This window comes from Falco rusticolus, chromosome 5, assembly GCF_015220075.1.
Source record: "Falco rusticolus isolate bFalRus1 chromosome 5, bFalRus1.pri, whole genome shotgun sequence".
NCBI classification, from domain to species: Eukaryota; Metazoa; Chordata; class Aves; order Falconiformes; family Falconidae; genus Falco; species Falco rusticolus.
In genome coordinates, this window is record NC_051191.1 from 57,593,846 (window position 1) to 57,649,154 (window position 55,309).

General features: G+C 53.0%; 3 protein-coding genes and 1 long non-coding RNA gene across 6 annotated transcripts; 1 reads left to right on the forward strand and 3 right to left on the reverse strand.

Annotated features, from left to right (window-relative positions):
- Positions 1 to 17,748: 17,748 nt before the first annotated feature.
- On the reverse strand, positions 17,749 to 20,160 carry LOC119149366 (pyridoxal phosphatase). The gene is made up of 2 exons (XM_037390561.1): positions 19,533 to 20,160; positions 17,749 to 19,242 (listed from the first exon to the last, which is right to left on the reverse strand). The coding sequence occupies exons 1-2, from the start codon at positions 20,107 to 20,109 to the stop codon at positions 18,917 to 18,919; spliced, it is 903 nt and encodes a 300-aa protein (XP_037246458.1). The 5' UTR covers positions 20,110 to 20,160; the 3' UTR covers positions 17,749 to 18,916.
- Positions 20,161 to 20,728: 568 nt separating this feature from the next.
- Positions 20,729 to 31,771, reverse strand: SH3BP1 (SH3 domain binding protein 1). 2 transcript variants are annotated; one of them, XM_037390556.1, is made up of 18 exons: positions 30,862 to 31,771; positions 28,977 to 29,019; positions 28,493 to 28,597; positions 27,545 to 27,621; positions 27,144 to 27,255; positions 26,968 to 27,044; positions 26,151 to 26,286; positions 25,450 to 25,518; positions 24,962 to 25,052; positions 24,544 to 24,686; positions 24,353 to 24,464; positions 24,176 to 24,257; positions 23,387 to 23,467; positions 23,163 to 23,279; positions 22,616 to 22,713; positions 22,307 to 22,436; positions 22,022 to 22,137; positions 21,179 to 21,534 (listed from the first exon to the last, which is right to left on the reverse strand). In XM_037390556.1, exons 1-18 carry the CDS (start codon positions 30,921 to 30,923, stop codon positions 21,179 to 21,181), a joined length of 2,007 nt encoding a protein of 668 aa, XP_037246453.1. In that variant the 5' UTR covers positions 30,924 to 31,771. The 2 variants fall into 2 exon arrangements, with proteins under 2 accessions (XP_037246452.1, XP_037246453.1); XM_037390555.1 differs by lacking the exons at positions 28,977 to 29,019; positions 30,862 to 31,771 and having other exon boundaries at positions 20,729 to 21,534; positions 28,493 to 28,954.
- A 1,335-nt stretch (positions 31,772 to 33,106) lies between these two features.
- On the reverse strand, positions 33,107 to 44,283 carry GGA1 (golgi associated, gamma adaptin ear containing, ARF binding protein 1). 2 transcript variants are annotated; one of them, XM_037389126.1, is made up of 17 exons: positions 44,207 to 44,283; positions 43,436 to 43,520; positions 43,052 to 43,127; positions 42,336 to 42,434; positions 40,900 to 41,023; positions 40,310 to 40,410; positions 39,174 to 39,254; positions 38,615 to 38,752; positions 38,392 to 38,473; positions 37,879 to 37,986; positions 37,436 to 37,591; positions 36,594 to 36,658; positions 36,275 to 36,450; positions 35,880 to 36,163; positions 35,497 to 35,666; positions 35,134 to 35,244; positions 33,107 to 34,957 (listed from the first exon to the last, which is right to left on the reverse strand). In XM_037389126.1, exons 4-17 carry the CDS (start codon positions 42,417 to 42,419, stop codon positions 34,847 to 34,849), a joined length of 1,791 nt encoding a protein of 596 aa, XP_037245023.1. In that variant the 5' UTR covers positions 42,420 to 42,434; positions 43,052 to 43,127; positions 43,436 to 43,520; positions 44,207 to 44,283; the 3' UTR covers positions 33,107 to 34,846. The 2 variants fall into 2 exon arrangements, with proteins under 2 accessions (XP_037245023.1, XP_037245022.1); XM_037389125.1 differs by lacking the exon at positions 44,207 to 44,283 and adding an exon at positions 44,048 to 44,192.
- A 56-nt stretch (positions 44,284 to 44,339) lies between these two features.
- LOC119148664 lies at positions 44,340 to 47,228 on the forward strand. The gene is made up of 3 exons (XR_005104451.1): positions 44,340 to 44,451; positions 46,103 to 46,244; positions 47,075 to 47,228. It is a non-coding gene; the product is annotated as an uncharacterized LOC119148664 (long non-coding RNA).
- Positions 47,229 to 55,309: the final 8,081 nt, after the last annotated feature.

Below are 55,309 nucleotides of genomic sequence, written 5' to 3' on the forward strand. Positions count from 1 at the left end.
GCCATTCAAGTTCCCTTCCAGCATGCAAGAACAGCAAGAAGCCACCCACTGATACGGGCTAGCTCATCCGCCTGGGTGATAGGAAAGAGGACTCCTTGCCTGACAGTGCTAGAAATACTGACAGCACAGCAAAAATGTGCCAAGCCTTTGACTAACTTGGATGTGAAGGTTCCTGACTGAGGCAGGAGCAGTGGAGTTAGCAGATCTTTAATCCCAGCCAGGCGGTGACTGGTCAGGAAGGCTTCAGGCCATTTGCATGTCACTTTAAGGGCACTTGGTCCAGGGCAGAACAGCAAAAGCAAATTAAGGAGGGGTGGCCTGATGCTTTAGGAAAGCATGTTCTTGGTTTTGACACAGAGAGGGTGCTTGCAATGACACAGCCGGGAACGTTGCTGCACGTACAGTATTTCCAAGAGCTGAAAATACAGGTTAAGAAAAGCCTTGCAGGCCAGGCAGTCACTGCTGACCCAGAGTGGGACAGTGATCCAGGGGCAGCTGGAAAGTGCTGAATGGAGTAAGGCTCAAGTTCTCCTGTAGGCAAAGTACAATTAGGAACCTTGTACAACTCTGCCACACAGTTTGAAACTGATATTTTTCTTACTTAAAGAAAATGGGAAATCAACTTCTGACTGGCAGCATAAAAACCTTCCAATTTTCTTTAAATAAATCAAGTTGAATAAGTAGAAAAAAGGAATAAGTGGAAGTGAAAATGAGCTGGGGTGCAGCATGAGTTGTTCAGACTGCAGGGACTAAAGGCAAGGCTTCAGACCTAACCTTCAAGAAATTACGTTTCAAAAGCAAAGCTACGTGCTCAGCAAATGCAGCAAATGCTGACTACAGAGGGGAAAACGTTCCCACCACTTTGTTTGGATGTCAGCTAATGGCTTCCAGAGGGCCTGCAACATAAGCCTGGTGCCAGCGCTGCTGGAGAGAAAGGGAATATTGTGCTAATATGTAATGCTAAGGAATACTCCTGGGCTGCTGGTTAGTGCTGAGAGTTCAAGGGCAAGGAAATGCAGCTCCATGCAGCAGGGTCAGATGTTTCGGCACTGACGTGCTGGAGCAGGAGAGCTGCAGGCTATCAATTGACTGTGGCCATCAGCTCTGCACTGCTGTAATACCCAAATTGGTGTCCTTACAGTGCTTTAGAAACCTGCAATTTATTGAGCCTATTTCAAGCCTAGAAATGACCTGCTGGGGCATATTCCTTGTCTCGGGTTGATGTCTGTTAAAGTAACTTTTGAGACGTGCTGGGCAGAGGTTTGTTTGCTGTACTTAATATGCAAACTGTAAGTGGATGCTGTGTTTGAACATGTTACAGTAACCTAGATGCTGGTTTCAGCTCTTCCAAGAAACAGTGCTCAGGAGAAGTATGTTTGTGGAATACAGGCACATTATCCTGCAACACCCTTGAGACTGAAACTCAGCTGCATGCTATTTTTCAGTGAGTGATGTGTATAAAATACAATGTGGAATGATAATCCTGAAGAAAAAATGTTGCCTTGAATAGGCTTTGCTGGCAGGAATGACCAAGATGCCTGAAAACACCCTTTCTTTTGTGCATGCAAAGTGGTACCTAGGATGTGATCCGTGATATTAGTCTCCACCCATGACAGAAATGGCATCAGAGCTGCTTGGGAGGTGGGAGGTGAGGCAGGCAGGGAGCCTGGAGCACATCAGGTTTTTCTTACTGACATGTACCCTGTATCTCATGCTTGGAAAGATTCCAAAGCACATGGGACCACAAGTCATCAGCACAGTTGAGCTGAAGCCAAGGCAGCCAAAAGGGCAACTTGGCCTTTCCAAGGGGCAACGGGGCCCTGCCAGGTAGTAAGAGCTGGAGAAAAGAGCATTTGCCTTGGGCAGACATGCAACTGCCCTCCCTCGGGGTCCTGCAGGTGGCACAGCTCATCATTCCCCAACAGGGATGCATCCTCCCAACAGAGGCGGCACCCCAAAGCCACTGCAAGTCTCCTCTGCTGCTTGGCTGGGGGCCTCTCAACCCCCCAAAACTCCCTTGCGGGTTTCAGTAGCCTGTGCCATCCCTAACTTGGTGCACCAAACAGGCAGTACTGAGCCCTATTAGACAGCTGCTGCCTGCCACCCTACAGCCATCTGGAACAATTACCCTCTTGCTAGTAAGCTGTCTGCTATCTACTGGGATCAGCTGCTGAAATGGGAGGGCGTTTTGGCAGGGCTTGGCACCCTCCCTTCCCTGAGGCTGGTACTATTTGGGGAGAGAAAGCACAGGGTGCTTCTCTCCGATGCTATCACAGTTTAGAGGCAGTGGAAAGCACTGGGATGCATCATCCCCTGCAACACTGTTGGTTCCCACCCACTTGCAAGGAGGCCCAGGCACCCTCTGGGGCTGGTGGCCACAAGCATGTCAGCGCTGTGGTGAGGCTGTGTCACTCTTTCAGGAGTTTTTGCAAACAGATCTCTCAGAGGAAGCCCTTTGCAGAGCCATCTCTACTGCTGCCAGCAAGCACGTCCATCCATCACCGTGTCCCACACAAGGGACTTGCTCTTCGTTACCTCTGGCTTCTCCATCTTCCTCTGCTCCCAGGCAGAGACAAGGTGCTGAAGCCCCCCACTGACACCAAAGCCTGCCTGCAGGAAAAGCCAGCTTTCCGCAGTCAGCCCAGTCCAGGTGTCAACTGTCCACATCTCATGGCAAAAGATAGTGTTATCCCAAATCTTCTATCAATAGGATTCACACTTGGGACCTCCTTGGTGCCCTCCTACAGATCCAGAGCTGGAGCACGTTCACAACAGTAGCTGGTGGGGTGCTAATACAGGCCATTTTGTCAGGAGCACAAGTTCACACTTCCCCAGCACTGGCAGCACAGATTTACTTTCCCTCTCCTTCTACTGCCTTCTACTCCAGGGCTGCTCTCCTCAGCCTTTCCCAAACAAAGGACCATCTCATTTTTCTGGAGGAAAGCCAAGGACCAGCTCACATCCCAGAAGAACTAGGCAGCTTGCAAGAAGAGAGGGAAGTATGTTGATGCCCTTAGCACTGCAATAAACAACATGGCTTTGTCCTATGGGATCATAGTCTTGCTCTTGTTATGATGGATGTTGAGGCTGAGCACTGACAGACTCTTGACTTTGGCCAGAGGGGCAGACCTTGATATGCCAGCTGACTGCCCAGCCATGTGCATGGGTGGGTTTTTTTCCTGTGGGACAGCTTTGAGGATTTTATGAAACAGTTTTGGCCCATGGGCTACTGGTTGAGAGAAGTTTTGGTAGGGAATAGGGTCACAGATGGGGATAAGGGTTGATTAGACTTAGTATCAGCTTCTGTTTGGCCCCTTTGCAGCAGGAGCCTTGGGGAAGAGGGATGGATATTCACTTGCAGCACCTGTGTCCCAGGGATTTGGTGGCAAGTGCTGCTCACATGAGCATGAAGCCTGCTTTTCTCTCCCAGCATAGAAGGTAAGGGAGAGTCCGTCAGCCACCCTTTATAAGCCATAGGGCAGTCAGTCTGTGGGGCATGCATCGTGGAGCAGGTCCGTGTTGTCTGTTCATCCACAGCAAGTTCATCAGACACACCGTGAGGCCAAGGGTCGCCGCACTGGCAGGAAGCTTGGCCCTTGCACCCTGGGGTGCTGACCCTTGAGACTTCTCCAGAGCTGGGAAAGGCTTTAATGCATTTAGCTTCTTTCTTGGCAAAAGCAAAGTAAATGACTGCAAGGGAGTGCAGCCCATGAGGAGAGGGCAGAAGGCACTGCCTGAGGATGGGGTAAGGCACTGGGAACATCTCTGTGGACATGACAAGACAGAAGCATCAAGGAGCAGAAGTGGGGCCCCTGCAAAGCTCCCTCCTGAACAGAGGGGCATTTATCACTTCCCCTTGGCTCCAGCTACTGATGGTGGTTACCCAACAGGGTTACTAAATCTGTCTGACTTCCCCTCCCACCCCAGACCCCAGGCTGGTGACAACGTTTCAGAGGTCACACAGATATGGTTTGCGTGGTGTCCCCCGTAGCCCTGGCTCCACAGGGCTTGCTCACGCCTGTTCACCCTCACCCTGGAGGCCTGTGGCCTTAAGTCCTACTGTCTAAATATTTTTTTGTGCAGGGTGGATTAGCTTCAAAAGCCCTGGACATCTGAGAGGTACTGGCCTCCAGGCCCTTGAACGTTTACTCCAGAAGCAGGCAACAGCCAGGTTCTGTCATTTCCATTCCTACCAAAGCAAACAAGGAAAACCAGGGATGTTCTGCTGGCCTCTGCACTGGCTAAATTTAGTGAGACAGGTTCAAGCTGTAATATAGCGCACATCCTCCCATTCAAAGGGAAGATGGGGAGATGAGAGTAGTCCCCAGATTAAGCTCATGATAAGGAGGTAACCTCAGAGGGAAAGCAATGTCCTTACAGGGTCTGCTGTTGCATAAACTTGCCCTGAGAGGGACAGGCCCTTTGCAGGACCCAGCCCTAAGCCAAGCTCTGGGTGAGGCATCCCTCAGTCTGGGCCAGGTGACTATCCTGGGCTTGTTTCGCTGGCTCTGCTGCCCGAAAGCTCCTGGAAGGAGCAACCTGAGGGCCAATGTTGGGTGCAGATGTCAAGATGGAGCAGCATGAGCTTGGTGCTGGGCAGCCCCAAGAGAAGGCCACTTGTTTAAAGCTCAGTTTTGGCACCCCATGGGGTGCCTTCCAGCCCAGGGGCACATGGAAAGATCCAGAAACAAGAGGCTTCCCTACATACCCCTTGGTGAGTGCCAGGCTGGTGTCTGTTCAGGGTAAGATCTGTCAGGGATGAAAGTCTCCCAGGGAAGCAGGCATCAGCCTTGACTTTCCTGGAGAGAAACAAGCAGGGGGCAAAGACCCAGCCCTCCCCAAATGCACCCCTTCTTAACAATAGCACTGTCAGCAAGGACTTGTGCTGCATGGCAGGACTCCCCTGTGGCCCTCGGGGACTTATCTAGCCCCTGACGAGGCGCAGGGAGACATGCCATTCTGACAGTCCTTCCTGCTTTGGAAACAAAGGCGCTTGTCTTTCTTTGTGGTGGTCTGTTTATCTGGGGGAAAGGGAAGGAAAAACAGCAGAACAGGGCCTTGTCCCACTTGGTGCTTTATTTGGCTGCCCTGGGGATGCAAGCTCAGCTTCGTGGACAGGGAAGGTTTTACCTGCTAAGCAAGTCGAGGAGGACTTGTGCCCACGAGCAGGGATAAGTGGTGCAGGAGGCAAAAGTGTGGCTGGGAGAAGGACCCATCCAGGCTGGTGGGTCAGGGCAGCTGGGGGCCAGCCCTACAAGTGGACAGAACTTCTCCAGCTGTGGTTTGAGTCCAAGGAGGGTGGCCAAAAACACAAGCAGCCTGCCAAAAACAGCGAAGGCACTCAGCCCTCCTTAGCTGGCTCCCCAGTGATGAGAAGAGGTTACCCCACTTGGCCCAGATGCCCACCCCACCTTCCCTAGGGATTGGTCCTGTCTCCAAATGGCCCTGCCAGTCTCTTGGCTTGGCTGCCACAGAGGAAACAGGGCTGCTGCTTCCCTTCTCCGCCTCCTCCTCCTTCTGCTGTGGGAGGACTGCCCAACACTCCCAGCTGGTGGGCGAAAGCACTCCTGAACTTGCTCGGCAGGTAAAACCTTCCCTCCCTGTGAAGTTTCTCCCTGTGTTTATGACTGTCTGTCTCTGAGCCAAGGATGCCTTTTTGGCAGCTCCAAGAGTGGGCCCGGCTGGGTGCGGAACACTGTTTTTCTCCAGGATTTTATTACTTGCTTCGTTTCTCAGGGTGTCTCAGTTGGCCTTCCTTCAGACTCTTCATCACTTCATCACTATCCACTCTCTTTCTTCCCCCACCCTGCATGGACCCCACGTGTGGCAGGGAAACCACAGGTGGCACCTGGCACCTCCCAGAAATCTCTTTGGACAAAACATCCACTACTTAGCCTTGCTACAACTTCCATATAGACTGAACCATGCAGCATCCTGGTGATGTGGCCAGTGGGTTGGGGAGGAGATGGAGACTCATGCAGGACCTCTGCAGTTGCTGTGTTCCCATCCCCTTCTGCTCTCTGGCTGTGCTGGGAGCCTATCACACCAGTGCCAACACTATCTCTTGCTGGGCAATGGGGCTGAGGCCCCCTCCCCCGGTGCCATGCTGCATAGCCACGTGTCCTGGGATACCTGTTCCCTGTCCCTCTGCCTCAGGATTACTGCTTGCCTGCAGGGACCCCTCAGGGCAAGGGAGTGGGTTGACCTCCCTGGGCCCAGGCAGGACCCTTCAAGGAGCACCACCAAGACCAGCACATCCGTCCTTGCTGCTCAGACCCTCCAAGCACAGCTCTGGAGCTGAATCAGAGAGAAAGAAGCAGGGAGCCCAGGGCTGATGTTCATCTCCAGATGCCTGGGGCAGCCCTCTGGCTAGGTAGGGTGCCATGCTAGAGGGATCTGGTCTCACCAAACACCAGCCTTCATCTCTTCTTGCATTATGCAATGTCCATGAGGCTGAAGCTTCCTGAAAAATACCTCCTCAAGTTCCCAAGACCAGCCAGGGAAGCCCTGTGAGCTTGTAGTAGCCTGGACTGAAAGGATCTTTAGATATTGGAAGCTGTTAAGGGATTTGCAAAGGTGCAAGATGGCAAGAGGATAGGAATCGACAGCAGCTGTTCTTGCTTTAGGGCAAGAGTCTGTGTTTTGGGAACAGCAAACCTGTTGCTTCTGAGCCCTGCCTGTATTGTGGCTGGAGCAAGGTCAGGATCAGTGCTGACACTGATTCCTTCAATGCAATGGGGTTGGAAAGGGTGGCTTCAGGGTTGTCAAACCCTTGGCCAGGGGAAAGGCAGGCCAGGTTGCTGCAATCACTTGGTTAGGCTGGATGCTAGCTGCATGGGGCCATGAGATGCTAGAGGAGCAGCTGTCAGGTGTCTCTGCCCATCTGCTCCCAAAGCTCCCCTGGACTCTTGGGCACATAAAGGGGTTTGGGATGAAGGCTAGAAGGTGGCTTGCCGTGCCTATAAGGCTGATGGCTGTCATTTGAAGGAGATGGCTTGTAGAAAGATTTTATCTTCCCAGAGAGCAATGGTTAATGCTCAGAAGCCAGCACACCCTATGTTTCGGGACACAGGAACAGCGGACAAGGAAGCGTCACTTAGCTCTGGAGAAAAAGGTCAGTGGAAGATTGGGATGAAACCTTGTCCCCAGAACCAGGGTCTCCTCCTTCCAACCTAATAATAAGGCCCTAGTCAAGTGAAGGTAGTTCCAAACTGTCTGTACAGCTCTGCAGTGAAGCCCAGGGCACGGGGCCAGCCAGAACAGCCCTGCCAGAGGAAACCGAACCCCCCCACACACATACCCACTCTTGGAGATCACAGGGTTGCTGTGGTTTTTGTCAGGCCAGCCTCAAAAAAGCTAGCCTCAACCTTCTTGAAAGCAAGCAACAAGTGAAAAGCATGACTGGCCAAAGCTGGTGGGCTGCAGCTGCCCAGGGGATGCTCTTGAGGACTGGCCCTGGATGCTGACCAGATCGATGGCTGCTGGATGCTGACCAGATCCACCAAGTCGCCATTTCCCCTTCAGAAAATGGGCACTCCCCTGCTGCAGAAAGGTCAGGCCGTGCCTAGCATGGAGCTGCATCTTAGTCTGGTTGTGGGTCAGATGGTTTTACCTCTCAGTGTGAAACTGAGATGCTTGGCTCTGTGCTGCTATTCTCAGAAGCAGATGAAGATGCTCAGCTTCTGTTGCAAGCTGGTCATCCTTTTTGGAGGCTGGAGGGTGGCTGCTGGGTCAGAGTGATACTCCCCATGGGGAAATGGGACACTTTCTGAGAAATGCAGGATCATGGCAATCAGCATGCCAGCAGAACACTCTGCGTAGGGATGAGAGCTGCTGGAGATAGGGTGGCCCAGTTTGCTGACTACGTACTCAGCCTTTTTGGGGGAGACTCACAAATGGCTCAGAAAAGTTTGCTGCTTTGGATTTTTTGGCCTGGCATGGGTCTGCCCGAGGCAGAACACCACCGCCGCGTGTTTGCAGGGCCTCCCTCTGTCCTGAGTGCCCAGAGAAGGACGTCTCAGCTCAGCCCTGCAGAGCCCCAGCACTGTGCCAGGGTATGGGTACATGCGGTGGGCAGGGTTCAATCCCAGGGGAAGGCAGAAAGCAGGACACGCACTACAGTTCACAGCCAATCTTATCTTTATTTTTTTAACTTTCTGTGGGTGTTTCTAAAGATGAGATATTCTGTGGTCCCTCTGAGAGGCTGAAAAATGAAATGTGCTGCTTTTCTTTCTTTCTTACTGCAATGTTGGTCAGTCTTCTGAGTTGTGCGCTCACACTTTCGTGAGCACCATGACATCCACTAAGAATCACCCAGCCCTGTAATACCATGGACCAGGCCACAGCAGCACGAGCAGAGCTGGTGGGAACTCAGGGTTAGGTGTGTGGCACAAGAGGTAAAGTCAGAGTTGGCCTGGACAGAAGAGGTAAGGATGGTGGGTGAGCAAGCAGTGCCTTGGGGATAAGAACAGGGGTCCTGTGACCTCTTAAGGCATCTCCTCCCTGGGCGATGTACCATACTGCACTGCCTCTGCCAAGCTGAGGGAGGAGGATACTCAGGGCATGCCAACACCCACCACTCTTTTTCGGTAGTCACAGCACCGGCCCCAGCTCTGGGCCCCCCATCACCTCTCAGAGCAGTTTCAAGTAGATATTTTGCAGAGTGCTGGCAGGCCAGCCATTATCACAGCAAAACGGGGTGTCTGGAAGAAACCCTGTCTCTCCCCAGCACCTTGCGAAGATGGCTCCCCAGGCTCCCAGTGCTCCTAGCTTCTTAACACCACACCAGCTGCAGATGGATCAAGTCCCTAGCCTTCTCCATCTGCAACCAGGACAAGCACTGACAGGCCCCCGCTCCCCAGCACACCTTCACCCAGCCAGTGTGTTTCAGGTCTGCCTGCAGAGAAGCCGAGAGCTCCCTCTCCGTATTGCACTGGGTTGCCCAGCCCAGCTTTGCTGCCAGCTGTGCCTGCAGGCTGTCTGACTGCATCTCTGGCTCTCCTGGGCCTGGGCTGGCTGGGCACGCCATGGTGGCAAACCTTGCTGGTGTGGCAGCTGCCCTGCTCCAGCTGAGCGTCTGTGGCCTCCTGTGGTTGAAACATCACCCCTTGAGGGAAAACCAGCTGGGCACCAGTGAATGAACTGAGCTGAAGGTGAGGACTGCCATTACAACAGCAAGGCTGCCTATGTGCAGCTTCCCAGCATTGTGCAACCACAATCCAAGGTGCTCTCCTTCCCCCTACCTGGCCAGAAGAAGAATCACTGCCTGGCTGCACTGTGAAATCTGGCTGCTCACCCAGCCTGCATCAATAACTTCCCTCCACATGGATCTGAAAATGAGTACCACACGTGGATTTGGGATTGCTGCACCCCTCAGAAGGGGTTGCAGATGGCTCGTTGTGGATGGCCCTTTTCCCCATCCCACTGCTCCAGACTTCAGGCCTGATTCATAGAGATTTAGGCACCTGAAACTGCTGCTAAGGGCTTTACAGCAGTGCCTGAACAGATTAGGTCTTCCTTCCCTGGGACTTGGGTAGACAAAAAAATGTGCTACAGGCCTGGAAAATAGAAAATTGGATTCTTGTAGCAGTGCAGCCAATGGAGCAGTGAGCAGCGTGTCTGGCATTCATCAAGGGATGATGAAGAGCTGCATAAGACAACTATTGAAGGGAGGATGTTGTGCAGACTGGAAAGCATACATCTATAGCATTGAAACTATAGGATGTAGATGGAGGGCATGGTCCCACTAAGAGCAACTGAAAGCATTACAGAAGATGCCAAGCAACAGCGTGGTGCAGCCCAGCACAGAAGGAGCTGATTAAGCGTGCACAAAAGGGAGCCGTGACTTGGATGCAGAATGCAAGGCTGTCGGCCTCATTGTGCACCGTTTGCTCTCCAGGACACAGCCTTGTACTCACCAGCAACCAGGCTCTCTGGAGCAGAGACATGTGCGTGACCAAGTCACTGCCGACTGGAGCTGTGGGGGGAGGTGAGGATGAGCTGTGGTGAGAAACAGCTCTGGAGCAAGCACTGCAGCCGCAGGGTGGCTGGCTGCACCCAGGGTTCCAGCAATAGTTAGGGGCCCTGCAGTGTCAACAACGGCTGGTGAAAGAAGCTGACAGCCAAAGAACAGCCAAAATTGTCTGTGGTGATAAATCTGGCTTTTCAGCTCTCAGGAAGGGGGCTTGTTCAACAACTCAGAGGAACACAAGTTTTGAATGTGTGAAGGGACAGGGCTTCACACTCTTTTCCCAGCTAACCACCATTTATCAACCCATACTTCTGTGAGTGAGCTCACATCGGTCAGGATGACACCCCAGACCATGCCATCTTGCTCTCCAGCCTTCAGCTGTTCAACCCTGCCTGGCACAGCTTTCTCCCTTGTGGTGAAAGCATCATGTCGCTGAGCATCTGACTAATGTGAAAATAGCTGAGTTTTTTGCAGTACCAGCTTATGTTGGCTTTGCAGACCTATGGCTCAACTCTGATGTGGAACCTCCACTCCTTCCCTCCTACTGAGACAGACAGGCAGACAGGAAAGCTCAGGCAACACCGAAAGTGAAGACTGCTGGAAAGCAATTTCAGCTGCATTTCTTTCTATCCAGTTGCAGTTTTCCCTTTTACAATGCCTAGCACTAAGGCCTTAAGCTATCACCCAGCTGTGTGTTAAAGGACAGGGTAACAACTGGTCTTAATGGGGTGGATGTCACAGCTCACACTTGGTTTGTAGAAGGAACTGATGGGCAGTGGAGCCCCTGGTGGTTGCAATAGAAAGGGAAAAGGAAAGAGAATATTTTACATGAATATTATGAAATGAAAGGAAAATCTGGTGTCAATTCACTCCAGCCAGCATAATGGGAAGACAAGGTAAAAGCCTGCTACTTCTACATTTATTTTCAGCTTGGAGAACAACAGCCCAGGAGATGGGAGAATGACGGCCCTAGACAGATGACTTACTAGAGATGTCTAATTTACTTATTACACCTGGCACAGCACCCAAGTTCAAGAGACGAGGAGCAGATAAGGATGATCTTCTGCAGGTGCCTTACTCTTCTGCATTGCAGAACATTGCCAGGGCAGGAGGAGGAAATATGGGTACTGGACAGGATGCCTCCATGTTGCTGAGCTCAGTGGTTTGCTGGCAGAGTCTCAGGGTAACTCACAGACTCCTTTTCCAGGGAGCTGTATCACTTCCTAAGTCACTACAGGGATAAGACAGATTTTCCTGCTGCTGTTTGTGTCCCATTGCTGGAGATGCTGCTCTGGAAAGCTTACAGCACATCTAAAGTAGTAGTGTCAGAGTTTTGTATTGCATCAGCAAGCAGCACCAGGGGGGCCTGCCTCAGATCCTGCCATTTAAAAGATGTTCCAGCCAGGACCATGTGCTACTTGCAACGACCAGCCACCTACATCTCTGGACTGACTTGAGGAACAAGTGTGCTCCAGTAGGAAGGACTGTTTTACTGCCACTGGGTCATTGACAAGTGACCTTTGGGATGAGGAAGGCCACTTCTGTAGAGAGTTCTCCTGAGCATTCTTAACATCAGGCTGCCTGAACAGATAACTGAGAAGAAAGCAGCTCAAAAACCTGCACCAAGAGGTCGATTTCCAGCAACATTGGCTCAAGGGCATTCAGAGTTGCTTGCGGCCAAACAGGAGACAAACAGTATGAGATTGCTTAATGACACAGGTCCTTTCGCTCCTGAAATTGTTGAGGGAAGGCAACTAATGGGACTGTGGTGGATTACAAGGCAGTGAGCATCAGGAAGCTCAGCCTAAACACAGCCTATGCTCTCCACTGAAGGAGTATGGCCACCCTATCTCATGAGGTGTGTCAATCTCCAGGTTACCAAGGCTGTGGCAGGCACACTGTCTCCTAGTTGTACCGGCATTCTGAATGGGAGCATATTGCCATTCTTCACACCTCCACCCCCAAACTTTGTGACTGCCCCTATTTGGGGCTGGCACTGCTCCACGCTGCTCCTCGGCTCTGCTCAAACTTAGCTGAACCAACAGCTTCCAGGCATTAGACCAGAGAAGGACACCAAGTCAGGTGTCTGTTTTGTGAGGAAGGGGCACCTTGCCAGGGCCACAATCATTGTTGTCCTGGCAGGTGGGAAATCTCATCTACAGCCCGCGAAGACTCAATTTCCTCTAGCATCTGTGCTGCAAGGATAAAGTACTTAACTTGAACATCGGCAGCTGTAGTACAACAGCAGAGTGCACCTGGAGGAAACAGAAAACCGTATCTGAGTTGTTTCAGGTTACTTTAAACAAGTCAAGTAGGGAAGCAATTCCTGCCCCCAAATTTTAACCAGGTACCACTTTCTGCGCAGCTTTGGTGGGAATCAGCCTAGGAGTTCAGCAAGGGCTGGTGAGCAGAAAGGTTGGCACAGGGCTTGGGGCAACACAATGGCCACCAGTGTCCATTTAGAGGACAGGTTTCTCTCACCCATAACAAGTGAAGAGAGCACCTCAGTGCTCAGCAATATCCTGTTTACAGAATGGAAACTGCTAGCTGCTGCAGCTGCACATCTAGCAGGCTAAATCACGGGGCAGAACAACCTGGATCATGGCAGGCAGCTGCCCTGTGATCTCTGAATGTTTCTAGCATCATGTCTCCCTTGTCTCCATGCTGAAGGCTTGCAGAGCTGACAGTGCTGTGCTGTGGTGGTATACTGAAGCTACATACAAAGACTGGTATAACTTTTAAGTTGGTGGAGTTCTTAATGGCTTTGAATTGCTCTCAGCAGGTTCAGCTGTTCAGTATCTCCCAGAGATTATACGGAGTGCCAAAATAGTTTGTCTGCCAGGAGTACTTCCAATACGGTACCTACACACAATTCCTAGGAAGGCAGAGTCCAACAACACAGCAACAGTTCCTGGATATGCATAGCTATGCAAGTCTCCTGGGCTGCCTGGTGAGTTTTCCAGGGTCAGAGTCTGTAAAGAAAACGAGGCAGCAATAAAGAAAGAAAATGTATAATGACACAGGGGTGGCAAAGGGGAAAAGCCCATATTATGGGGCAATGCCTTGCATAAGGAGTGAGGAAAGGGAAGCTGTGCTGCAAAGAGGGACTTCTACCCACACTGCTGCTGGAGGAAGAGCAAATGCTGGCTGCCTCCACAGGGCAGGCAGTAACAGGCTGCTGATTCTCACCTTCTCCTCCTCCCTGCTCCAGCTGCTGCAGGACAGGGTGGCGCCTGAGCTGCCTGCCTTGGCAAAGGGGGACTCTCACATCAGGTTGAGCAAGTATCGAACAAGTTCCTAGGATCATGATCCTTTCTTGGCTCTGGAGGAACTTTCCCATGCAAAAAAACCTCCTCTGTCCTGCCAGTCCCAACACCTTCCAGATCCTCCCAGTTCTCTTACCATGTCATGTGGCTGAACACTTAACAACTTCCCAGCCAGGATGATTATTAGATCCTCATAATTAAAGGCATCTACTCACTGATCAACATCTTTGGGCCCATTTGTTGTCTTCCTGAATTGTCAGTTGCTTGACCAACTTGATAAATTTCTATGATGAAATGGCTTGCTAGGCAGATGAGGGGAAAGCAATGTACATTGTCTACTCTAACTTCAGTAAGGCCTTTGACACTGTCTCCCATAAGATCCTCATAGAGAAGCCAGTGGAAGTATGGGCTGGGTGAGGAAACAATGTGGTGGACTTAAAATTGGCTGGACAGCTGGGCCCAGAGGGTAGTGATCAGTGGCACAAAGTCTAACTGGAGGCCAGAAACTAGTGGTGCATCCCAGAGGTCAATACTGGGTCTGATCCTGTTTAGCATCTTCATTAATGATCTGGATTATGAGGCAGAGTATACCCTCAGCAAGTCTGCTGGTGACACAGAATGGGGAGGAGTGGATACACGGGAGAGTCGTGTTGCCATCCAGAGGGACCTTGACAGGCTGGAGAAATGGCTGGCAGGAACCTCATGAAGTTCAACAAGGAAAAGTGCAAAGTCCTGCACCTGGGAAGGAATAATCCCAGGTACCAGTAAATGCTGAGGACCACCCAGCTGGAAAGCACCTTGTTAGAAAAAGACCTGGGGTCCTGTTGGACACCAAGTTGAACATGAATCAGTGATGTGCCCTTGCAGTGAAGGATGCTAACAGTATCCTGTGCTGCCTGAGGACAAGTGTTGCCAGTAGGCTGGGGGAGGTGATACTTCCCCTCTACTCAGCTCTGGTGAGGCCACACCTGGAGTACTCTGTCCAGTTTTGGGCTCCCCAGTACAAGAGAGACAGGGACATACCGCAGAGTCCAGGGAAGTGTCACAAAAGTGATTAAGGGAGTGAAGCATCTGTTCTATGAGAAAAGGCTGAGAGTGCCGGGAGAAGAGAAGGCTTGGGGGGACCTTGTCAATGTGTATAAATACCTGAAGGGAGGCTGCAAAGAAGATGGAGGCAGAATGTTCTCAGTGGTGGCCAGCAACAGGATCGGAGGCAATGGCCACAAACTGAAACACAGGAGGTTCCCTCTGAACATCAGGAAACACTTTTTTACTGTGAGGGTGACTGAACACTGGCCCAGCTGCCCAGACAGATTGTGGAGTCTCCAGCCTTGGAGATGGTCAAAAACCATCTGGACACAGTCCTGGGTTGCTGGCGCAGGGAGCACCGCTTGAGCAGGGGGGTGGAGCAGATGACCTCCAGAGGTCCCTTCCAACCTCAACCATTATGTGATTCTGTGAAAGGGAAGAAAGCAGTATGCTTGAGAGGAAACATAGGAAGCACCTGTTAATATGGTGATCCCAGGAAAATGGGAGCATGATGAAGAACATTTCAAACCAGGGGACATCAGGTTGCCAAAGCCTCAGTGCCCTAGAAGCCAGGGTGGTGACAACAGTCTAGCCAGAGGTCACAAGGCAGTAGAGGAAAGCAGGAAAGCAGCAGATGGCCACGGAGGAGCACACACAGACTGCTTCCAGATTACGTGCCATTGAATCAAAAATGCCGCACACAAATGGGAGCAGTATAGCTTGGTCCACTCTGGCTCAAGGGATAGTTTCTTAGGGAATCAGGCTCACCTACTCACATATCTGACCTTTTTCCACATTGCCCCAAGCTCCCAAGAGCCCAGAGAGACTTCTTGCAGCTCTCTGCCTCCTCCACCTGCCCATGCCTAAGAATGGTTGGAGTCCAAGAGGCAAGATAAAGTTGCCTCTCCTGCAGCCAGGGAAACACAGGCATCCGTAGCCTCTCCCTGGGCCTTGCCTAGAGCAGGCGATGCTCAGCAGGTTGCTGCTTACATCATCCAGCCAGCAGTTGCCACAGTAACCACACTTACGGATGAAGGATGCGAGGTTCCTGGGGTAACAGAATGATAGCCACCTGCCTGGGTGTTGTCTCTATTGCACAGCAGGAAAGGACGAAGCAGTTTTCTGAAGGTGAGAAAATAAATACCCTTCCCTACACTACAGCAAGCCAGCCTTCCCATCCACTCCACCCTCCATGTGCTGCCACAGCTCCACTTTCCACAGCCCTGTGCTCCCTGGCAACTGCACTGCTTCCCTGAACACTCAAGAAGAACTGCTTTAGACAAGAAGAAATCAGGCAAGAGCCATCACTTTTTTCAATTTCAACAGCAGATGTGCTCTGCAGCCCCACCAGACCTACTCCAGAGGGACCCAAAACCTAACCCCCACGAGGATCACAGACCCTTTAATGTCAGTAGTTGAACAGATCTCTGAAGGGCTCAGGTGGAGAACTCGCTGTCCTTCAGGGACCCTCCCAGTCTAGTTTTTGAATAAGATCTGTTCACGCTCACCTTCATTATGTGCAGGAGCAATAGTAGCAGAGGGAAGCCACAAAAAAACCAAAGCCTGGCAGACCTGAGGGACCCCTATAGTGCTGCTCTCATCCCCACTGAAAGCAAGAGCAGCCCTGTGGCTAGAGGCTGCGCTTACTCCTCTGCTTTCATTGCTGGCGAGAGAAAGCATTTACAGAACACAGGTCACTCCTGCCCATTGCCCTCAGCTACATGAAGAACCAAGGAAAGGCCAGGTAAAGCCTATTCCCCTTCTGCTTGAAGTCCACCTCTGCTTCACAGCAAAGCTCTCAGGGAGAGGAGCACCAGATCAAAAGACAGTTACATAGTTGTAAGCCATCGCCTCTGCTGAGCTCCGTTTTCAGCAGCAGCCACATGTAAAAGAAAACCTACTCTGCAAGCTCACCATTTGGGATCCAAAGAGCAAACTCTAAAGTCTCTTTGGACAGGGCCCAAACAGACCGTTAATGCTCCAATTATCTGCTGGATTCCCTTCTGTTTCCCGGTGTGGCAGCCTGGGAGATGACAGCCTCCAACCTCCCACCTGCTGGCTAGGAGAGCTGGAAAGGCCAGAGCAAAGGAGGCAGAGAGCACAGGAAGCGTTCGCCGTCAAAGCACCCTAGGAAAAAGGGAGCATCTCCTGGGGATGCTCTTGCTGTGCACTGTCTCCTCTGTACATGCATGTGTAACCAACACAGCCTACACAATTTGCAGCCGTACTGAGCATTCCCAGCTGTGGCCCCAAGTCACAACAGTGCTCCGAGTTTCAGCCCGATACAAGAACTGAGAGCCCTGAAAAATCCATCAGGGTCTGGGTATCTCTAGTTAGGCAGCTGGAGTTAGCAAACACATTAGGTCTTGATCTCGCACTGCTTGATGATGCAAGTGTTGGTCAGGCACTCATTAAGGGAGCACCAGTCCTCTGGCTATCTAATTGGAGACAGAACAGACAAAAGGGAGATTCATACAAAGGGGACCAATTAAGACAACAGGCAGTCTTCAGAGCGCTCTTTGGGTCTTGTTTTATTTTCGAGAGCTGTTTCCCCAAGTTTTGTTTTGTTTTTTTTTTGGGGGGGGGGGCGGGAAGACACTCTGCACCTGGAATTATCTTAAGGCCAGCGTCACATCCAGTTCTGCCACATGAGCTGACGCAACACTAATTACACTGAGATCAGTTATTGAGCTGAACAGCTGATCTCTCAGGCAGGAGGTGTGATCCTTGGTTACCATCAACAGCTGTTAAAATGGTCTGACAGGCAAAGGGAAGGATTTGGCTCCAATACAATGAAGGGAGGCAAAGTACATTCAAGGGATTTCGAACTCTTGTTACCCCACCTGTTTTCTCCCTCCTGGCTGGGACCACAACCAAACCCAGGGGGAGGACTTGTGGCACAGCAAGCTAGTCTGGTGAAGGTCACTTCCAGGGATGCGGTGACACTCACCTCCCCTTCACTCAAAGCTAAGCATAGGTGAGAACGGTCACAGCAAAACCTGACCTAGGCATTTCTCAGCCCTCTGCAAGCTACATGCAGGTGACGGAGCTGGACACCGCTGCGCAGGGCCACATGGATCATTGGGATCCACCTGACTAGCAGAGGGCAGATTTCAGGCACGGCACAAGAAATCAGTTTCTCAGCAAGGAATCACTCATGCTGTGAAATATAAAGGCAGCTGGCAAAAAAAAAAAAAAAAAAAAAAATCACATCGCTCACTGCTTTAATTCACCTGGCTAGACCCTGTGCCCTATGCTATAGCCCCACCAGCCACCTCCATCCTCAATTCCAGTTATGAGACCCCAGTAAGAGACAGCAACAAACAGCAGCTCAAAGATCCACAAGATGTTGTCCACCCCTTTTGTCTACCCGGCAGCACCCCCTTGAGTGAGAAATGGTCTTGCCATGTCCCGATCTTCAAGGGCTGAAAGGTAGCTAGGCCATTTTCGTCTTGACCACGCCACAAGTGAAAAAAGGACTACATTTCCAGCCTACGCTCACACTTTATTATATACAGAGACACAGCGAGTGTAAGAACATCAACATGGGACGTGGACATTAAGGGAGGCCCAAAGGCACTGCCTCCTGTCCCCTTGGTGCAACCAGTCAGCATAGTTTATACAAATAATACAGTATTTCAACAATAAATAAATTTGATAAATAAGATCAGGAAATTAAAAAATGTAGAAAGACAAAGCAGCAAGGAATGATTTTGAGGGCTGTGACACATTCACAGCAGTGACAATACCACCAACACCTCACCTGCACACCAGCAGCTGGAACACAGACCCCCATCAGCCTTTTTCTCTCACCGTACTATGGTAAATTCCAACTGAGGACTGGGAACCAGGGAGTCATACAGTTCACTACTGTTGTGCCGTTGTGGTCTGGGAGCCCTCTCTCCTTCACAAGCCCCTTCAGAAAGGGTGCTTGAAAACCAGGTACAACAGCAGACCCGCTGTGCACAGTCACAGCTTGTCCGTTTGGCACAAAAATAACCCTCAAACCAGTCTCTTCCCTTTCTATAGTCCTTCAGATGGACACTGGCACAGTCATTAACTGAGCTGGGGCACGGGGTGGTGGCAGAAACATCTCTAAGGAACAGGGGAGAGAAGAGATGCCCTCATTCATGGTTCCAGAGCTCTGACACACTCCTTCCACATCCCCTGGTACTGATAGACTGGGTGGGTGACAACGTCAGCCAGTCCCCTGGCAAGGATGGCATTACCACAAGGACTGCAGCGATGCAGCTAAGAAGTCAAGAGTTACAAGTGAAGGGACAGCAGTAAAAGGCCGCCACTGGTTATCTAAGAGAAAAATAGTAAGACAGCCAGTCTCTAACCCTTGCAGGGGAAGAGGTGACACTGATTTGACCAATCCCTGTCACCCTCAAGGCCTCCAGCTCTCTCCCAGAGACACTGGCAGTTGGCATATTAGGGAGAGAAAGACCCTGTTCATCATGGATAGATCTCAGCAGAGACTACTTGAACCCTGCCCCTCCTGCCAACCTCCCCAGTTTTGCCCCCAAAGAAGGGCACTGGAATGTGAAGAAACTAGGATTTGAAGGAATAGGGCAGTGAGAGAGAAATGGGAACAGATGAAGATCTGGGATGGGGAACCTGACCCCTCTGCCCTCACACGTACAGACTGCTACTCATCCAGGCCCGGTATCAAGTCTGCAATGCTGTCCACATAGTAATTGGGCACCAGAGCCTTGGCAGCGGCGCTGTCGCTGGCCATGTAGGCCTGCGCCTCTTCCAGGCGGGAGACACCTGTCAGGGTGAGGATGGTGGAGAGGCCGCAGTTCTTGCCGAAGAGGATATCTGTCTCCAGGCGGTCTCCCACCATGAGGGTGCGAGATGGGTCGACACCAAAACGCTCTACGATGCAATCAAACATGTACGTGTTTGGTTTCCCCACCACCAGCGCCTTGCGGCCCGAAGCGGTTTCCACTGCGGCTGTGAGGCTGCCAGTCCCTGGAGGGGGGAAAGGAGGAGAAAAAGAAATAGCCACGGGCCAGCCAGCCGCGGGCAGCTCCGCTCCCCGGGTAGCCAGAGGACGAGCCAGCGGGGTGACGGCCAGCGGGGTGCTGGCAACGCGGCTTCGGGAGCCGGCTGGGATCGTGAGGGCAGCTCCGCCCGTCCTGACGCTCAGGGACCCGCCTCGCCTGGGCCTGGGACGGCGAACCCCAACCGAGGCCAACCCCGCCGCCGGCCTCGGCCCCCCGCACCCCCCGGGGCAGCAAGGGAGGGGAGCGCGGGCTCACCGGGGGTGCGCTGGCCGTCGCTGAGCGGGTGCCAGGGGTCGGGGTCGGTGGCCACCAGGAGGCACTGCGGGTCGCGCAGGTAGCCGCAGGCCTGCGCCAGCTTGGCGAAGGTGAACTGGTCGTCGTAGCCCACCAGGACGGCGCGCACCGGCTCGGCGGCGCCGGGGTCGCCCTCGCCCGCCAGGCGCAGGCCGGCGTCGCGCACCTCGCCGCGCAGCCCCTCGCCGCCCAGCACGAAGACGCGGCCGCCCCCGCTCCCGTTCCCCCCGCCGCCGAGGAGGCGCTGGCGGAGGAAGAGCGCGGAGCAGAGCGCGGAGCTGAAGACGTGCTCGGCACGGACGCCGCGGAAGCCGAGGCGGCTGAAGCGCCGCTCCAGCTCGGCCACGGAGCGGCGGCTGTTGTTGCTGACGAAGAGGGCGGCCTTGCCGCTGCGCCGCAGGCGCTCCAGCAGCTCGGGGGCGCCGGGGACGGCGCGCTCACCCGCCCACAGCACGCCGTCGCAGTCGAAGAGCAGCCCCTGCGCCGGGCCCAGCACCTCCCGCAGCCCCGCGCCGCTCAGCCGCCTGCAGCTCGCCATGCCGCCGCCGCTGCAGCCCGGCCGCCCGCCCGCCGGCCGGCTGGCCGCTGCGTCCCGCCCCGCCAATCACCGCCCCCCGCCCCACGCCGACCAACGGGAGACGGGCAGCTCGCCGAGCGGCAGCCGCGCTGCCCTGTGGCCCTCGAGGGGAAGGGGCGGGGCCGAGAGGCGGGAGGCCGGCTTCCGAAGTGGCAGCCGCGCCGCCCTGTTGGCTGCCGAGGGAGGCTGCGAGGAGGCGGGACGAAGCCTGAGCGCGCTTGCCGATTGGCTAAAGCCACTCTCCTCAGGCCCCTCCTCTCGCGGCTGAACGCGCAGTGGCAGGGCGTCCCCTGCTGCCCGGTGCGGCCTGTGGGCAGCGGAGCCGCCATTACCCTTTGGTTAGCTGTCGCCCCGCTGGCTGGGAGCGCCAGGCTCGCCTCCCGCCCTGCGGCTGAGCCGTGCCTCTCCGCCGTGGCGCCCCCGGGGAGCTCCCCTTCCCTCTTCCCGGCTGCAGCCTGTTGGGCAGGTGGCTGCCAGGAGTACCCTGCTTGCACCTGCCTGTGACTGTGACACCAGCTCTTTAGATTATTTAGTTGCAAAATATATAATTATTTAGTTATTTATATATATCTGACTGTGTGTGTCCCTGGGGCAGCACGTTTTAAGGCAAAATGGGGCAGAAGGGGCTGGGATCACGGCACCCACGGGTGCCCGTGCCATCCCAAACCTGGCAGGCAGTGCCTGGGAGCACCCTGCGTCACCCCCTCCTGCCTTCCAGGCGTGGGAGGACCCCTCGTGGGGACTTGAGGGGGTCGCCCATGATCGGGGAATGCTGGGCAGGGAGTCAGGTCCCTTAGTGGTGGCTGGGCCCCGGCAGGGACGTGGTGGTGGTGGGGAGGAAGGCTCAGTGGAGACAGGAGAGCAAGGGGAGGCAGGCAGAGGGTCATAGCTGGCACGGGCCACGGGAGCAAGATGGAGGGGTGCACTGTCCCTCAGGCCACCCTGGCGTTTTCACAGTGCCTGCTGGGTCCCAGAGGGGCACCGGACCCCATCTCCCCGGCCCTGCGGTGCCCTTGCACCCCGACCCTGCTCAGTTCTCTGTGGGCTGTCCTTCTGGTGGGGATGTGGCCAGGGGGCTCCTTCCTCCCTCAGGCAGCGTCTGCTCCTTGTCAGTGGTTCCCAGTGCACAGTGCAAGGCAGCCGCCATGTTGGCTTCATCGGTGGGAGGCCTGGGGGACGATGCGGCATCTCGGCTGAGGCGGCGTGCTGGCTGCGGGGGGAGCGGTGGCGGGACAGAGGGCGCTCGGCTGGGTGCCCCAGCCATCCGCCGTGGCCGGGCTTTGGGGCTGGCTGTGTGCTCGAGGGCTGCCACCATGGGAGCTGTGCTCCGGGGCTGGGCCACGGGTGGTGGTGGCATCGTGGGTCGGGCTGGAGCTGGGCGCTTGCCTGGAAAGAAAGCTGGCGTGGGCTGGGGTCCCCTCTGCCAGAGGTTCTGTCCCCAGGGCAGAGGGGGCTGCAGTGCCAGCCGTGGGTGAGGCAGGGGGCTGCAGGCAGACTGATGGACAAACTACCTCTTGCCCAGCTCCCATACTGGAGATCCAAGTGCACACCAGTTTTTGGGGGCTTTTCTCCCACCCTCTTCTCTTCACAAGGGCCCGTGAGCTTTGACACCTCTTTAATGGAGGGTGTTCAACCTGACACTGGAGGACCTACCTTGTCCTTCCCACAGTCCCACCTTGGCAGGGGCTGGAGCATGCAATGAGGGGCTGGATCCTGACCACAGTGACTCAGCCAGAGGCCCATCCTCTCATTTGGTGGCAGGGACATCCCCAGCACCCTTTTGTGCAGGGAGTGGTGGGATGAAGGCAAACCAGAGCAGGTGGCATAGGGGGCTATCATTTCCCAAGCAATGTGCCATCTGGGGCACCCTAACCTTTGGGGGCAGCGTTGTCAGTCATTGTTGGAGCCAGCAGCCCCACAGCTTCAGGAGACGATCTGGTCAGCGTTGGGGATACTGGCTGGGACCTGGCCTCAGGGTCCCTCGAGGTGCTGTGCAGAGAATGAACGGAGCAAGTCAGCCTTTGGCTGGTCATGGTGGTTCTGGCCGTGAGGCATCTCACATCCATCTGTGAGCGTACGGCCCCTGGCGTGGGATGGGATGGGGGAGGACATGGGGAGAGCTGGGACAGCCAAAGCCCTCAGCTACCACCAGACTTACGCCTCTCCATCCAGGAGAGTGGGGGTGCCAGCTGGAGGGGCCTCAGGGGCCATCTCTTCCACCAGGGTGGCCTCACCAAGCTCAACGTTTGCAGGTGGCGTGAACATGCCTGAGACGTTGAAATCTACCTCTGGGTGGAGAGAAAGGAGGAGAGCCCGTGAGGGAGTGTTTGCCTCCCAGAGCTTCCCCTGATGACCCCATGGTGGGGAACTGCAGCAGCCCCCCACTTTGCTCCTCCTGAGGATGGAGAAATGTCCCTTTCCCTTCCTCTCCCCTCCACCCTGCTTCCCATCAGGGGCCTGGCCCTACCTCCAGGGAAGAGGGTGTCTGCATTCTGGATGAGGGCTTCCACCACGCCCACCACCTGGATGGAGGAGACTGAGGCCAAGTCCAGTTGCATGGGGTCTCTGAGAGACAGGAAGCGGGGAGGCATCAGAAGAAGGATTTTGGGGTATTAACCCTTTTGGTGTTCATTCCTGAGGCGGCAGATCCCAAAGGGGAGACAGCCCAGCCAACGGGGGGTGGTAGGGCAGGAGGTGGGCGTTGTTCCCTGTCCTGGAGACCCTGGTTTAGTGTTGGACACCAATGGTGTTGGATGCTATCCATGTCACCAGTGCTCTGGGTCTCAGCCTCTTCCTCTGCTACTTTGCAGAGTGGCTAAGAGGACATGCGCTTGGTGACGGGACATGCCACTTGGGGACTGCGGGGACAAGGGACAGGACTTGAGGGTGGAAGAGGCACAGGTGCTTTAGACCAGCCTGCAGGCTGCTGGATCAGCCTTTCCCACAGCGTTTGCGCTCAGGGCACCCCAGCTGGGGCTGGGGAGCTGCCTCCCCCCGTCTGCGCCAGGCCTTACCCTGTGCTCTGCTGTGACCACAGCAGGTTGGGGCCCAGCACGATCGCAATGTTGCTGGGGGTCATTTTATTCACCTCCTGGTGTTCGACCAGCTTGGCTAAAAACTTGATCAGATACCTGTGGGGTAAAAGGAGGGCAAGGTGGTGGTAAGTATGGATTTGGGGAGGGAACAGCTGCCTCTGGTGATTGCTTGGGGCTGAAGAAACCCTGTCCCTTCAAAACACCTCAGATTGTTGTAGCTTTCCTGGGGCAGGCGGCTGCAGGTGTCTCGCAGGCTCTGTACACGGCTGTCAACATCCTTGAAGCTGCAAGAGAGAAGGAGGAGCAGAGACCTCAGCCTGCTCCCTACGGCAGAAGGACACAGGGTTCAAGGGAGGAAGGCCAGTGTTAACCGCCTTGTGTGGGCCATAGCACTGGGGATGGAGATGCCCTGCTGCTGCCTTTACTGGGCAGCTAAGTAAGGCATCCGTGGAGGACAAAATTGCACCCCAAAGGCTCAGAGGGATTTAGTATGGTAATAATATAGCTTGTAGGTGGGCCCAGGGGTGAGCGCTGCCTTGCCTTGAACAGCTACCCTATTTCACTGTGACTATGGGGTCCATTGGCACTGAGAAGCGATCTTTGGAAAGATCATTTTCCCCTCTCCACGGGCTTTTGCTGTGTCTCCTCTGCCACCCCTTCCATCCTGAAAGCAAGAGGCCAAACTGGTGGGCCAGTGAGGTGGGACTCACACCATTGAGGCCAAGTGGGTCTTCACAAACTAAGATCTTCTTGCAACCAAAAAGGCTGCAGCCTTCTGCCTCTCCCTGCCATGTTTATATTGCTGTTCTTTGAGATTTTGGGCCATCTGGATTTCTGCTGAGCATGGGACAGACCATAACACTATGTTCATATCTCCCCATGTGGCAAAGGAGGCCGAGCAGCCCTGCTTCAAGTGCCAGAGCTATAGAGGGGGGGTTATCAGGGGCTTTTTGAGCCCCACCAGGCTTTTCTGTCCCAATGGCTGGACTCACCTGGCCACTTTTATCCATTCATTGTAGAGCTCAAAAGTCATCAAAGGCTGGGGCAGCTCCCGCAGGTAGGATTTCAGTGCACCTGGGAGGGGAGGGGGAGTGGTGAGGGCGATGGTGGCTGGGGGATGGCAGGGATTGCCTGATCATGTCCCCTTGCCCCACCTCACTGGCACCCACCAGCCACAGCGTGGGGGTCTGAGTAAAACTCCTCCAGGGCATTGGAGCCACTGGCCAAGCTGCTCTTCAGCTTCCTCAGCACTGAGGCGCCCGCTGCCAGCCGGAAGAGTCCCTGGGGATAGGGCAGAGAGGGAAATGGGGGGCTGCATTTTGGGGGAGTGGGTAGTGGGGGTGTCAAGGGCACTGCCTACCTCCTCCCTCATGCCAGAGGCCAGCAGCATCATGACACAGGCTTCAATGGGCAGCGCGATCTCCCGGCCCAAGCTCTTGAGGTGCATCTCTAGGGGCACGCCATAGTACCCCGCCATAGGGGTGTCTGCAGCAAAGGAGGGCTCTGGAAGAGGGAGGTGAATGTTGGGAGGGACAGCAGGAGCCAGGGACATCTGGCATCTAGCCACAGTGATATCTTGATCTGGGCTGAGCCTGGCTGGGTGGAGACAGAAACAGGGCAGACAGCCCACCTGCAGTCCCCAACCCACCAGTGCAACATGGGAGGCAGCAGCAGGCGCAGGGAGGGAAAACCTGCCTTTCCCAGCCTTGCCAGCCACACTTGCATCCCCCAGGCTCGACTGCAGCCCTCCCTGGGCTGCATGGAGAGCCAATGGGTACCTGTCTGGCTGTGGATTTCCTTCAGCTCTGCCAGAGCTGAGTCCAGAGATTCCAGGGACTGTCGGTGGTACTGGGCTTGGATTTCCAGCAGCTGTCAGACAGGGGGCATGGAAACAGCACTCAGTTTGGCACCAGCCCCTCTCAGAGACATGGGGAGCCTCACACCCAGGACATTGTACCCACACACAGACAGGGCGAAGGGGTAACTGCAAGGGGAACTCCCCTGGGGTCTGTGGGACCATGTCTGTAGTGAGGGGTAGAGGGCAAATTGGAGAGGAGGGATCATCAGAAGGAGCTGCTCTGCAGCTGGTTCTAGTGGTGGCATTAACCTGCAATACATGGAGCAAGGCTGGCTTTAGGCATCTGCTGGTGCTTGGGGCTGGCCCTTTCTCTGGGCAGAGGGCTTGGTGCAGATGGGGATGAGGCTGGGCTCAGACATACCCCAGGAGACATTCACACACCGACGAGGAGTGTGAGAGGAGACTTACTTTGATGAAGTAGCTGGCGTAGCTGTCCTCTTTGGTGGAGAAGTGGTAGAGGTCAGCCATGTACTCGTCCTGGGGAGTCACAGAGAAGAGCAATCTTCCACCCCCTCCCTGGCACCCGAGGAATAAGGGACACCTTCATGAAGCCCCCTTGTCCAGGCTGAGTCATCCAGACAGGGTCTCTGGGTGCAGTGAGGAGGCAGGCTGGGACCATGGGGGGATTCCTTCTTGCCCCCATCACTTGCGTTTGGGTAGCGGCAGCAACCCGCTCTACGATCAGGGTCCTGGCACAAGTGGCTCAGAGGTCCCTGCACCTCCAGCTCTGGTGAGCCCATGGGCTCTCCCAGACAAGGCACTGAGCTTTTCAGAGAAACAGGGCAGAAGTGGAAAAAGTTGATGCAAAAGTCCCCTGCCACCCAGCACAGACCCCAGCTTGGCTGGCTCCCAGCCTGAGGGGATCCCCTAAGCTCTAGCCCCTGGAGCCTCCTCTCTGCAGCAACTTATGCTTTGAATCCTTTTCTTCTTCCCCGGGCTCGGGGCATCTCCCTACTTCTGCTCCTTGAGGGACCAGTTTGCTTGCAGAGGGCGGGATGTGCCAGTTGGCTGCATCCATCTCAGGCTGGGGTCGCCTCAGACAGGGCCAGTGCAGGGGGGCAGGTCTGCAGCCTTGGAGCTGCCCTGGAGGAGGGAGGGAGTGTTCTTACCTTGCACTGCTCCACCTTCCTCTTCACCTCCTCCTCCTCTTCCTTCAAGATCTCCAGTTTGTTGGCAGCAGCAGATGTTCCTGGGCCAGCACCAGTGCCAGCGCTGTTACTGGAGCTCTTGGCAGCTTGGTTCAGCCTTTGGAAGGGGAGAAGAGACACAGCCCACAGTCTCAGTGTCAGGGGTGTGGGATGGGACGGGTGTGCAGAAGGGGTATGGGGGTCATGAGGGGGACAGCAAATCCCAGTACTGCCCTGTGGTGGTTTTCCTAGGTCAGTGCCTCTCAGTTCCTTCACTCAGGAGACACTGCCGCACCAAGGGGTGTGACTTGGTCAAGTTGGGAGGCACCCAGCAGGGCTGACTGAAACACCTGGGGTCAGTAGGACCCTTCCCAAGCCCTGTTCCTGAGATGTCCCCTCCTGTCTTCCCTCCAGCCAAAGGGAGGACAGTGTGGAAACAAGCCATCAGTGATCCATGGCTCCTCCAATCTCTCAGAGAAACATGGCACAGCACGGGCTACCCTGCAAGAGTTGGAGTGGGGCAATCTCAGTGGTACCAAGCAGTGCCAGGGCACTTTTCTGACTTTGGCAATGGCACTGCCCTTCTGTCCTGTGCCGTGGAGCCAGCAGCTCAGCCCAGAGCAGGATGCACCTGCAGAAAGGGGCTGGCTGGGCGCTCCCAAAAAGCTGTTGCCTCTTCAGCTTCACCTCCAGCCCTTGGAAATTTACTCCCTAGGGCAGTCATCTTCCTCTCACCCACAGCCTGGCTGGGGGCTGTGCCCTGTATGCGCTGGTCCCCTATTCACAGTGTGCCCCATACCGACTCTTGATTGCATTCCAGTCAGAAATCAACTTCTGGAGGGCCTTCTTGCGCTTCAGGATGATAGGAAGCTCCTCCTAGGGGAGAGAGGGGGCAGAGTGAGCAGGGGAGGCTTGGGGATGTGGGAGGGGGGTGGTGGGATGGGAGAGAAGAGCTAGAAGGGCAGCCAGGGCTACCTCGCTGAGCTTGTTGAGCGGCTGCAGGATGTTGTGCTCCAGGGCGATCTCGAACTCGGCCAGGATTTTGGCCAGCGAGCTCTGTATGCAGCAGCCCATCTCCAGGGCTTTCCTGCATGGGGACAGAGATGTAATGACTGCAGGCTGGAGCCATGCCACTCTCTGATCCAACACCCTCCACCGAACCCACGTGGGACCCTAAGCCAGCCCCTGCCCTCCTCAGCAATTGGAGGCTGAAGGTGCTGGCTGTCCCCTCTCCCACTCCAACACCAGCATTTGCTCTGAGCACAGGGTTTGATAGCTCAGCTTGGCTGTGGGAGCCCCTGAGCCAAGACAGTGGCACTGCCAGGGTCTGGTATCTTTTGGGGTTGTCTCTGGCACTTTCTCCCACTGGCACTTACCCGAGGCTGGACTCAGTGTCCAGTTCCTTGAAGCTCTCAGCCATCGTCATGGACAGAGCCATCAAGGGCAGCTTCTTCTGTACAGAGCCAAGGATTTGGGAAAGAGATGGTGAGCTGGTGTGTGGCAGCTCCCTCCCCATTAAGCATGCCACAAAAGCGAGTGGCCAAACCCTGCTCTGGGTCCCCACATCTTCCCCTGGCCCACCCAGCTCCATTGGTCCTGGCGCCCGAGGAAGGGCCCTTTGGATGTCCCTTCAGCCGAAGGCAGGATCCAGTTAGCTAAACAAAGCACCAGGGCTCCATAGTTGGTTAGAAAACCTTCACTCTTCTCTAAAATAGTCCTCTGTGGAGGACTGTGATACCGATGGAGGTCCTCACCAAGCCCAGGCCTGCCATAGCTTCAAATGTATGGAGCAGTTTAATCACTGAGAATAATGAAGCCAGGCTGGGCCCTGTCAGGTTGCTGAGAAGAGTGGAGCCCACAGAACCATGGGGAGGCTAAGGAAAGTGCTGAGGGATCTACTGTTTCTTCCCAGACAAGGGCTGGTGAGCACCTGCCAGCAAGATGGTGGCAGGTTCAAACTGAGGAGGAGGAAGTGGTGGCACCACTGTGCCTGGCTGCACTGCGGTGTTCCTCACCACAGGGCACTGTGGGTGCCAGAGGTTCACAGGGCTTTGGGAAGGGGCATGGACAACAGGGCTGTGGAGAGTTATTCAACGTAAAGACACTGTCTCTGTTTCTGGAGTGTCTCAAGTTAGTGCTGGTTGGGAGGGTCGCCCTGTTCTGTGGAGACACAGGCACATGCTGGTGGCCAGTGCTGGAGATAGCTAGGCTGGACACAGCTTTGGGCCACCCTTCAGCAAAACCTGCAAAGCAGGTGCCTGGCATCCCCTTTGCTGGCAGGGAACAGAGCTGGGTGTTGGCTGTGGTGGGAGGAGTCTACTCACCACTCGCTTGTCCATCTCGGAGCCGCATTGCCCCTGCAGGCAGGCTTGGAGCCTCTTGGACACACTGTGAGCTGCTCGCTTGGCTGGCTCGATCCTCTGCTCAATCTGGGGGCAGAAAGGTGGGACAGAGGAAGCCCATTTGCCAACTGTGAGCACCTGAAGCCATCTCCCCACCACCCAAATCTGGGCATGGGTGGCCCACCCAGCATCTTGCTGCAGCCCAGAGCATCCCCGGTCCAGGGAAAAGGAAGCACAGATCTGGTCAGGATTCATCCCTCTGTAAGCAGCTGGGGAAGCCCTTTCCTGTGGTAGGAGCCTGCCATTCCCTTAACACCGTGGTCCTGGAGTTGCCCTCTGGCACACAGGCAGATCCCAGCCCCATGACTTGGACATGCTGGCAGAGAAAATCGCAGGCAGGAACGGGGCAGGTTCCCACACCCGGGCACAAGCAGGCACACGCCTGCCGGCCCAGCCTGCACCTCACCTGCAGCAAATCTTCTGGCAGGAGCTCGGTTGCTTCTTGGGCTCTGTGAAGGAAGGAGAAAGACCCATCAGCAGATGCAGATAGAGGTGACCTGCACCCAGCCTCCTTGGGAACGCAGGTCCTTATTTGTCTCACCTGCCACTCTTTGGGCTCCTAGGAGCAGGAGACACTGGCTATGGCCCAGACCATCACACACAAAGGTATCAGCAGAATGAGCCCAGGGGTACGGGAACAGCTGGGGCAGGGCAAGGCAGCCAGCTTTTCTGGCTGGTGGACACCCCATCAGACAGGGCTTCTAGTTCAGAAGTCAAAACGTCCAGATGTGGCCTGTTTCTTGGAGACAGGCTGCCTAGCAGGGCCACAGCAGGGGTGGGATGTTTGCTGGTGAAGCCTCCTACTGGTCTTCCCACCTCTCCCCTGAAGGCTAATCCATGGCAGTGCTGCTGGGGCCCAGCATGTGCCTTTGCAGGCCAAAGTAGACACCAGCTGTGGGGCCACAGTGTCAGAGGAAGGATACCTTTGTGGTCAAGCTGGGGACTGAGACCAACACCAGCCCCTCCAGAAGTGCCTACATGAAATCAGCTCTCTGCTTGGTTTTGCACCAGGTATTAGGAGCGAATCTGGCACAGGAAACTTCTGGTTTGCAGTGAATTCTGCTCATAACCAAATTCAAAACCCATCAGCTGCCATCGCCACCAAACCTCCCTGGTGCCTCCTGTAGAGGAAACCTTGCTGCATGGCCTGCTGCTGTTGCTATGCTCTGGGAACCCTGTTTTCTTTCCCTCTGCTGCTGTATGTTTCTCTCTTTTCACCACCAGCCAGAGCCGATGTGGGACGCAGCCACAGAGCTGCAGGAAACGGGGGCGGCTTGGTTGAATGCAAGCAAAATCACATGAGATCTCAGCCTGCAGAGGGGAGGCTCTGCAGCGGGTGAAGAGCTTGCTCTTGGACTGCACAAACTACTTCAGACCTCCTGTCTGCCCAACGGGGCATCTAGCATGGAGATGAGATGTCTTGAGTGAGGATGGATGGGAAAGGGGATCATGGTCCCCTTCAGGGAATGCGAGATGAGCAGGAGGCCACCAGGATGTAGGAGCTACTTCCCTGTGGCCAGTCTGCTCAGCTGGCTAAAGGACCTCAGTGGTCCAGGGAAGACGGTTGTTCCCGCTCAGCCTCCCAGTGCTGGGGAATGCAGAGGTGGCTGTAGGAAAGCAGGAATAAGGAGGTTGGGAAGGGAGGGCTCAGCCCTGTAATTTCAGTTCTGAGTTTTGCAAGGGCAGAGCTTTGGAAACCCAAAGAGAAAAATAAGGAAGTGGTGGAGGTAGGATGAGGCCAGAGGGGTTTGTGTGAAGCTGTAAGTCCTCCACGGGTCCTCTGAGGATCCCTAATCCTCTCCTTGAAGGGCACCCCAGGACACCTGTGCTGCTGGGCTAGCTAGAGCTGTGCAGGGCATTTGTCTTCTGTGGGGCACCTGAGGCTCAGCAGGGAGGGAAAATCCCAGTTCCTAACATCCTCCTGGTCCCCGCACAGCCAAAGGCATGTGGCTGGAAGGTCCCTCCCCATTGCCCTCACATCCTGGGGAAGCCAGGCTTGGGAAAGGCCTGTTTCCAAGTGGATGCAGCATCTGTGGACCCTGGGAGAGGTAGCTGGGCTTGGGGATCACATCACTGCTGGGCAGCACCAGTGCAACCTCCCCACTGCTCTGGGGGTGCCAGGAAGCCACAGTCCCCTAGCTTATGCTGAAGATGCTCCAAACCTGGGGCCATTCCCTCCTTTCCCCTGGCCCCTGGCCCTGGGAGGTCAGTCCAGCCCCAGTGCAAGCCCTCCAGGACTTGCACCCCACTCCCTCCCAGCCCTCCGGTACAGGTAGTGGAGAAGTTCTTACCGGCTGGTGACATTGGGATGGGACAGTTGCTGCCGCATCCAGTTAATCTGCCTTTTCATCATCTTGAGAGCCGGGAAGAGTCCACGAGAGCTGCTCTTCTCAGCTGTACCCGCTCAGCACCCCTTGGCAATGCTTGGCATTGGATACTGGCAGCCCCTCGGCTCCCCGGAGCCACTGTGCCTCTTGCTTTTCCCTGAGGATCTCTTCCTCCTTCCTCCTCTCCTTTCTCCTTCCCTTGTTCCCCCGTTTCTGTTTCCCCAGCTGGTTCTCTCCCTTGTCTCTCCCCAGGGATGCTCTCCCTGTTTTCTTTTTCCCTCCCTTCGACTCCCTTCTCTTGCTCCCTCTCTTTTTCTGAGTTTCCTTCCTTCTCTGTCTGCCCCTCCACCGCAGATCAGGTAAGAGCAGTTCAGGGCTCCTACTCCGCTCTGTGTTCCTGTCACCACCCCACAAGTATAAATAACTTCAGCCCAGCCTTAAAGGGGAAATATTACAGCAAACACGTAACAAGGCAGGACAAGCACACGCTGCTGCCGAGCCCGAGCAAAGGGCCCACGCTGTTTCTTGCTCTCTGTCTCAGCTGGGGTGGTTTTTCCCCCCAGCCTTGCCTTGCCCACCACTAGCTGCTCTGCAGGGCAGCCCACAGCCACACCAGCTAGCTGTGCAGTGCATACGGGGTGCCTGATGTGGCGTACCACAGGGGGTACCTGGGTGTACTCTGCCCTGTCTGGTCACCCAAACACTGCCAGTGCCCCTCGAGCACCTCTCCACGCTTGCAGATGTAGCTCTGTTGTCTTCCCCTTGCGACATATCCCCCTGGTCGTGACAAAAGCGGGAGGATGAGCAGCAAAGCCACCCCTCCAATCCCTTCCGTGCCCCTCACCCTCTTTCCTTCCCTGCCATTGCAGAGGGTCTCCAGAGCCATTGCAAAGCCCTGGGGACACCCCCTTCCACCCTGCACCCTCACCGCTGGCAGAGCTGCTCTGAGCAGGGTGGCTGGGCCAAATGCACAGCAGCAGCAGCGGTTGCACACAGTTGCACGGGGACCACAAACTCCCGGTTCCCAGGCTCAGGTGCTGCCTGCTCACTGCAGAGCTGCACAAGGGCTCAGCTTTTTTTGTTTTGTCTAAGAACATCCCCCTCACATCATCACCACCATTGCTTCTGGCTTTGTGAGGTGTAAACCTCGCCTTATTTCTGGCTACCTGCAGCTGGGACTTTCCTCCTTCCGCACTAAGAAAGATCAGAGGTTGCAGTCGGTCAGGTTACACGGCTGGCAAAGGAACTAGCACCCGAGCTCAAATGGGAAGCAGTCAGCTTGTGGGCAGATGAGACAAGCTGCAAAGGAAAAGGAGTTGGAAAGGCCACACCACCTGTGCCCCAAAGCCTAAGGAGCAATAATATGGGGGCTGCTGGGCTCTGCTCCTTGGTGGGGGGCAAATCTCCAGTGAGTGTGTAGCAAAGCGGCGCTGGCAGCTGTTTTCAAGTGGGGACTGGGTGAAGGAGCACTGCCCCCCCTGCCCAAAACACCAGGTTGCTCTAAACCTGTGGCCAAATACACCTGATCCCCCCAGTCACGAACCCTGGGGATGCTCCTAACAGGCACTGTGGTCACCGAAAGCAGGCAAAGGCTTCAAGCACCTATTGCAAAGATGCAGAAGAGCCTCCCCCTCCAGATCCTTGCTGGCTGCATCAGGTGGTGGCCAAGCCGTGGTGTTTTTCCTCCCGTGCAATGTCGGGAGACTTGCTCCCAGCCCCAGGCTGTTGCTTGCCAGAGCAGATCCCCCTTTTTGCACCCCTCCCATAAAACTGCCCCACAGGGCCACTTCTGAGAGGCAGCCCTGGGGAAGGGGAGGAAGTCCCACCACAGGCAGCAGTGAAGCTGCAAACAGTCATGTGGAGCATAGGCACGAGCTCAAGCCCTGCTCCTCGGGGGCTGCTGGGCACCAGCCCCTGCCCACTGCCTTTCCCTGGGGAGGGAGGAAAGCAGGCAGCACCCAGCTTGCAGTCTGCAAGTGACTCTGCTCTCAAAACAGGAATTGAGACCAGCTGGGGGACTTCCACCATCCCCTCTCCCTGCTCATGGGAGTGGGGAAATCATAGTGACAAGGGCCCAGGTGACCGGGGGATGATTACAGGGGCAGGATCTGAGCTGCAAACAGCCCCTTGCAGGGTGGAAAGAGCTCCTTAGGGGTCAGGAAAGGCAAGGGGAAAATGCATGCCTTGGGTCAAAATCAGAGGGCCAGGATCAGTAAAGAATTCTTTATTTCCCATAAATACAGCAGATTCTTCGCACCGGGCGTTTAATTTTAAATCTTTTTGTTTGTTTGTTTTCTTCCATTTACAGAATTTTGCACTGAAAATATATACAAGTCTGTTCAAGAACCAAACAAGATCTGCAAAGAAAAAACCCATACAAAACCCTGAAAAGAGACCAGAAAGGGAAGTAAGACACAGCAGAACCCCAGCATAAAGACCTTGCTTCCCCCTCTCCTCCTACCACGTGCTGTGCCCAGCTCCAAGACACCTCACCTTTGCTGTCCCCAAGCCAAGAGTGCGAGACACCCTGCTCACCTCCATCTTTCACAGGCCTCCTTGTACCTCTGGCAAGCCAATGCAGGGCACAGCTTGCCCCTGCTTTTAAGATCAAGCCCTCTTAAAACCAGCTTAGGGATGGGAAGCACCTCCTGCGGTCATGAGTCCTGTTGGGATGGGGAGTGCTTGGGACATGCCACCCCTGGTCTCTTCCGTGCCTGCAGATCCCTGCTCTTGTGTCACAGTGATCAGGTGGCTGGGGCAAGCCCTCTCCTCACCGCAGGGAGCCAGGCCTGCCCACGGCTGCGGGCAAGGGTGTGCAAGGCACAGCTGTACGCCCACCCGCACCCCCCACCCCCCCCTTGCAGACCTGGGATCCCAATGCCAAGCTTAGCGCTGTCCCCTGGTGATGGGCTGGGCTCCAGTCTCTCGCCAACCCCCAGCCCATCACCTACCTCACCCCGAGAAGACACTGAAGAGCTGAGAAAGCCCCGTGCCACACCAAGCTCTCCAGCCCAGCCAGGGCAGAGGAAGACAACGTGCTGCTTCCTCTCCCTGTCTGGCAAGGAGGCTGTGTGGCGACTCACCTCACCACAGCACGCCCCTCAGGGCTGGCACACGGGACAAAGTCTGACAGAGCCCCCAAAGCTTGCTGTGGCAGATGAAGTGTCTGGGAAGGGTGTGGGCTTCCTTGCTGCAGAGGCTCAGTGCCCAGGAGCTCCTGCCGAAGGGGCTGGGAAGGCACAGAGCAAGCACTTCCCAGCCCCTGGGGTCCCAGCCCAGGGCCCACCTCCCACCAACAGTTCTGTAAGCAGCGGGAAGGAGGAAGATATAGGAAGATGCCTCCCACTGACCCCTCCAAAGCAAGGACAGCTGCCTGCTCTCCGGTACTGGAGAGACACCTAGTCTCTGTCCAGCCTTGTTCCACAGCAGCTCCAGTGTGCTCTGACCAGACAGGGAGTGGCTGAGGCCCAACTCCAAAGAGCGGAGGGGAACAAGAGGGAGCACACCGAGCGCAAAGCAGCTGAAGGGCTGGGAAGCATAGAGGGGACAGTCAAGGAAAAGGATCTTCCTTTGTTAGGCCTTGCCCCAGGCTGAGGCTGTTAAAGCTCCCCATCCTTGTTCCCCACTGCACCTAGAGGGGGAAAGCAGGGTTAGAAGAGAAGCTGGACAGGTCGGGAGGGAGTGTTGCCTTTGGGAAGAGCAGGGAAGGCAACTGTTCACCCACACAAAGCTTTCCACTCCACTCCTAGTAGTCTTGTTGGATGAACATCTCCTGGTGTCTCTGCTCTCCTCCTTGAGGCATGCTCCCTCTGGCCCTTGCCCAGCCATCTGGAGGATGGAGTGTGAGCAGTGCACCCCCCCCCCCCCCTCCCCATCTCCTCAGGCTGCTCCAGCCCCACAGGGCTGGCTTCTCAAGGACTCTGCAAAGTAGTGCCTGCCATGTGCAGCCCTAGAGGTTTCCCCAGGACTCTGGCGGGGGGAACTGGTCCACATCCCCCATTTCATTGTAGGTTTGCTCTCCCATGGTGAAGGTCAGCTTGTACCGTAGCCTCACTTTCTCCTGGACATGGGGGAGAAAGGATAAGCAGTCAGAAGAGAAGGGAAGAAGGGTATGAGGCACAAAGCATTCAGGTCTCTCAGAAGCTGCAGACAGCAGAGGGAACAGGACAGGGTAGGCAGGCTTTGCCCAAGCAGTAAGACCAGCCTCTCCTCACGCCCCAAGGACGGTGTTATTACCTTCTGTGGGTTAGCAAGCAGCAGGACTTGTGTGATGGCACTGGGGTGGACAATGGGGTTGAATGCCGGCAGCTCCGTGCCTGAGGGAGGCTGTAGCTTCACCTTCATCACCTAGAGAGAGAAAAAGAGAATCTCACATTCCTGAGAGGGACTTGGCAGCCAGAGGCCCTGCTCCCGTATTTAGGGAGCTTCCATTGTCTAGTCAAAAAGAAAATCAACATGCTGGTTCCTGCTAATCTGAAGGCAACATAACTCACTCTCAGCCCCACAGAGCTGTTTGAACCCACCACCCTGCCTTTCCTGCAAAAGTAGAATCACACTTTGGCCCAATCTGTGGACCTCAAGACCCAGCCGTTGCCTTACCTTGGGGACGGCAGACTGAAAGACAATGTTGCGGATGGGCTGCGGGGCTGTGCTAAGCATAGAAATCACCACCACAAGCACATCAGGCCTCTCCGGCAGGGCATCCTTAGCAAAGTGGAAGAGGACACGGAAGCCATGCTGATCATACACTGTCACAGGGAGGATGCTGCCTGTGGGAAAGGCAGGGACAGGCAGCAGTCAACCAGGAGGGAACTGGCCCTGTAGTAACATTTCCCCATCACCCAAACTCCATGGGAGTGACAGACACCACTCCTCCTCAACCTTCACAAAATGCAACAGGCAAGAAGTTTCCTCACATTCTTCCCTTCCATGTGCACAATTTGTTCCCCCTAAGCTTGCCCCCCTCTGTTGCCCCAGCTCACTGGGTTTGATTGACTCCAGAGGCACAGTGATGTTGGCCAGCAAGATCTCCTGGGGCAGTGTGGTGGCAGGAGGCCGTGGTGGGACTGCAGTACTTCCTGTTGGTGTGGTAGCAGCTTTTGGAAGCGTAGCAGGAGCAGACAGCTCTGAGGTCAGGGGCAGTGTAGGGTTCGGAGAAACACTCTGGAGCATGGGCAGAGTGCTGGGATTGTGGGCCGTAGTGCCAGAGCTGCTCCTGTTCTGGAGATCCCTCAGGGTGAGCCGGGGGGGTGGCTGCTGCTTCTCCCTGTAGGGAGAGAGAGGGCAAGGAGCAGAACAGGGCACTGAAATGTCGTGTCCAGCACCCCCAAAATGGAAATAATGGGGAGAGATGTGAGACTGCACTACCCCTGCTTACCATCGCACTTGTTGAGACTCTGGAGGCAAAGACTGTTGCAGCAGAGTCTTGCCCAGGAGGTCCAGGTCATCCAGGCCACTGGTGAAAGGAGGTTTGGGGGAGGACGCACCAGCATCTGTTTTGACTGGTGGTGTCGCCACGATAGGGGTGAGACTGAGCTCGTTGCTATCTGATGACTGTAAAAAGAGTGCACAGGAGAGCCCCCCAAGCAGGGTTGCGTTATCAGCACCAACTCTCAGATGTGGGACGTGCCCCCACCTACTCCATTTGTTGTTCTAACCACCCTTCCCACCCTCTGCCCTGGCTCCCAGCATGTTACCTGGAAGCTGTTCCAGCCACTGCTGTCACCAGCCTGGGTAGGATGCGGTGGTGGGTCATTTAGGCCTGCCGGGGGTAAAACCAAACATGAAGCCTAGCTACCAAGTGGGTAAGAGCATTAAATGGGGCCTGAGTGAGACACAGAAGCAGCAGGACAGAACCACCAATGTGGTCTCTGTCTCTGGTCCCCGTTCTTGCACGGGGGAGAGCCAGAAGGGTGACAGTGTTTTTTCTGCCCCGAGACCCTCATTTACAGTCTAGTTCTCACTGCAATTGGCAGAGAAGTGAATACTACTGGGCTGACAAGCCTGACTGACCACATCGTCTACTTCATGCTGCTGTACCCAAAAGCACCCATCTTAGGAAACAAACACTTTGTTGGGAAAAGCAGGACTCTAGAGCCTTCTAGGGTTCACACCTCACAAGATTTCCAAGTGAACAGTTTTGGAAGTCCCATGCATCTGTTGTCAGCTCACGACTTCAACTGCAAGGAGTAAACATGAGATGCTGGGGGCGATCCACCCTTGTGATCCTATCAGGGGATGGCCATTGCATCACTCCTGATTTACTTGCCAGGTCAGTTTTCCCACAGCAAATCAGAGGCCACATCCCTGCAGGCTGTCTCTGACCAGCCTGGAAAACACCACCGTACTGAAGTTCAGAATCATAGCAAGGTCCTCCCCTCCTTCTCCATCACACTAAATGAAGGACATTTCTTGGTCTTTCATTATTCACCTCTCCCAGAGCTCCCCCTTATTCAAGTTCCTGCCACAAGGAGAACCATCCATGCAGACTGTCCAGAGTCAAGGAGAGAATAAAGAGCTTTTGCTCTGAATTTCTCACCTAAAGACATGAGTTCATCATCCAGCAAGGAGACAGAGCCAGCTTGGTCAGGCACAGGGACTGCTGAGCCACCTGAAAGGGTGGGCAAGGCTGGGTAGGAAGGGCCTGTTGCTGGAAGATCCAGGCCTGACAGATCCAGAAGCGCTGAGGTGCTGCCTGCAAAGGAACAAGCTAAGACACCTTATCCAGTCCTTATCCAGTGTGCTGAGGCCAGTTCCCCTCCTTTCTCCCACCTGGGAGAGGAAACTCCCCCTCTGCTCCCCCCTCCAATTCCCTCTCTTCACACATCAGTCATTTCCACAAGCCACTTCTTCATCTCACCAGCTCCACTCTGACCTGCAATTTTCACCTTTCCACATCTCTCCGTCTCGTCTTACATTACAGGAAACCAGCAATACGGTCCCCTCTGCTTGACCTTCCTGTCCCCATTCCCCAAGTCTCACCTCGAAGGGGACCAGCCACCGTCTCCCCATTGATCTCTTCTCCCCTTACAAGCTGCTTGTAGAGATTGATCACCTGTGTCAGATTGTCATTGGCTTGCAGGATCTCCGCTGAAATGGAACAGGTAGGAAGTTAAGTTTGAAAACTGCGAAGAAACAAAGAAAGTGACTTTTATAACCCAACTCTGTTTACTCCTTCAAACCAAGGCCCAGGGAGCTGTTAACAGCCTACTGCAGATGGTGTTTCTGCAGTTGTTGCTGCAGACTGCACCAGGGTATGCTGATACCTCCATGGCAGTTTCAGCAGGACAAGCTCAAGCATCATTACTACAATGAAGCGGAGGAAGCCTGTAACGCTGCTGGTTGCTGCCACGTGTCCCCACTTAGGGCCAAGCCATAAACTAACCTACAGTGAACGGCCACCCAAAACAGAGCAACAGTTGCTGACAGATGCCGCGCCATGGGCAGCCCACGAAGATGGAAGGAGACAGAATGGGAAAGGCCAGATACACTTACCCAGAGCTTCATCATTGTCTTCTGTGTCACTGGCGAGCCGGAAGAGCATGGGCCTCATACGCTCACAGCGCTGATACAGCTCCTGGGGGAGAGAGGAAAGGGGTGCCGAGGCAAGCACCGGGATGCTCAGCTGGAGGTACAAAACTGGCAGGAGGAACTTGGGGGATAAGGGTCACCCATCTCTGGTAAGCCCAGGGAGGATGCTGGGATGGCCTTTCCTTACCTTCATTAGGTCCTCATTGCTTTCCATTGTCTCCCCCTTGCTGTAGTTTGTCACCATCTCTGTCAGCAGCTTCACATTGTTGTTCACCTCCTCAATGGCATTCACCCTCTTGGAGATCTTCTCCATGCGCTTCTGGTCCTGGAACGGAAGCACATGGGGGAGGATGCCCTTGCTCTTGTCTGCAGCTTGGAGAGGAGGAAGGCTGGACTAGCCAATACACCAACTCCCTGGACTATGGCATAGCAATGCTGCCCTCAAAACAGCTCCCACTCCAGTGGAAAAGTCCAGATCACCTCTGGGCTGGCACTTGCCAAACAGGGATGGAATTGCCACAGATCTAATGCTGCAGCAGGGCTTGGGCCACAGAAAGCACCCAAAGCCATTCCTCCAAGTAGCCAAGGGATGGCAGAAATCACACAGACTCTTTAGCAGCTGCTGCTGCAAAATTCTGGGCAGAAGCTCTGTATGTCTGCAGGAGGACAGAGAGACACTGCTCCCTCGGTGCCAACCATTGCCACCCAGACCATGACCCCCCAGCCTCTCTTTTCCCCAGTCACACCTCCTGAACCATCTCCTTGATGAGCTTGTTGGCAGCCCGGAGGTCCTCAGGATGGGAACTTTTCAGGAGACGAGCCAGTATCTGCAAAAGAGAGGGCATCTCTGAGCCCAGGCTGAGGGGTGGCAGCCACAGTCATTCTTGCAACACTAGAGCCAGTAATTGTCCTTGCCCCAAACTCATATGTGTCAGAGGCAGCAGACAATGCCCGTTATTTGAAAGCCCCTTGTGGGCTACCAGAGGCCAGGGAGAGAAGTACAACTGGTCTTCCTTTTCCCATTGTGGTTCTGGTTATGTAAGACAGGTCTTTCCCTGAAGATCCCCTGCATTCAAAACCTGCTCCTGCGCGCCCAATACACATCATGGAGACCCTGGAGCACAGCAGCATAGTACTGAGAAAGAGACAAAGCCTGGTTTATGCAGGAATTGCCATGGGAATGTAATGGATTCCTACTCAGACCTCTTCACAGGTGCAGCTGGTGAAGAGGAAGAGCTCTCACTTTCTCTCCCCCTCTGCAGTCAGTGAACTGGCCACCTACAAATCCTCATTTGCACACTGTGACCCACAGATGCAAAATATAGGCCCTGTAGCAAACCAGCACCACACCTCTACTGCAGAACTAGACCCAGAGGAGCCTAATTCCTGCTTAAATATATCAGCACTGATAATGCAGAGGTTTGTCTGAGTGGTGACACAATTCTGACGGAAAGGCAATATAGGATGGGTCCGGGAGGGTATAAGTGGCTGGGCGATAAGCAGATTGCAGTGGTGGTGGTGGGGAAGAGACAGCAGCAGCATCTGGGGCTGAGATTTAACCCTCTTGGCCAGATAACTCAGAAGCCTGGAGAATGCACAGCAGTAACCTCCCACAGCCTGCTGGCTAATGTCAGTGCTTCACCATCCTGCAGCTAAGCAAGCACTCCAAAGGTCAAACAGACCCATCACATGCCCCATCTCTGGCACTTCCCTTTGTCGTGATTTTGGAGCAGGCCCTCAGCATTCCTGTGGTGCATTTTCTGAAGGACAGCATGTGGAGCAGGGGCCTTGACTCTTTCTGGACCTCCACCTCAGGGGGACAGCAGATCCTGAAGCAGGGAAGATGTTGCCTGCTGTCCTTCTCCTTGCACAGAGCCCTTACCTTGGATTTCTCTTCATCATCAAAGATTATGTTCTTGGGCCGAGGGGGAGGTGGTGGAAAAGGAGTGTCATCAGGCAGCTTTGGGTCACACTTCACAATCCCTGCAGCAGACAGACACCAATGGAGAGGTCAGGAGGACACTCACCCACTGGGGGATGGCACTGCCACCTAGGTCTTTTCTTCCCTAATGGCCCACCAAACGCAGCTGTGACTGAGGATGCGTGGGTTTGCTCCCACTACCCAAGATCCAGGACTGCCCTCTACTCCCCATCAATGTCCTCTTTTAGAAAAACCCAGCATCAACTGCCAAAGCATTTGCAGCCCTTCATCCCCAGACCTCTCCAGTGTCCCATCTCCTGTAGGGGCACGCAGATGTTCCCTCCAACCCATAAAGCAACTCAGACCACCAGCAACTCTCTCTTCCCAGCTAGGAGCCCCTGGGCAGCCTCTCCTTCACCAACCCCTGGTGCTGAGCTAGACTGATGGATGTGCTGGGTCTGGGCACAGGAAAGGGAGAATCTGTTTCAGATTCTGCCCAGATAAAAAATGAGGGAGAGCGCACCATCCCCTTTCAAACCTCTGCCTCTCACCTTGTTTCTTCAGCATCTGGTAGGCTTCCGAGATCTTCACCTCATGAGGCAGCCCCAACGTCCAGCTGTACATCAGCTCCAGGATCTTTGACTTCACTTTTTCTGGTGTCCGGCTTCCAAGATACTAGATGAAGAGAAGAGGCACCTTGAAGCTGATCTGAGCCGTTGCAAGCCTGTTGGCCTGTTCCTCTCCTCCCCTCCCCCAGAAGAAGTGAGACAGTTCCCAACGGCACAAAGAGGAGGAAAGAGGAAGCAAGCAGGAAGGCTCACGAGGCCCTTGCAACATGTCCTATGCTGTGCTTGGTTTCCTCCACAGGAAGCACAAGAGGTGGGAGAAATGCTGCACCAGCAGCCCCTCAGCAACATGCAGGAACAGGTGGGAAGGCTCAGGCAGGTCTGTTGCCTAGTGAAGGAAAGGCTACTGCTAACAGAAGCTGCTCAGCAAGGCAGCCCTTCAGGAATGAGGGGACAGCAGGGCTGGGAGGGGAAAGGGCCGTGGGACGGTCCCGGTGGGGCGGGACCCCGCCCTCTCTCTCAAGGGCACTCTCCACTCTACATGTGCCTGGCATCCTTTAGAGCTAGGTGTTCCCCAGATGACCAGCACCCAGTGGTGAGATGATCACACACTACCACTCTCTCCCTGCCATACAATCACCCTTCACCCTTCTCCCATGGGTCTGCTGAGGCCACTGGTGGTAGAAACAGTGCACGTGCCACCAGAAGCCAGTGGCTTAAGGTAGCGGACACTCTCCAGGGCATCTAGCAAGAGGACTTTAAGATGCTGCTGTCACTGTCCATGGCTATTCATGATCACAGATCACAAGCTGTGACTGGCAGATGAAGGCTTTCCTTAGTCATATTCAGTCTGTGTTCCCTTAACTCTATATTGGCTGGCATTAACTGCCTTAACTGAATGGGAGAGCACGCACAGCTTGTTCTGCTGCAGGAACAGCAGCATCAGCACAGGAGCTGGTAATGGCTTGGTGGTTCAGATGGACTTGCCAGAGCACTGCTAACGAGGCCTGGGCTTGCCCTCAGAGTGTCTCAACCAGGCTGAGACACCCCAGAGAGGCACGGTCACAATGTCAGAGCTGGGGGAGGCTCCTGAGCACATGCAGCACAGGAAGAGCCCAACAGAGATGCAAGAAAGGTGACTCCAGGCACGCACATGAGCTGAATAGTCTCACAAATGCTGATTGCATCATGTCTAGCTGGCCCTCAGCTTGCTGCATCAAGATCACCCTCTAGCAGACAGGTGAAAGCTCACCTTCCCACTAGAAAACTCACCAGGGGACAAGGACTAGACCTCCTATTGCCATTGTCCTATTTCCCCCACATCCCAGAGGGTGTCTAACCTTTCTGCTCAGCCACCACTTCTTCCCAAAGCCTTCCTACCACCAGGTTCCAGTGCCCTCCAGCACAATGCCAAGACCTACCTTGGGTGACACCACTTTGATGAGCTCATTGAGGAAGCGGAACTTGCCCACCTCATCATGGAAGCGTTTGCCACAACTCTTCATGCAGGACTCCAGCACCTGGGGAGAGGGGCAAGGTAAACCCCAGCATGGGGTCAGCACAGATTCAGGAGCCAGCTCCATCCTGCTCCCCCCTTGCCAGGCACGGAGCCTATGGCTGTCCTTAAGAGCAGTGCATAGGGCCAGCCCCTTTCCCTCCCAAGTGGCCAAGCACCCCCCAAAAATAGGCAGGAAGATTTTCCTCTCTGGGGTCAGTCTTTGCAGAGGTGGCTCAACAGCCCATGGAAAGGGATACCCTTAGAGCTCACAGTCACCAGATTTTTGCAGCATGGAGCCACAACACAATTAAGAATCACAGAATCATTTAGGTTTGAGAAGACCTTTAAGATCATTGAGTCCAACCATTAACCTAATACTACCAAGTCCACCGCAACAAAACCCAAAAAGCTTTCTGTCAACTTCAACAGGCTATAAGCCTTCCTAGGAACAAAACCTTTCCTACTAGTCACCACTCCTCTCTTGTGGAGCCACCTTCAGCCCCTCTCCTACCCAAGGACCCAGGTGTCCAGCACATTCTCAGGGGGAATTCAGCTTCCCGTGCTCCTCCAGTCAAACTGGAGCAAGTCCACACTCTGGCCCCCCTCCATCCAGTTCTACTGGCCTGCAGATGTCCTTACCGTGAGGGCCTGAAGAGCTTCCCATTCCTGCGGAGATTGGATCTTGTGGGCAAGAAGTCGGGTAGCAAGCGGAGGACTGGAATGAGTGAGGGAAAAAAAAGAAGCTAGCCAGTTGTTGATGAAAAGCCTGGTACCTGTGTTTCTATGTTGGAATCCAGGGTTGAAAAGCATGTTGCAAGTTTAAGGCACTGACGAGACACCAAGATGCCTCAAAACCCTGGGGGAACTTTCCATTAGCGGACCAGGATCCCCCACCCACCCTCACTTCGAGGGGCTTTGTGCCTGTTCAGCTCTCAGGACAACCCCACTGAATTGTACTGGGGGGGGGGATCCTAACGCAGGCCTGTGACCTGGAGGAGCCTGGGGAAAGGACGAAGCACTTACCCCTCCAGCTCCTTATTGAGCTGCTCACAGAAAGCATTGATACCATCCCAGTCCAGGTCCTTGTTCAGGGGGTTTGTTGCTTTGTCTGCAGGTGGGAGAAGAGGACGGTGAGAAAAATCTCCCCAGGCTCCCACCCTGCGGAGGTGACAGACAAGATTGCTCCAGCTCAGTCCCAGCCAACTCCACCAGGTGCCTCAGCGGAGGATGGCACCGAAGGGAAAACCACGCTCCGTCCGCTTGCCCCCTCCTGTAGAAGCCCCGTGCACCAACCACCTGGCCACCGCCGCCCTGCCCCCCCGGCACTGCGGGGACACCTGCCCGCTGCGGGGGCTCACCCGCGGGCCCCGCGGCCACCCGCCCCTCACGGTGGCCCAGCAGCCCCGGCAGGCGGGCCCGCCCTGACACCTCGCTACACCACGACCCCCAGCCCCTCCCCAGCTCCCCCGCTCCGTGAGCGCCCCCCTTCCCGCACCCCCACCCGCCCTCCGGACACCCGCACCCTCACCCCAGCCACCCGCCACCCGTCCCCGCCGACAGCGGCGACCGGGATCTGCGGGCGCCACGGCCGGGCCGTGCCAGCGGGAGGGGCAGGGCGGCCCCGGCCGCACTCACTGATGCACGCCTCCAGAGTCTCGGGCTCCATGGCGGAGGGCCCCGCCCGCCGGCTCCTCAGCGGGGCAGCGCCGCGCCGCTGCCCACCCACCCGGCCCGGCGCCGCCGAGCCATCGAGAGCGCACCGAACGGTCTAGAGCGCCGCTCCAACGGCCTCACCATAGAGCAGCGGAAGTCGGCGGCGCAGAGCGCCACACCCCGCTCCCAGCGCGCCCCCTGCTGAAGCACACCCCCCGTCCACCGAGTTCACTGCGCAGGGTAAAGAAAGGCGCAGGACGGGGAAGGAAGCGGAAGGCCTCTAGGAAAAGGCACGCGAGAGCAGAGCAGGCCAGAACGCCGGAAACCAGCCGCCACGCGAAAACAAGCCGACCGAGCCCTTCCCGGAAGAACCCTCATACTGGCAGGTGAGGCCGCTTCCGGTACAGAGATGGAGCACTTCCGCCCCGCGGGGCAGCGGCGTGTCCTTTAAAAGGACACGAGCCGGCTTGCTCTGGCGCGTGCGCGGTGCCGGCCGCCTGGGCGGGGGAGCGGGGGCTGCGCCGCAGCGTGTCGGGAGTGTTAGGGCATATACACACTGTAAGTGCTAGTAAGCGAGTTGGCCTGGCCTGGCCTGGCCGGCGTCAAGTTTAAATAGCCGCAGATCTGGCGGGGCCTGACCGCCTTCCTGGCTGTGCAGCTTGGTGGGGCCCTGGAAATAGCGAGGGGTTCCAGGAATATAAACCCTGTTTGTCCTCGCTTTCCTTGCAGCTCTGGTAATGTAGGCCAGTCCTAACTGTGACACTTAATATCACTTCTTTCTAATATCACTTCTTTCCTCTGTGCCCTGCTTGGAAGGAACCTGTGGGTGTTTCTCCCTGTGGTGATTTATTACTTTTTTGTTGGGTTTTTTGTTTTGTGTTTTTTTTTTTTTTAATAATGCTGGTGAAAGGTGCTAGCTCAATGACTTTAGGGAGCAGAAGCCTCCACCTGTCTGAAGAGTCCCTGGTGCTCAGGGGTATCAGCGGTGGTGCTCAAAGCCACGCAGGGGCTGGTCTTGGAGGTGTCTAATCCTGGAGACCGATGTCCTGAGCCAGGGCGGTCTGTGCTGGGTTACTGGTTTACAGTGCTAATCCCACAGATGGCAGGCGAGGGAACTGCCCTCATGTCACACCTAATGTCTTTTCCTTATGGATAGCCATTGTTTTGGGGGGGATTTTTTGGCCATTAAAAAGTACTTTTTGCTGCTTGAATGTAGTTCTTTTTTTAACTCTTACTGTCTTGCATCACAAAGCCTTTTTTAAGTGCCTTTCATTGAAACTTGCCACATCCTTCCCTCTGCTGTGTCCAGGCACGTTTTATTTGTGTTATTTTAATCTTATGAGTCAGCCTTGCCTGTCACTATTGCCTCTTCGTTTTTTTTTTTTTTCTGAGAATCCTTAAGTCATCTTTAGGAGACTGAGGCCTAGATAGTACTCTTCTAGGTCATGTAGAATCTGTGTAGAAGGCGTGCATCTCTTCTCTCCAACCCACAAAGCAATGCTGATACCAGAGGAATTTTACCAGCGTGCTTAACCATAAAAGTTGCAACTATGTATCCATGACATGGCTGAGCTGCACAACTCTATTGTAGTTTAGCTACTAGTAGAACGCTGCATTGTATAGTTTAGTTGCCAAGTAGATAAGAACCAGTTCAAAACCAAGACATGAGCCAAGAGTGCTGAAACAGGGTCAGAAGAAGAGAAGGTCATGAAGAGGGAGAGAAGAAAAAGAGGAAGATGACTAAGAAGAGGATGAAGATTCCCAAACCACCACCAGAGGACCCCCAACCCATTAGGCCACATATGTATTAACAGTGTAGATGTGATATGCAGTTCACAGAACTGTAGTGAATATGGTAATAGTTTCTTAGAAATGTCATTAATATGTATAGATCAGCCATATAAAGATAAAAGGTGAACAAAGTCGGTATGCATATTGGATGGAATTTATCCTGTTTATCTGGCGCTGAATGTAAAGAATGCCTGCTTTCTAACACTCCAAACTGAGTATTGGAGAGTTTTGTCTCCAATTTTTTAGTATCAAATTGATGATGAGTATGGGATCCTGCTTTTGAACTTGGACTGAGTACGGAATCATGGGATGTCCAGCCAGCACCAAGAGGATTTCTCGGGGACACCCCCATCCTGGCTCTGCTGGTCTCATAAGCAGAACCTCACTGGTAAGACAAAGGCATTCTTTTGATTTTGAATTTTGACTTGAAGTCCTACCCATAAGTTGAGACACAGTATTGTAAGATGTCTTGCAGGGCAAGTTAGATGCATCTCTGGATTCGATAGTCTGTACCTGTGTTCATGTGGGCAACAGAGGTACCTGAATTAGACTATTGTTTGTTTGAGTCTGTACCTGTGTTCATGTTGGTGACACAGGTACCTGAATTGGACTCTCGTTTGTGACATGGGCACATTAATTCCTCTTGTCTGTTTGAGTCTGTGCCTGCATTTGGGTGAGTGACATGGGTACTTGAATTAGACTCTTGGTTTGAGTCTGTGCCTGGGTTCTGTTATTTATCTTAGATTTGTGTTACTTGGCTGTTACATTGTTATTTGTGAAATTTGTATTTCTGAATTTGATTGGACATAATATACTAAGATAAAATGGGATGCAACATATCTAAGGTGAAGAATGACATAATGACATTCTGAGAAAGATTACAGGTCCACCAGTAGGTAGTGTCAGGTGGGTGGGCTTGATTAAATACTGTAATCAGTGGTGGCCACTTTATAAGTTAGAAAATGGCTGTAGGTGGCCAAATAATGGAACTTAGATTATGATACTTTGTTATAATTGATGTTGTTTTAAAAAGGGAAGGAAAATGGGATGAGGTGATATACGCTGATATGTTTTTCAGCTTACGGGATCATCCTGAGTGGCAGAAACAGTGTGGAATTAATTTGGCACCAAGTGATCCTTTAGTGCTGTCATTAGTGAAGGATGAGAAAATTTCTTGGGAGAGACCTCCAAGGAGGTGTTGTTCATCTTTTAATATAGGACAGAGGTGTTTAAAATTGAAAATTGGGAGAAGAAAAAGGAAGAGGGACACATTCAACATTATGATGTTTGCCTTCCCAAGTAACCCTTACACATGATGGAGCCCAGCTTTCCTGGAGATGGCTGGACACTCGCCTGTCAGTGGGTGAATTCCTTGTTTTGCTTTGCTTCTGTGCACAGCTTTTGCTTTACCTATTAAACTGTCTTTATCCCAGCCCATGAGTTTTCTCACTTTTTCCTCTTCTATTCTCTCCCCCATCCCACTCTTGGGAGTGAGCGAGCAGCTGCATGGTGCTTAGTTGCTGGCCAAGATTAAACCACAACAGTTCTTTTTGGAGCCCAATGTGGTTCACAAAGGTTTTGAGATAACGACAGAAGTGATTGGAATGTGCTAGCTTGAATTTATAGCTGTTATTGCTGTTTAGCTTTAATCATCAGGTTTCTGTGTGATTTCCATGCTTGCCATGGGGCTTCCTTGCTGTAGAGTCTAGCACTCATTAGTGGCCACTTTTTGCTTTCACTGCTTGCTGTACCGCTTATCATCTTACTGTGCTGTGCTCGGTAACATTTTGTTAACAGCCATGGTGATGGGCCTGGGCTGAAAAGTGGCCAGGGCATCGCTGCTGTTTCTGTGCTGCTGTACTGGACAGGATGGGACTCCAGTGTGACAGAAACCACCTGAACCAATGGAGGACAAACCTTACAAGAAACAGTGCAAGTGCATCAGTGACCCAACCAGAGCTGACTTCGGTACCCCATAACCCCATACAACACACCACCTCTCCACTTCTGACCACTATAACAGACGGAGCCCAAATTCATGGACTAAATGACATTTGTGGATACACATTTTTACAGGGGTGGTCCACAGACTAGGGGAATGATACCTGTGTATTATATCAAAGGATGGGAAGGGTGGTGGTGGTTAATGAGGTTATATTAGAAATTGTGACATGATGTGGAATAAGGGGTGGATACTGTACTTGGTTTGACTGGAATAGATTTGATTTTAGCTGATGCAGTGTTGAGTTTTGGATTTGGTGTGAGAACAATGATAATAATATGAAGTCAAGGGCTTTTCAGTTTCTCAGGCTCTGTCAGTGAGAAGACTGGAGAGGCATGGGAATTTGGGAGGGGACATGGCCAGGACAGCTGACCCAAACTAGCCAAAGGGATATTCCATAACATATGATGTCATGCTGAATATATAAGCTGGGGGAAGATCAGGCAGAAATTAAGGTTTTGGTAGATACCAGGGAAACGTATTCAGTAAACAATGGTATTTGAATTATTGGTGCAACAGGGAAAGCCAAAGAAGCACGGTTCCTCAAACCAATATCATCTCAAATAGGAAAACAATGGGTAACTCATCAGTTTTTGTATTTGCCAAGAACCTCCAAGCCTTTACAAGCAACAATCAGATTTAAGGGTGAAGGTGTTAAAATGATGATTCCTGAAGGTAACTATGTCCATGTGCTAGTACTGTCTTTACAGAGGGATGGAAAAGAGAAAGGGGAAATCCTGGTGGAAGTGGAGGACACAGATTCCCCTGGTCTGGACTGGAGAGATACTGGGCCAAGCCAGGCTAGCTGGATATAGAGTGTCAAGAAACAAAGCCCAGGTTGGAAAGCAGACCATGAAGTACCTGGGGTTTGACATTTCTCAAAGACAACATGCTCTTGATTTTGGGTGAAAAGAAACAATTTGCCAACTCCCAGAACCACAGACTGTTCATGAACTAAGAATGTTTCTGGGAGCGCTGGGATGGTACAGATTATGGATGCCTGACTATGGACTACTAGTAAAACCTTTATATAGACTTTTGAATAGATTGATGGGATCACATCTGGAGTGGAATGCAGCAGGAAGGACAACCTTCAAAGAAGCTAAACAGTCCCTCATGAAGGCTCCAGACCTTGAGCTTCCAGACCTAGAAAAACCTTTTGAACTTTGTTTATGAGAAAGAAGCCATTGCACTGGGAGTATTGACATAGAGGTTAGGCTCCTTCAAAAAACCTTTGACATATTTTTCTAAGCAACTAGGCAAAATGAGCAAAAGATGGCCCAGATGTTTGAGAGCTGTGGCTGCCACTGTTCTGATTATTCAAGAAGCTTGAAAATTTAATTTGGGACAAAGAATCACAGTTTATATATACCACAACAGGAAGGGAAAATTGCAAAACAGATCTAGCAGCATGGGCTGCAGCAGAAAAGAATAATCTGCCCTTGTTAGTCCTGGTTCCCTTAAAGTCTCCACCTTTTATATAAAATCATTTTTAAATAAAGTCATAATTACCTGAAACCCCAGTATATGATGCAGAAGGTCGGAAAGTGATTAATACCCTGACAGCCACAATAAAAGAAAATGGGTGGGCCATTACTGAAAATAATAGAATTGTTCTTCCACAACAAATAACAACTGTATTAGCCCAGAGAAAACACTTATAGACTCACTGAGGAACTGAAAATTTACTTAAACATCTACAAAGATCAGTTTTGAGTAAAAAGATGTAGAAAATTGTAAAGTCAATCACTGAATGATGTGAAATATGCCAAAGAAACAACCCAAAGACAAAGAACCGGATTTGATTTGGAGTTACCAGACATGGACATTTTCCTGGGGATTGCTGGCAAATCAGTTTTACTGAGCTACCCTGAAAGAAAAATTATAGTTATTTACTGGTTTTAGTGGATACCTTTTCTGGGTGACCGAAGCCTTTCCCTGTTGCATCAATAAAACTAGGAAATTAGTTAAGGTATTGGTAAAAGAAATTATTTCTGGATTTGGAGTTCCACAAAGCTTATAATCAGATAGAAGACCACACTTTGTTGCAAAATTGTAGAACAAGTAAGCAAATTTTTAAGAATTACTTGAAAACTTCATGTCCCATACCACCCACAATTGAGCAGAAGGGTAGAAAGAATGATTCATACGCTAAAATTACAACTTGAAAAAAATTTGCCAAAACCCCAGATTTAAATTGGGTTCAGGCCCTACTGATAGCTCTATCAAAAATTAGAGTGCAACCCAGGGGTAAAATTAAAATAAAACCCTTTGAAATGATGTATGGAAAACCCTATCAGGTCCCAGGTGTACCAAGAAATGTAGTAATGGAAGGGGAATTCTATTTGGAAAATTATCTAATAACTTCAGGAAAAATAATTTTTGAACTTCAGAAATCTGTTATGGGTACTTGGGAGACAGGACTGGATTCTCCAATACACCCCTTCCAAGTCAGGAGACTGGGTCTGCTTGAAAACCTGGACGTTGGAACCATTGGAAAAAAAGAGGAAAAGACCATATCAGGTGTGGGTGATCACAAACACAACAGTAAAATTAGAGGGAAAAGGGCCTTGGATCCATTACTCTCCAGTAAAGAAGGCCCCTACACCCTGAATCATAGAAAAACAATCTCCAGTGAAGTTCAAATTTAGAAGGCCAAATGTATAATCGGGTATTATTAACCATAGAACTTGTAACGCAAGTGATCTGGACTGTAGGGTGGGATTAAAATTTGTACCTAATGTTGGTCCGAAATGTTACTGATGTCTTAAACAGAAGCGATTGTTGGATTTGTACTCAACTGCCAACTTCAGGGAGGGGGCAAGACCTGCCTTTAATAGGAGTGCCCATACCAATCAGTGAAATAACAATCCAGAATATGGCAAAGGACACCCTAAGAATCCTTGGTGGCCAAGTATCTTTCAAAAGAAAGACAAAGGGAAATACAGGTTACAATGTTGCTAGATGGTCAAAACTCAACCCTTTGTTTATATGGACCAGGCAATGATTCTTTAAGCACTAGTGACTTAAAATTTGGAAATGATGGGTGTGATAATCATGTAACTAACAGGAACTATGAAGCCTTTATAGGCTGCTTCCCTGGGTGTAATAGAACCAAGTCATTTTGGAGACCTACATTAAGCCACATGGACAGAACGAATTATCTTGGTCTCCCGGTCCGGGCAGGAAGTGGTTGGTACTGGCTATGTGGAGATACTGCTCATAAAACATCACCCCCCAGCTGGCAAGGAGCATATGCCCTCGGAACCTCAATTCCTAATCTCACAAGAATAGTTTGATAATTGGATTAGAGCCTTTTTCAAACGAACCAAAAGAAGCTGAAATGCTATCGCAGACAGACACACAGCCTTCCATAGCTTTGCTATATGGTTTCTTCCATAATCAGGGGTAAGTGGACTAAAGAAGACAATCGTGAACATATCATCGGTAATACAAAATATTGAGAACAGGACCCTGGATGCAATACCAGCACTACAAGTTGAAGTGTCTAGTTTATCAAAGGTAGCTCTGCAGAATCGAATTGTTAGCCTCACAGGGAAGTGTTTGTACAGTTATTAGCACAAGTTGTTGCACATATGTGGATTAAAGTGGCAGAATTTCTACTGATTTACAGATAGTTTAGGAACAAATTAAAATTTTACGTGAACAGGTAAAGATGACACTAATTAGGGATTCAAAGAAATTTGGAACAAACTTACCTCATGCCTACCTAATTTGTCCTGGTTAAAAAAAAATAAAATTGTTCATCTTAATTACTGTACTATTGGGAAATTACCTTCTCTCTTCTATTATGATTCAGTGCTGTAATTATATGACAGAATTGTGTTGAAGGTGCAAGTATAAATGAATAGTTTAAAATAGAATAAGTGTAAGAAGGATGATGACTTGTTTTATGCAAATCATCAAAATAAAGGAGAGATTGATACCAGAGGAATTTTACCAGTGTGCTTAACTATAAATGTTGCAACTACATATCCATGACATGGCTGAGCTGCACAACTCTCTACTGTAGTTTAGCTACTAGTAGTACGCTGCATTGTATAGTTTAGCTGCCAAGTAGGTAAGAACCGGTCCGAAACCAAGACATGAGCCAAGAGTGCTGAAACAGGGCCAGAAGAAGAGAAGGTCATGAAGAGGGCGAGAAGAAGATGAGGAAGATGATGAAGAAAGGATGATGACCCAAACCACCCATTAGGCTACACATGCATAGTAAGAATGTAGACAGAAGTAGTTCATGGAACTGTAATGAATATGCTAATAGTTTCTCAGAAATGTCATTAATATGTATAGATCAGCTATATAAACAGTGAACAAAGTCAGTATGCATGTTGAGCGGAACTTATCCCCTGTGTATCTGGTGCCGAAAGTAAAGAATGCCTACTTTCTAACACTCCAAACTGAGTATTAGAGAATTTTGTCTCTGATTTTTCGGTATCGGTGCCTCTAAAAGAGTGATTTTGCAGTCTGGTGTTTCACAGCCCTCTTTCGCTCAGGTTTCGATCCCTCTGAAACTCAAGGTTGTTTATTTTCCTCTCTATGGCAACACCCAGTGGTTAGCGAGTCTGGGATGAGTGGAAGGCTGCGCCTCTTCTCAGCGGGTTGCAAACAATGGTGACTGAACTCATGCGTGACCAGTTGTGTCAGCAGTGGCCTTTCAAACCTTGCTTTTATTTCTCATAGATTTACGAGTCTCTTCCCCCTTTGGTTACCTCTGCTTTCCATGTAACAAGGAGCCTAAGTGCAACAACAACAAAAAAAAGAGATCCAAATCCAAATTTTGCTCCCTGTAACAGTGGCAAGATGACGTGTGAGGAAAAACCTTTCTCCTGTCCCTTGATTTATATTTACCGACAGCTGGAATCCCAAACTAGATTTGGATGGAGTGAGACGCTCCATGTTGCAATTAACGCCGCTCCAGAATGAAAGTGCTGGAACTATAATTGCCTCATAGCCAGCTGCAGAGGGAAGTGATTAGGTGCAGGCAGGAGGCCTGGGCAGTTGGCGTGCAGGTGAGGGAAGCGTGTGCTGGCAGAGATGTGGGATCCCAGGTTTGGCTGGCCCCGCTGCCTCGCAGAAAGTAGCAGCAGGCAGAGAGCTCCTGCCTCGCCAGCCGGGGCTGGACGAACAGCTGCGTGGATGGTCGAGGTGAATCGCAAAAGGGGATTAAGTCCCACTCAGTTGGAAAGGAAGGTGGCCTTGCAGGAGTGACCAGGTCGCCTGAGAGAGGGATTTTCCACCCACCAGGTCGTCTTTAGCCAGCCAAAACCGCTCTGTCCCAACATTTGTTTAGTTTCTCTGCCTTGCGTGTTTATGCAAGCCCTGCAATGTTTTTCAGATGCGCTTGTGTGCGGCAGGGAGTGCTTTGTGCGCTTCCTGCTGGGTCATCGGCACTGGCCTGTGACAAGAAGTTCCCTTTCCCCTGTCACATTCCTCTTTCCTTGGCCAGGCGTTCTGCCGGAGACCTTTCACTTGCCTGACGCTTGGTACTGCAGTCTTTTGTTCTCTTTTCTTGTTTTCCTGCTCAGGCTGACTGCAGCAGCCAGCTCCTGGGGTTTTGGCTCGGTTTTACCTCTGCTACTTTCTCTTGGAAGAGGGCTGGCAGCACCTCTCCTGACATCACCTTGGACCACGTACCTCTTACGCAATCCTCTGGCTTTGTAGCCCTGCCATTCCCTGACCTTGGCTAATCTCCTTCCTTTTGCAATACTTCTAAGCACCTTTCCCAGCAAAGGGTTGCAATTAGAGAAGTACAGAGTTGCATACTTCTCTAGAGGGAGAGCAGGTTTGAGTTCCTTTAATCTAATAGGAAATGTCTCCTTCCCTTTCATATGCAGCACTTTCTTGTGGTATGCAGTCATCCACCAGGATTGCTCCCTTCCATTTCTTTCAGCATTTCCCTTCTTGCTGTAGGAAGACCTGTCCCTGGTGATCAAAGGCGTCTTTCTACAACTACAGGAGCAGAATGAGGAAATAGGATGCTGGATAAGGGATCAGAAAACCTGCTGGCTAGATCTCTGCAATTAAGTGTGTCTCGGAGCAAGACTCAAGGCAGTGCACAGCTATGCTCAGTGCCTCAGTTTCCCCGGTTGTTAGTGTGGGAATAATTGCACTTGCTTCCTCTGGGGAATTGCCTTCACCTCTGTACACTAAATTTCCTTCCCACCTTGGTTCTGTCATTAGAGCCGCTGGCTCAGCGAGGCAAGCGAGAAACGCAAATACCAGAGTTAGAGGTGAGCTGTGCAGTTTGCTGCTGCTTGTGTTCGAGCTCTCCTTCCAGGTAAGTAACTCAAGGGTTGTTTTGATCCCTCGAGCGAGTGGGCAGCAGCGTAGGGAGTGGCAGTGCCTTGTTACCTGCCCTGGGGAGCTCAGCTGGATTTGCTGTTGCTGATAGCTCCTTCCCAAGACAGTCTGGGACAGTAAGGGGATGCTCTGAGAACACGGGAACACTCATGCTGCCGAGGAACAGTACTGTCAGCAGGCAAAGATGAAAGAAAACCGACGGGACAGAAGCCCTAGTCATAGCCATGGCTTACGGGCTGGTGCGTTATGTATCTGGACGAGCCAAAAGCAGAACAGGGAGAGGAAGACCTGCCAGGTTAGAGAGCTGCTTAAATGTATGGGGCTGCAGCGAGCGTCGAAGGCCCCGAGCCCACAAGAGGGAGCCTCGATGAAGTCATTCACTGCACTGCTGATGAGATCAGCTCCAGGCTGGAACAGATCTGCTACCGATACTCTGCACTCGGGATTCAGGTGTCGAGAGGCACTCCGAAAGGTGAACAGATTCGCCCGTTCTCGCTGTAGCCCTGGCTTGCTGTGTCACTGCTAGCAGATGGGCGAGGCATCACTAGAAAGCACACGTACCGGGGAAAAAAATGGTTTAAGAGTCTTGAATTTTGCTGAGATACATTTTGGCTCTAAAGAACAGCAGGAGGGAGAAGGAGGAGAAAAATCCTATTGCAAAGTCATTTTTCACGGGCATCCAAGCACAATCCAAGCAGAGATCGGCAACACGAAACTAGGCATCCTGGAGCAAATCAGGGAGCCCAGCTGCGACAAATCCCCAAGCCTGGATGATGAACACGTCCCTGCATTGCAGTGACAACGAAGTGTGACTTAGTGAAGCATTTGCCAGGGATGTTTAGTGTACTAGTCACCCGGGGAGCTCAGAGACACAGCCGTGCGCAGCCTCTCTTTTACAACACAGCCCAGGCAGGAGGCATTCCCTCTGCAGGGCGCCCCGGCACCGAATGCACGTGTGCTTGGCTGTGCAGCTGGCTCAGGTTTGGCAGCTGGTGAGCTTGAATAGATGGGTTTTGGCCCAGGCTTGAAAATCCCCCATTGCCGGTGATCCTGCTTTGGCTGCAGCTGCCTCAGGTTCCCTAGGAAACTTCAGTGCTGGCTTAATTCTGGACTGTGAAACGGTAGGAGGT

What these genes read in the sequence shown, in the direction of transcription:
- LOC119149366 (XM_037390561.1), bottom strand. Translation starts at nt 20,109, where the DNA reads ATGGCGAGCTGCAGGCGGCTGAGCGGCGCGGGGCTGCGGGAGGTGCTG. An exon ending in CGACGGCCAGCGCACCCCCG is followed by an intron (nt 19,243 to 19,532) that starts GTGAGCCCGCGC and finishes TCCCCCCTCCAG; the next exon opens with GGACTGGCAGCCTCACAGCC.
- SH3BP1 (XM_037390555.1), bottom strand. Translation starts at nt 28,765, where the DNA reads ATGAATCCTGACCAGATCTGTGCTTCCTTTTCCCTGGACCGGGGATGC. An exon ending in GGAAATCCACAGCCAGACAG is followed by an intron (nt 24,687 to 24,961) that starts GTACCCATTGGC and finishes TCCCTCTTCCAG; the next exon opens with AGCCCTCCTTTGCTGCAGAC. An exon ending in TGACAACGCTGCCCCCAAAG is followed by an intron (nt 21,535 to 22,021) that starts GTTAGGGTGCCC and finishes CTTTCTTTCCAG; the next exon opens with GCAAGCGCCCAGCTCCAGCC.
- GGA1 (XM_037389125.1), bottom strand. Translation starts at nt 44,078, where the DNA reads ATGGAGCCCGAGACTCTGGAGGCGTGCATCA. An exon ending in CTCAATAAGGAGCTGGAGGG is followed by an intron (nt 43,128 to 43,435) that starts GTAAGTGCTTCG and finishes CACTCATTCCAG; the next exon opens with TCCTCCGCTTGCTACCCGAC. An exon ending in GAGTCTCAACAAGTGCGATG is followed by an intron (nt 36,164 to 36,274) that starts GTAAGCAGGGGT and finishes CTCTCCCTACAG; the next exon opens with GGAGAAGCAGCAGCCACCCC.